Below are 65,075 nucleotides of genomic sequence, written 5' to 3'. Positions count from 1 at the left end.
CCCGTCAAAATTGACGGACGTATAAAAAATAACACAAAGACAGGTTAGACAAAAGGTCTTTCTACTTCCATTGGTAATTATAAATTAAAAAAGGGGCCTTCCGAAGATGATTAGAAACAGTGATCAAGTTGAATCTGATTTCCATTCCGTTCCGCAAAATACCAATCGCTCTGAGGAATTGGTATTTAACGGAATCGAACGGAAACAGGCATCTGTAATGTAATAAAAGCAGTCTTGATAATATCAGTGCAAAGTTTTTAAAAATTACTTCTCATCTTATTTCAGTTCCGTTATGTCAAATTTTTAATTCAAGCATTAAAAAATCAGTTTATCCATCATTATTCAAACTAGCTAAAGTCATACCAGTTTTTGAAAATAAATGTTAAAAAATGATGTATTTAATTACAGACCAATTGCATTTTTACAATTAGTATCTAAAATACTTGAGAGACACGTAAAAACTTATTTAATGAACTATACGGACACATATAATCTGTTGTATGTCCTGCAATCAGGTTTTCGTTCGAACCATTCCTGTCAAACTGCCATGACAACTTTGTTAGATAAATGGTTAAATGCAATTGATGAAGGCGAATTAGTAGGAGCAGTATTTCTGGATCTTTGTAAAGCTTCTGATGTTCTTCATCATAAACTGCTCCTCCAGAAATTACAAAAATACAGATTTTCTTATTCTTCACTGCACTGGCTTACTTCATATCTAACTGATAGACAGCAGGTTGTATACATTTCAAATACTTTTTCAGGTGTATTAAAAGTAAAAACAGGTGTACCTCAAGGGTTCGTTTAAGGTCCCATATTATTCTTATTATTCATTAATTTTTTGCCTTTGTGTAATCCAAATCATAACAGTGATCTTTTGGCTGATGATAGTACTATTTCTGTTACTGGTAAAAACAAAAGTTGTATAGCCAGACACTAAATACTGTGTTAGAAAATATTTCTCATTGGTGTGATGAAAACAAAATGTTAATCAATGTATCCAAAACAAAGAAAATGTGTTTATGTTCAAAACACAAACTTTCTGTCATGTGTAATGAATATATTAATGAAAGTCAGCGTGAACAAGTCCTTGGTATTTTTGTGGACGCAACTCTGTCTTGGTCTGATCATATCAAATATGTTATTAAAAACTTTAAGGTAAATTCTTCCTTTAGCTCTACTAAAAAGGATCATGAAATATTTAAATCATAATGCAAGAATTTTATTTTATAATGCATACATTCTTCCAAATTTTGACTACTGTTGTTCAATATGGGGCAACTTGTAACACATTTTTAATCGACAGTTTGCTTAAATTACAAAAAGGGAAGCTAGAATTATTTTAAATGAACACGATTTTCAAAAACCATCGGTTGAACTTTTTAAAGAATCTGGAATAATTCCAGTAAATACATGTAATAGAATATTATACCACAAGTCCTTATTAATGTATGAATAAAACAATGGATTGGTACCCCAATACTTGTCAAATCTTATTGTAACTACAGATAGCAAACAGTCATACAGTACTCGACTCTCATTTTCAGATAATTGTATTGTTCCAAAATCAAATACAGAATTATACAAACCAAGCTTTTCTTTTAGTGGTCAAAAGGTGTGGAATTCACTATCCAAAGAAATCAAAAAATCAAAAAAAATGTATCGTCATTCAAGTATACTTACAAATCATTATATATTTTAACAATAAAACTCAAAACACAATCATGTAATCCGTTTTGTTCATGTATTTGTTTATGTAATTTAATATTTATACTATTATTCATCATTGTGTATTGCTAGATTGATTTGGTTTATATCAACCGTGCACGGGCTTTTGTCAAGGTCGTTAAAAAAACCCGTAGTAGTAGATTATGTTTATTCATGTTGTTAATATTGTGTCTATAGAGAGCCTTATTGAAAATTGATTTAATGTTTTTTTTCGTAAATAAATATGTTGATTCTGAATAGAGAAAATAAATAATTTGGCCAGCAAAGGGAGAAAAAAATTTTTGACAGAGGATATTTACCATAAAAAATAATGTTAAATTTGAAAAAAATAATTTGTCGCGCCACTTCCCAAAAATAAAAATAAAATGCGCGCATGCCTCCCCCTCTGCAAGTTAAATGGTCCGTCCCTAAAGATCATATAAAATGTGTCGATACGTTGCTTATAAGGATCTGAAAACGCTCAATTTTACTTTCTGTTTAAAGATCTTTTGAGGTTCTCTTAATTTGTCGGATTAATACACACTTTTAAAATTTGAAAGCTTAAATTTTTATTAGCTGATGTAAAAACTACCAGGACAGAAAGTAAAACGGAGTGTTGTCAGATCCTTGTACGCAAACTTTTTAAGAGTAGACACGGGATTTGAATTTTGATTTAATTTGGTTTGAATATAAATAAAAATTTATGTGTTAATCTTCTTTGTTTATCCTACTATAAATTTCATGATGCTTCTTTTGGAAATAAATTCAATCAACGATGACAGAAGGAATGTTCATGTAATATTATACTTGCCTGACGACGACAGAAGGAAACTGGAATCGCAGAGCCAATGCAGTGTAGTCTATATAAACATAGCAGGCATAATGGGTATGATTACAAATGAGACAACTTTTATCAAAAGACGAACTAATAAAGATGTATACCCCAATAAAACATCGTATGCCTAATGGCATTCAACAATGAACAAAGCACATCCAATATAGTAAGTTATAAGAGACCCCTTTACTTGCACTCACTACTAAATGTAAACCAATAAAAAGCGAGAAAAACAGCGTTTCCGGTTTCTAGAAAAAAAAGCAATAAACAAATATAACACGCATAATTAAAAGCTGCCGATTTCGGATCTTGATCTATATAATGAGGCGCTGTTCAAGTCGCCGTGAGCGCTCTATCCCCTCAAGAGCAATGGTGTAATAGTACAACTTGTTTAGTTAAATTAAAATTCTGTTTAATATTAGATCGCCCATGTTAAGAGTTGTGTACATATATTTGAGGTGTTCAGAAACAGCAAAGATATTAATTGTTATCATTATAGAGAAGACTTTTTCACTATACAAATTTCTATTTAGTTGAGCACTCTTAAATAATTGTTAAAAGTTTGGCAAAAACAGATCCTCTCCTAAGAAACATTTTAACAAGAGAAACGTTTTAAATAGCTCTGATTTCTTATGTTAGCATGCTACAATAAATATAGATTACATGGATGTTTGCTGGGCGATATTCATGCATTGGTTTTATACATTTTAGTCATTTTGTTGGAAGATTTGTTATTTTCATCTAAAAAACTTAAAAAGTTTACATCAGATTCAACTTGATCACTGTCTCTAATCATCGTCGGGACGGGCTGTTGAAGGCCTCTTTTTTAAAATATAATTACCGATGGAAGGAGAGAGACTTTTTGTGTAACCTGCCTTTGTGTTAAATTTTTTATTATTGATCAAGTCGAAAATGCTATCTAAAACACATACCACTCATGCAAAAAGAGGTGTCAGACAATTTTTTTTATCATACTGCTTTAATTACATTAAAGATGTCTGTTTCCGTTTTTTCCGTTAAATACCAATTCCTCAGAGCAATTGGTACTTTGCGGAACGGAACGGAACGGAAAAATAAATTAAAAAGTTTAAATCAGATTCAACTTGATCACTGTCTCTAATCATCGTCGGAACGGGCTGTTGAAGGCCTCTTTTTTAAAATATAATTACCGATGGAAGGAGAAAGACTTTTTGTGTAACCTGCCTTTGTGTTAAATTTTTTATTATTGATCAAGTCGAAAATGCTATCTAAAACACATACCACTCATGCAAAAAGAGGTGTCAGACAATTTTTTTTTATCATACTGCTTTAATTACATTAAAGATGTCTGTTTCCGTTTTTTCCGTTAAATACCAATTCCTCAGAGCAATTGGTACTTTGCGGAACGGAACGGAACGGAAAAATAAATTAAAAAGTTTACATCAGATTCAACTTGATCACTGTCTCTAATCATCGTCGGAACGGGCTGTTGAAGGCCTCTTTTTTAAAATATAATTACCGATGGAAGGAGAAAGACTTTTTGTGTAACCTGCCTTTGTGTTAAATTTTTTATTATTGATCAAGTCGAAAATGCTATCTAAAACACATACCACTCATGCAAAAAGAGGTGTCAGACAATTTTTTTTATCATACTGCTTTAATTACATTAAAGATGTCTGTTTCCGTTTTTTCCGTTAAATACCAATTCCTCAGAGCAATTGGTACTTTGCGGAACGGAACGGAACGGAAAAATAAATTAAAAAGTTTACATCAGATTCAACTGGATCACTGTCTCTAATCATCGTCGGAACGGGCTGTTGAAGGCCCCTTTTTTAAAATATAATTACCGATGGAAGGAGAAAGACTTTTTGTGTAACCTGCCTTTGTGTTAAATTTTTTATTATTGATCAAGTCGAAAATGCTATCTAAAACACATACCACTCATGCAAAAAGAGGTGTCAGACAATTTTTTTTTATCATACTGCTTTAATTACATTAAAGATGTCTGTTTCCGTTTTTTCCGTTAAATACCAATTCCTCAGAGCAATTGGTACTTTGCGGAACGGAACGGAACGGAAAAATAAATTAAAAAGTTTAAATCAGATTCAACTTGATCACTGTCTCTAATCATCGTCGGAACGGGCTGTTGAAGGTCTCTTTTTTAAAATATAATTACCGATGGAAGGAGAAAGACTTTTTGTGTAACCTGCCTTTGTGTTAATTTTTTTATTATTGATCAAGTCGAAAATGCTATCTAAAACACATACCACTCATGCAAAAAGAGGTGTCAGACAATTTTTGTTATCATACTGCTTTAATTACATTAAAGATGTCTGTTTCCGTTTTTTCCGTTAAATACCAATTCCTCAGAGCAATTGGTACTTTGCGGAACGGAACGGAACGGAAAAATAAATTAAAAAGTTTAAATCAGATTCAACTTGATCACTGTCTCTAATCAAGGACGACGTGAGGTCAGTCTAGATATCATAATGCATGACTTGCAAATGCGTTAATTTCATGATAATTTATCAGGACAATCCGACATATTCATCTACAGAATATTTCCCGATGTTATACATTATTACACATTTCACCTGTGAAGATGAGATTAAGTATACATTTGTGTTATTTGTATATGGAAAACCGTAAAACACAGAAATTTTAAAGTTTGTTTTGTTTTAAAGATTTTTCGAAATTTTGATAAATGCCCCCTTTGGATACCTTAAATGAAATTCCGTTCCGTTCCGTTCCGTTCCGTAAAGTACCAATAGCCAGACAAACAGGGACAGATTGTAACCCCTCGAAAAGACATTGTCAACCTTGGATACACCTCAGTAGACAATGTTTTCTTTAGGCAACAATCTGCTCTATCATCCTCTCAGCTATGTGTTATTTTTAAATTGATCTATGGGTTATTGGATCTGATAAATAAAGAAAACCACACACACTTATCATTTATCAATAAACCATGTAAATCAGGTCATGGTCAAATGAAACCTGCAAGATACAGAAGTACACCATCAGTCTTTCCATTCACCAAATATAATTGATATATTGCTTATAGTTTCTGAGGAATAAACCATAAAATAAACATTGGCCAATAACCCTGAATGAGGTGAAGGTCAGATGAAACATGCCAGTCAGATATCTACACCTTGCAATCATTCCATACACAAACTATAGCTGACCTATACCACTTAACTTCAACCCTGATCACTGATCCATGAAATGAGGTCAAGGTCAGGTGAATCCTACCTGACAGACATGTAGACATTGCAAAGACCAAAAATAAAATTATCCTTTTACACGATCATAATAATTATTTAGTATTTCACTTTACCAAAAACTGCATTTTTTTCCAAATCAGTCACTTAACTGTGACAATGAGGTCAAAGAAAATGAATATAAAACAAGCAGAAACTTTGAAACATAAGGTATCTACATAAACGGTTTTAAGCATTTATGACTTCTAGGTCTGAAACATTATGCTTTAAACACATACCTAAAACCCTTGTTTCTGCTGGGTTGTATAATCCCTATGTCTCGCATACTGCTACTTTCTTGGATGGCGGGACAAACAAAAGCAATGAAAAATTTGTTCAAGAGTTGAGGCATACATAATTGGTAAGTGGCAGGTTGAAATCAATTTCTGAGTACTAAATGGTCCTTTAATTTATAAGTACTAAATGCTACTACCGTATAGTTTGTGAGTACATTTTACTCAATGTCCTGTAATTTGTCATTGCCAAATGCTGCTATAATATGCGAGTGCTAAATGGTCCTTTTATTCATAAGCACTAAATGGTCCTCTAATTTTTTAGTATTAAATGCTCCAAGAGTATGTGATTAGTAAATGGTCCTACACATTGTGAGTATTGAACTGTAGTTTGTGAGTAATTCACTGTAGTTTGTGAGTAATTTACTGTAGTTAGTAATTCACTGTAGTTTGTGAGTAATAAACTGTAGTTAGTGAGTAATTCACTGTAATTTGTGAGTATTTAACTGTAGTTAGTGAGTAATTCACTGTAGTTTGTGAGTATTTAACTGTTGTTACCGAGTAATTCACTGTAGTTTGTGAGTATTTAACTGTAGTTAGTGAGTAATTCACTGTAGTTAGTGAGTATTTAACTGTAGTTGGTGAGTAATTCACTGTAGTTTGTGAGTAATCAACTGTAGTTAGTGAGTATTTAACTGTAGTTAGTGAGTAATTCACTGTAGTAAGTGAGTATTTAACTGTAGTTAGTGAGTATTTAACTGTAGTTAGTGAGTATTTAACTGTAGTTAGTGAGTAATTCACTGTAGTTTGTGAGTAATTCACTGTAGTTTGTGAGTAATCAACTGTTTCTAACCTGAAAAGGTCAAAAACAGAAAATACAGTTTTTGTAAGTGATCTCCATTTAGAGTTATCAAAGTTACAGCAATGTTATGTCTACATGTTTAAGTCATATAGAATTGTTAGTGGAAACAAGGAATGTGCCAAAGAGACAAAAATCTAACCAAAGAGCTGAAAACAGACCAAGGGTACAAATGGTTCTTCAATGCAGAAAGATAATTCTACACCAGCAGATGGGCTTCAGCTGGCCCCTAAACAATAATGTATATATGTTCAACACAATGGATACCACACTCAACTCAAAAACATATATATACATGTTTATATAAATCAACCAAAATTAAAAAGAACATACAAATTCAAATTTATAATTTTTTTTAAATTTTTATTTCAATAAATTGTAACCATGACCAAATACACATATGTCTTTACAATATTCATGTTATTTAAAGGCACATTGTGTACAACATAAAGCAATATGGCACTAAAAATATTTTTTCATATTTATCAATAGAAGTAAAATAAATGTAATTTAAAACCTTTTAGTGGTCAATTGCTTATCAAATGCATTTGCTTCATAGAACAACATCATTGAATATTATTCCTTTATCAAGCAGAGAACTTTTTTCATATCTATATGAATTTGTGCCTTTAAATTGTCCATTTTTGAAAAATCCCAATAATAAATGCACACAATAATTACTAAATTTATAGTATTGGAACCCCTTTTTAGTTGAAGGATCACTGCATTTGAATGGAGACATATGGTTGGAAACCCCTTTTAGTTGAAGAATCAATGCACTTGAATGGAGACATATGGTTGGAACCCCCTTTTAGTTGAAGGATCAATGCATTTGAAAGAAGACATGGTTGGAACCCCCTTTTAGTTGAAGGATCAATGCATTTGAATGGAAACATATAGTTGGAACCCCCTTTTAGTTGAAGGATCAATTCATTTGAATGGAGACATATGGTTGGAAACCCCTTTTAGTTGAAGGATCAATGCATTTGAATGGAGACATATGGTTGGAACCCCCTTTTAGTTGCAGGATCAATGCACTTGAATGGAGACATATGGTTGGAACCCCATTTCAGTTGAAGGATCAATGCATTTGAATGGAAACATATGATTGGAACCCCCTTTTAGTAGAAGGATCAATGCATTTGAATGAAGACATATGGTTGGAACCCCCTTTTAGTTGAAGGATCAATGCATTTGAATGGAGACATATGGTTGGAACCCTCTTTTAGTTGAAGGATCAATGCATTTGAATGGAGACATATGGTTGGAACCTCCCTTTTTCCTGAGTTGGGAACCCCCTTTTAAAATTGACTGAATCCACCCCTGTTTTACTTTAGGGGTCCCAAACCCTATAGGGCTATACTAAACTTACCCTAACTCAAAAGTTCAAAACTTAACCCTGAACTAATATGAATCCATAAAACCTAAACCTAACTTCTAAAAAACCCTAACATAACCATTATCATAAAGTAAAGGGACCCCAAAAGTAAAAGAAAGCCATCTACTTCACCTTGACTTATGGTAATATAAAAAAGAAGATGTGGAATGACTGCCAATAAGAACTATCTACAAAAGATCAAAATGACACAGACACCAACAACCATAGGTCACTGTACCACCTTCAACAATGAGCAAAGCCCATAACTTCATTGTAACATTTGTTTTTATATCTCTAAATAAATAATCATATCAACCTTTCTGTTTATGATGTTTTTTATGTTTAACTTTATGTTTTGATTTATGTCTCACTTTGTTTTTGGTATGATCTTTAACATTGTCAGAAGAATGCATTTTGTCTGTTTTCAATCTTTTAACTTTTTTATGCTTTGATTTCTTTCTTTTTCTGTGCATTTTTAGTTCATCATCAGAAGTTAAAGAATGGGAATGCTTTCTCTTCTTTTTCTTCTGATTCTTCTTTCCATTTTCCGTTTCAGAATCTGAAGATGTGCTTTCAATTAATTCTTTTAACTTTTGCACTCTGAAACATACATAAAAATGTGTTTATTCTGAATTTGTTACATTATAAGTACTATACATTAAAAGAATGTGAATATAATATTCAACTTTAAAATTAAGATCGGCAATTTTTGTCATATTTTTTGTGAGCATTTTCCCATATTTCATATATGTCTTGAAAGGTATTCTATAATCAATTAGTTATTGATTGAATTACACAACAATAAAATAATTTCATGTTTGTTAAACAAGATGTAATGATTTTGATGTTTTTTTTATCTGATACTCAAATTAGAAGTATATTTGAAAGAATAAATTTGGTCTTTTAATACCAACTTAAAATGGTTTCATTTTCTAAGTTGTTTGACTTGACCGACAAAACATTGAAAATTAATGATAGAGAAAAATATTCGTGTTGAGAGGACACCATGCCCAACTCACACTATCACTACTATGTTCAGTGAAAAGCAAAATCTGGGTAAATCATAATTTGGCATATATTTTAAAGACAGGAAATATGGCATACAAATAAATATGAATGCAGACGTATTTTTTAAGTGTGATTGTTGCCAAAATGCTGAAGCTGCAACCCCTTCAATCAAAGTTGACATTAGACAGCTTTAGATTTTAATTTTGTATTGGTACAAAAAATGTACTGCTTATATGTATTTGAGCATCTCCTCTTCCATAACTGGTAACATCACTCATATTCTAGGACTTGGTACAAGCATTTTTTATGAAGAAAATTGGTATTTTTATAGCTAGCTAAAGAAATAGTAAATTTCTATAGCTTTTATATACCTTTTTATAGCTATTAAAAGAGAGAATTAATTTTTTAACAAGAAAATGTAAAGATTAGGTATTACAACATATGGGAGGTAACTCTTCACAAAATTTACTTACCTGTCACCAAAAATGTATCATTAAAACCAGAATGCTCTTTTTAGTAGTAAGTGACATCCTTAATGTCATCAGTCAATAAAAGTTTATAAACATGTACAAGATTCGGAAAGATCCATGGTAAAATAAATGTTGAGTATAGTGAGGTGAAATTTGTTAGGACAATTTTAAGCAAAAAAAAAATTGCTTTCAATTGTTTATGATTTATTAATCTATGATTTTTAAGTTTGTGCACACAACAAAGCAAAATAATATTATCTAACCTTAAAGCATATATCATACAAAAAGAATTATAATAATTACACAATATTCATAAAAAAAGTTTGTACCTTTCTTCTTTTTCTTCCATTTGTTTTCTGTCTCTCTCTTCAAAATAGTGCTTCATAGGATCTTCAAAACTCTGAAATCAGTATCAAACATTTCTTGACATAAGAATTATCAGTACTGTAAATTTATTGTGTGAATATATTATTGCGATTTTATCATTTAAGTTTTTTGCGATATTGAGAAAAATCCTGTTTAATTCATATAAAAAATTTTGAAATGCGAATTAAATTACTATTGCAATTATTACCCTGTCACATTTTTCACAATAATAAAAACTTTGCAATAATTTCTTAATTTACAGTATTAAATGTAAGAAGCTGATCTGATCAGCTATGTACAGTACTAGATAAACTAGTCCCCCACAGATAATAATCTTATTGATATCAATAGTCTTACACTTAACACATTCTGAAAATTTATCTGATAACATTAACATGTAGCGTTAGAATTGTCTGTCCTATTCTTGTTGCAAGCATTTTGCAAATGAAAGGATCTGGTTTCCATTGTTTTGTCTTTTTGTTATATTATCAATTCAAATTCATCTATTTGTCATTACAATGTAGTATATTTATGGTCAGTATTGTGATATACAATGTATAACATCATTTTATAAAAGGTGTTTTATTAACAAACTTTCAAGTGCAGATCAAGAAGGTTAGAACAGGTGGGGGATCAACCTATTTGTTTTTCTTTTTTTAGAGAATTAAGAACAAAATGAAAATACTGGGCTCTTTCTTTAGATTGGACTTTCATGTTAATCTTTGTTTGAAATTGTTAGGATCCATCAATCTTTTACACTGTCTACAGAGATTTTTAACAGGGTACCAATGCTTAGAAATTTAACTTAAGGTGGTACCTAACACTTTCACTAAAATCAATTTGGCTCGTTTAATTTTCATTAAATTTTGACAAAGTATTCACTTTGACCCTTTGACAAAAATATAAAAATTTCAAAAAATTTGAACCAACCATTTTATTAGAAAGAAATACACTGGTTATATAGCAGTTTGACAAACACTAATTTTGATCATTGAGAAGCATAAAATTCTCTTAACAACGCAACTTAATTAAAACGTTCAGCTGATTTTACAGAGTTATCTTCCTGTAGTGTTAGGTACCACCTAAGTCCTTAAACTCACCCATTTCAGTCTTTGGTGAACTTGTGGAGGTTCTATCTGTTTTCCTTTTTCAGGGCATTTGTCTTTCTTGTGTCCATTCTTCTTACAATAAAAACCTAAAATTATATCTTCTTTTAAATAGAATAAAAATAATCACAGAATTAACAAGTATTGGAAACCTATAAACAGTGATAGTGCTTCTTAGAGTTCCCCTTGTGCAAAATTTAATTAAAATCAAATCCTTTAATTGCTCCTGTTCTGATATGTCACACATCAAGGTGTGCGACAATGTAGCTGAATGGGAGCAATTCAAGAATTTAGTTTTAATTAAAGTGCCATTTTATTCTTTCTTTTTTTTGGGGTTAATTGTGATATCTGAATCTGTAAATATTAATTTTCAAGATGATCTGTATTATACAAGAAACTCATCTCCAAAAAATCGTTCATGTGTCACTTATATAGGTTAGACTTATTTCCCCTTTCCATTTAAAATATTTTCACAATGTAACTGAAACGATCAAATAAGAAAAAAAAGGTAAATATGGATTTATTCTTACACTGAATTGAATCTTTATCCTTGTCTCTATCCATTTATGTCAACTCTTCTGATAAAATCATTTCATCCTGTGGTATATATCACTCTGCAATGGAAAATGTCCTTTCAGACAGACTGAAAAGCAATAAAAGAACAGTATTCCTGCATCCTCCATGTTGTATATATTATCTTCAAGTTCAATAACTCCAAAACTATTTTTATTCATATTTTATACTTGTTGATAAATATCTTATAACAGGGGCTTATACATAATGTATTATAGTCCTAGCTTAGTACAAGAAAAGTAGATTTGACATGAGATGGCAAACTATATAATTGTTCACATAATTTTTACTTCCCTATAACCAAACTCCTAGTAAAAAAGTTGGTTTGCAGAGCATTACTTGCAGAGGACTTGTGTTTTACAGAAAGCATAAATTTGTCATAATTACTGTAAAAAACCAATATGTGTACAGAGCAATAAATTATATGAACTGTAATGTGCATATGCAGAAGGTAGAGACAGGGGTGTCCTGCTTTTTCTTGTATAAAGGCAAATTGGTTTTTTAGATTTTAATCTGTGGACAATGGAATTTAGTATATATATATATATAAATACATATTTGTTAGACTTAGATGGATGTCTGTATCTTTTAATTGAATGTGAAATCACAATCTCAAATAAATAAAAGTTAACCAACTAGATCAATGTTGCTTTATTCCTTTCATATAAATAAATTACATGTGGATATAAGACAATGTAACAGAATCCAAATACAAAGATAACGTAAAGACATCTAGGGGCAATACTATACAGTGTCAAACAATACTGGAAATTCAGAAATTTAAAAATATTGCGTGCATTTATTATTGTGATTTCGTAATTTAAACTAAAATGCGATTTAATTTTTGCGATATTATAAATTATCCTGTTTAAATCATATAAAATATTCAAATATGCGAGTTTAAATTATTGCGATTATAACTCCGTGGAATTTTTTGCAATAATAAAAACATCGCAATAATTTCTGAATTTACAGTAGACAGAATATAGAAAAATAAAATCAAATATTGAAAGTATTATCATTTGGATTTTTTTAACATTAGAGTATTTAGGTTCAACGATCATTTGAGTTTGGAATAATATGTCTTTACGAAATCAGGAGTATGACAGTAATTATAAAAAAGAAGATGTGGTATGATTGCCAATGAGACAACTCTCCACAAGAGACCAAATTTTAAAGACACAGAAATTAACAACTATAGGTCACAGTAAGGCCTTCAACAATGAGTAATATTTTCTTTAAATAAAATTGTGAAATCATTGCAGCAAGTTGGTAAAAAGGACATTGATTAGAGAAGCCAAATATTAAACGTAGATTTGAGAATGACAAAAAGACATTAATAAGAGATCATACATGTCATATAGGCAGTTGATTTGTATTTTTCATTTATTATGAATTCATATTTGGACATTGAATTGAGGAATGAACAATTTGATCTGAGTCTTACATATATAATAGAAACTTTTATAATTCTTCATTCTGCAAATTATTTCAGTGAAAAGGTGTTAAATAATTGGATAATGATTGTGATGGATGGCTGCTTAACGTCCAGTGGCAAATTAATATGCATATTTGGAACTAGAACGAGATCATGTAAATGAAATACGGAAAGGGATTAATAAAGGTTGCAATAACTTGTTTCCCAATCCAATATAAATAAATATTTTTAAAAACTAAGAATATTAGTCTGCTTTGTACAAGATGGACACACTACACAATTTTATTAACATGTAGATTTGTAGTACACAAGGAAACAGTCCACAGGAAGATATGTCACCTAACCCGGACACACTATTCAGACTCTGAGCTGATCAATCTTGGCTGGAACTGTTAATGCTGTCTAAAAATTGGAAGTAAATAGGTACAGATGAAGAAGTACACTTCCAAGACATACCGATTATGAGGTTGTCTGCATGTTGATATTGTAAAATATCAGCTTCAAGTCACAATATACAGCTTTTTGTCAAACAGGCACAGGGAACGAGATCAAAATGCCTTCATATTGTGTCGAGCAGCTTATATTTTACAATATCAATATGCTAATAACCTGATAATCGATTTATTAGGCTGTATTTGGGTCTTTTGGAAGTGCTTTCTTAGCTACACCAGCAACCAGAAGATGATCTGATAAGTTCGGGTCAAACTTATCAACGTTGGTTCAAGCATTATGACGTCACTGATATGTCCGGGTCAACATATTGGACGTCACAAAGCCGTAATATGCAATTTTATTAAGAACTGAGCAGAGTGATATAGACAGTGGGACGACCGATAACATACCAATATACTACATGTACTAGTATAATTTTTGTTACAATATTGTTTCAGATAAGGGTGAAGGTTGGAACCTATTAAAATGTTTAAAACCACAGCATACATGTATGTTTGCATCTGTCCTTAGTTTGGGATATGATTTTATTCAAGTAAAATGCCGTTATATAGTCCCATGTTGTTAAAATTGCAATTAAAATGATATGCACGCACAAAATGCAGCTTGTGTCAGCATAATCCTGTTATACATCATTTGACACAGTTCATGAACTTAAATACTGGGGTTGTTTATAAAAAGTGCGAAATTTCATTTGAGAGTCTGAGAACTGGGAAAGAGTGGTTTGATATGCCAATTAGGGTATGCATAGATAAGTCAATTAGGATATAATACCCCAATTGGGATATACATGTAGTACCACAATTAGAGTTATTCCCAACCTGTTTAATATAAATTAGACCGTTCTTTTTCACGTGTGAATGGTTTACACTAGTCATTTTTGGGGACCTTAACAGCTTGCTTTCTGGTGTGAGCCAAGGCTCCATGTTGCAGACCGTACAATTCAATAATCACTAAAGTCAGTAAAGAGATCTTATTCCTGTAAAAATTTTGTATTTTCTTTTCATAGTTTGTTCAACTTATCATCATGCATGTCATGTTTGTGATTCTGAACTTGAGAGCATTTTTCTAATTTTCATTTCATGTGTGATAATTTACAAACTAGGAATGATACACAAAGTCTATGATACATTTAAAATACCTAATTTTAAATCTACCCCAAGCTTCTCTAACACAGTAAAATCGGATACTAGTCCGTCTCCGTTTCGAGTTTTAGTATACATTTGCTAAAAGAAAGAACAATTTTGTATAAAAATAAAGAAATCACAAAAAGTTTGCACACATTAGATTGACTATTGATTTACAAAATTTAAAAAAAAAATCTTCGTTCTAAATTAAAATTTCTGTATAATATTCTAGCCATTTTAATTAGGTTCATAATAGTTAAAAGAATGACCTGTACGGGATCAAACTCCAGTTACTATAAAATACAAAGCGAAAGTACAAACTGAAAGTAGAATTTCTCAGCAGCCCTCATGAATGGGAGTTATGATATGAACCAGAGACATATTCCCAATAAAAACTAATCAACAACAAACTAAAAACCATATCTCATATTGCTATCAGTGTGTTTTCTTAAAGCAGGTAAATTTAAGCAGTTAAGGAGGCTCGAGGGTATAAAAATTTCAGAAAAAAAATAAACATTTGTTTTTCATTACAAATTTTATTTATTACCATTTGTAGTTGTTACTTTATCATATGGTACAAAAAAAAAATTAAAAAAATTAATTCGTGTTGGCCCCAGATGACTTTTAAAATGTAAACATCATCTAAAAAGTTCCAAATTATCTCCCTTTGGTGGAAAAATGCCATTTTTTGGCTTTAAAATTGAAATATCTCTTTTAACTCATCGGTGACCTATATTTTTTAATATGATTTCTATATATGCTTTACTTAAACTAAATTATTGTAAAATTTGAGCAATTTCTGTAATGAATTTCTTTTTTTATTTCGATATTACCTTTATTTCTCTTATTAGTTCAACAGGAAAAAAACACTTTTACAAAGATGTATGCTTCTTTCGAAGGCAGATTGTGAGTGCAAATGAACGGTGACCCCATTTTTTTATTTTATTTTTCTCTTAACTATAAGATAAAGTTCATTTATAGTAAAATATTGAGAAATCCTATATAAATGATTTAGACCCGCGAACCCCCTTAATTGAATTAAATCTATTTTTTGCATTTAGAATTTTATCCAATTTGCTCACTTATATAGCTGACAGATGTATTGACTTTTGTTTGTTTAGACCATGCAGTTTTAACACATTTTACACTGGTGAATACCATAGAACACCTAAATTATAGATGAGAGACACACTTTTATAGCCTTAAAATTGCATAATTTTTTTATAAGGTTCATCATAACAAATGGACAAATATGGGTGTATTTTCTCTTTAAACTTATATGTGTACAGACTTGAAATTTTTAATTCATTCCATATTTATTTGGTATTATAATGTTTTGTGCTGTTCATAACACTTTCCATACAATGTATTTTGTATAGATAGTGTTGTGCACGGCACAGTACATTCTATTGAAAATGTACTATCTTCTTTGTAATAGAAAGTGTTGTGCACAGCACAGAACATTAAAGTATAGAATAAACATGGAATTTATTAAAAAAAATACAACAAATAAAGAAATTATGTAAATTCCATAATTGATATTTGATAATAATTCCAAGTTCAAATAATAGCCTGTTATTTGACATTTCTGGGCCTTTTATAGCTGACTATCCTTTATAGGTTTTGCTCATTGTTGAAGACTAAAATCTTTAAAAAAAATCCTTTGATATTAATTTTTCATAACTTTTTAAAGAAAAAAGATGCCAATGTTAAATGTATGAAAAAAATCTAGAAATCATTTCCAGCCAAATTTTTAATTGTCTATATCTTCAGGATCAACAATTACTTAACATTATACCAGATTTTTTGTCTATTAAAAATAAAGGATATTTGATTTAAGAATACTTGTTTCTGGTCACAATCAATATATTCTTGTTCTTGTCTTGTAAATAGAAATGGTAATAGCAATTGGCTTTGAAGGAAGTGCCAATAAGATTGGAATTGGTATAATACAAGATGGAAAAGTGTTATCAAATCCAAGACGTACCTATATAACTCCACCAGGCCAAGGTATGTAAAAACTTAAAATTTGATATTCATGGTTTTGAAATAAGTACTTGCCAATAAACTATTTCATATTACAGACTTTTGACTCTGAGGTTTATATTTTATTGACAGGTTACTTAATCTGTCATTTTGTCTGTTGTAGAAAATCCTGGTATTCAGTCAAGTAAGAGCAACTTCAATAAGTAAAATCAAGCTTCAAATCAGTAAATTTACTGTTTCTTGTTGTCTATAAATGACAAAATCATGTGAAAACAGCAAAATTTCTCTTTAAATTGCACAGATTATATGTTTGATTTTTCTTCTTTTTCATGATTTCTTATCACCATGATCACAGAGAAGGGACCTGTGGAAATTTAATCTTGAGTCAAAAGTCCAGTTATATGAAAAAAGTCTATTAATAGCAAAATATGAGCAATTTGTATTTGGATATAAAGAAGATATGTTATAAGTGAAAATGAGACAACTCTCCATCCAAGTCACAACTTGTAAAAGTATAGGTCAAAGTAAATTTTCATGATATTGGAAGTTAGGTACAGTTTGGTGTTTTCGTCATATACTTTTTGAATTGCCAATATACCTGATATTAATTATTCTATGAGAACCTGCATCCATATATAAAAGTCTTTGAATTACAATGTATTACATTTATAATAAAAGAAGTTTAAAACAGAAAAACTGAAATATTAAATTAAGATCCTTTTAGTACTACATGTAGTATAAAACTGTCCTTTTGGGATTACAGGTTTTTTGCCCAGAGACACAGCTAACCATCATCGAGCTAATGTTCTAGTTGTATTAAAGGAAGCACTTGATGAGGCTAAAATAGATCCAAAACACATTGATGTGGTGTGTTATACAAAAGGTCAGTCTGAGATTATTTTTTTATTAACTAACATATCATGATTTTGCCAATTTATTTTTCGGTTTGACCTAATTGTTTTTTCCATAACTTGATATTCTGGGTCATTGTCATATATAAAGATAATTGTTGTTCGTCAAATAAAATTGAAATTTTAATTGTGTATTTTGCATTTTGCATTTTATTGTTTTTTACAGGTCCAGGAATGGGTGCCCCATTAGTATCTGTTGCCATAGTAGCGAGGACAGTAGCACAGTTATGGCAGAAGCCAATCATAGGAGTAAATCACTGTATTGGACGTATCCTTAACTGCATATAGACTTCAACTTCATGATCACTATTTATCATATAAATACAAAATTACATACCAATGAATCAAAGGAGATGTGGGAAATACTTCAATGAGACAGCAACAAAAAAATATAAAACTAGATGTGTCAAAGCGACACGAATGGCCCCGTCTCCAAAAGTTAAAAAATCTGCAATTTAAATAACACATGTGGACACAAACATGATGGTAGTCTCACATATAAAAAAATCAGCTCAAAATCTGGAGGCATATAGGAAAATGTCTGTATAACTGTCATTTTCAATAACTTTCAAAGTTGTAAACCCTTAATTTTGGCAAAAATTAGCAGAGCAGAACGAAACTTAAATTTGATCTGTAGCTCATCATGGTTAGCTCACATACCAAAAATCAGCCCAATATCTGAATGCATTTAAAAAAAAGGTCTGTATAACTGATTTTAAAAAATTTATCAAAGTCCAAAGCCCGAAATTACAGCAAAAATTAGCCCAGCGGAACGAAACTTAAACTTGATTTGTTACTAAAAATCAGCCCAATATCTGAAAGCGTTTAGAAAAAAAGTCTATATAACTGTGATTTTCAACAATTTATCGAAGTCCAAAGCCTGTAATTTTGGCAAAAATTAGCTGAGCAGAACAAAACTTATATTGATCTGTAACTCATCTTGGTTAACTCACATGTCAAAAATCATCCCAATATATTTTTTGTCATAAGAAATTACAAAAAGAGTAGGTTGGAAGCTATGTATAGATTATCGGGTTTTCTACACATTGATATCAGAATTACGAGCAGTGAGCCACAATGAGAACCTTTTTGTTGAGTCATTACAATATCTATAAGAAATAAAATCCTGATTATCTGTTTATCTGTCTATAACTTGTCTTTTCCCTCTTCCTCAGACTGTTTTACACTGGATTAAAGCAAGCTTGATAATATCTCCTCACACATTGTGATATTGCTTATAACTTCTCCACAGACATTGTGACATCACTGATGTTGTCTGCGTTTGTCTCAAATCCATGATATGAGAATTATATAGTAACTAAGCATGGTGATATAGGTGTAGGGAAGGACAATAAATGACTTTATAATGTTTTAACCTTTATTGTAAACCAGATATAGAGATGGGTAGATTAATAACAGGTGCAGAAAACCCTACTGTTTTATATGTTAGTGGTGGAAATACACAGGTAATGTTATTCGTTTAATTAGTGTTGCTTGCTCTGAGTGTTATAACTAAGTATTTAGCAAACATTTTATTGAATGAAATTAGCAAAAATTTGATAGAAAAAAATGTATCATTAAATCTGAAAATAGATAAATTGGTCAGAAAATGAAATATTCAAAATAAATGTAAACCCCTTGTTTCTTTAAAAGGTAGTTGTTTACTGAAAACAAATCAAATGGTAAAAATTGTGATGTACCTTGAATTTGTTATAAGTCATTAGTGTTTATCCAATTTGTTTACATTTTTATGCCCCACCTATGATAGTAGAGTGGCATTATGTTTTCTGGTCTGTGCGTCCGTTCGTCTGTCTGTGCGTTCGTCCGTCCTTCCGTGCGTTTGTTTGTCTGTCCTGCTTCAGGTTAAAGTTTTTGGTCAAGGTAGTTTTTGATGAAGTTGAAGTCCAATCAACTTGAAACTTAGTACACATGATCTGAACATGTTCCCTATGGTATAATCTTTCTGATTTTAATGCCAAATTAGATTTTTTTTCCAATTTCACGGTCCATTGAATATGTTAAATGATAGTGCAAGTGGGGCATCCATGTACTTTGGACACATTCTTGTTCAGTCTGTATTTAATTCCAAATACAATTTTATTAGCAAATGTGTAAATTAATGCATAGTCTTGGTAAAAAGTGGTTATAAAATATTGAAGAAAAGTTGACACATTGAAAGCAAGTATCTTTAATTTCTCTTACTGTCTCTTGAATCTATATTTATATTTAGGTGATAGCCTATTTACAAAAAAGATACAGAATATTTGGAGAGACTATAGATATTGCTGTTGGAAATTGTTTAGATAGATTTGCCAGAGTACTGAAGGTAAAATTTAGATTTGATTGACTTTATTGGATAAATTCAATGTTAAATATCTGACACAATATCAAGTATAAGCATCAGTACAAATAAAGAGCATAAAAAAAAACAACAACACAGGATTACAGTGTATAAGATACAAATGTATAAGATATTTTATTAACCAATCATGGTGCCCAAAATTTGAGCTTTACAATAATAAAAATTACAACATAAAGCACAGTGAATTATTAGAATGATTAAATAAAATTAAGAATGGAAATGAGGAATGTGTCAAAGCAACAACAACCTGACCATAGAGCAGACAACAGCCAAAGGCCACCAATGGGTTTTCAATGCAGCGAGAAACTCCTGCACCTGGAGGCGTCCTTCAGCTGACGCTAAACAAATATGTATACTAGTTCAGTGATAATGAACGTCATACTAAACTCTAAATTATACACAAGAAACTAAAATTAAAAAAAATTACAAGACTAACAAAGGCCAGAGGCTCCTGACTTGGGAAAGGTGCAAAATTGTGGGGTCAAACATGTATTTTGAGATATCAACCCTCCCCTATACCTCTAGCCAATATAGAAAAAACAAACCTACAACAATACGCATAGTAAAACTCAGTTCAAGAGAAGTCTGAGTCCGATGTCAGAATATGAAACAAAAGAAAATAAACAAAATGACAATAATACATAAATAACAACAGACTACTAGCAGTTACTGACAAGCCAGCTCCAGATCTCAATTAAACTGATTGAAAGTCTTCATCATATGAATATCAGGTACAATCCCTCATGTTAGGGGTTTAGTATGATACCATCATGAAATATATGAGAAGAACATAACCGGTATCATGCCAACAACTGGTTTTAGAATAACTGTGTTTAATTCCAATGCAAAGACACTATAAGTGAATCAATATTAAAGCCAAAATATGCAATCTTTAATGACCTGACAACAGTATCGTAACTATATCCCTATATATATAACTATATAAAGTACATTTAAACTAAAATCTATACATATTTAAACAAAGTAATGTCAAATTATTAAGTCAAATTGGCAGCTACTATGACCTGCAGAAATTATGTTTCTTAATCAATGGGAGACAACTCTTGATCGATAAATATTAAAAAAAAATCTATTTTTCTATTGTATAGAACTCACATTGATATTTTTTAGAACTAACTTTCGTTCTATATAAAGGGAGTGCAGTAATTTAGATAAGTTTGAAGTAACAAACAATTCTTCAGATGGAACAGTCTAAACACAATTCATTTAATTAGATATCTGTGAACAAAATATGACACTTGGTTAACCTATTAACCCATATGCTGGCCTATGGAATTAAGATGTCTTTAGATTATGTTAATGTTTTACAGCTTTCCAATGATCCTAGTCCTGGTTACAACATTGAACAATTGGCTAAAAAGTGAGTATTATTTAATTCAATTCAAATAAAAAGATGGAGTATCTTCAATTGTTTTAAATTTTACTATCCCTTTTAAACTATTTAAGATAGAAAGTGCTAAGTAAATTCTATTTAATATTAGGGCTAAAAATATGTCATAGATTTTACATTTATAAATGACTGTTCTTTTATGTTAGCTAAAGCCTTATTTTTGTGAATAATTTTGGTACACTGAATAATATCTTTAGTGTTGCCTTGAACCAAATTAATTGTAAACAAGGTCTAAAATTACTGACAGAATGTACATCCCATCATGTTTAAGGCATTATAGCTTTCTGAAAAAAAAAGAGATAGCTAATTAATGCCATAGGAAGAAAGTGAAATGAAGGTTATATACCCTTTGATATTTACATAAAAAAGTATTTTTCAGAGGAAAGAAATATTTAGAACTTCCCTACACTGTAAAAGGAATGGATGTGTCATTTTCTGGACTATTGTCATTTATAGAGGTAATTATGAAATGCAAATACTTGTAGCAAAACATTTAAAGATATTTATTGAGAATTTATTATTTATCATTTGACATTTAGAGAAAACAAATTTTACTACCATATGAATTTTGGTACCGTAATATCCTGCGATTCAAAAGCAAACTTTAATTCATTAGAAACAACTAACCACCTAAAATCCATATGACCAGAATGGCTATTTTGAATTATTTTCAATATAATTTTTGTGTATAAAAAACATCATCATTACATTGTTGACAATATGAAAAAAGAAGGATACATGACTACATTTAATTCTTACTTCTAGGAAAAGGCACCACAAGTTCTAAAGACAGGTGAATATACACCAGAAGATTTATGTTTTTCTCTACAAGAAACAGTTTTCTCTATGTTAATTGAAATTACAGGTAAGAATTGTAATTCTTCTAATTCTGGTGTGTTTTTACAAAATTTAATTGTACAGAAGCATCTCAAATATTTGTGCAGGGAATAAAAGTATTTATAGAACTAAAATTCAACTATAATGTATTAAAATTTGCCAAAAACATTCTGTTTTGTTATTTAAGAAAGAAATATTGCATTTAATTTCATGCATGTAGTGTTTTCCTAATACAACAAAAATTGACCTCAATAAGAATAAAAAAGTGAGATCCATGAAAAAATGAACAAAAGATTAAGGTGGTACCAACACCTGGACTAAAATTTATTTGGCTCGTTTAATTTTCATATAAAAATAAAAAAAAAAATTGAACCAACCAATTTATCAGAAAAAATACACTGGTTATATAGCAGTTTGACAAACTCTTATTTTGATCAATGAGAAGCTTGATATTCCCTTAACTACACAACGTAATTAAAACATTTAGCTGATTTTACAGAGTCATCTCCCTGTAGTGTTAGTTACCACCTTAAATAATTTTTTTTTTTAATAAAAAGATTGAGCAGGTAAATAATGTAGTTATCAGTCATAAATAATAGATTTTTTTAGAAAAATGTAAAAGACAAAAATAAGTTGCCATTTAAAAGCAGTTTATGAAAAAAGAAAGACAACAAATGACAAAAGCAAAAGAAATGCATAAAATGGTCCTCAGTATATTACACAGAAATAAAAGATTAAGAAACACTGAACACAATATAGAACAGGTGGTGTACTTTGGTTCTCCAAACACTGAACACAATATAGAACAGGGTTGTACTTTGGTTCTCCAAACACTCAACACAATGTAGAACAGGGGGTGTACTTTGGTTCTCCAAACCCTGAACACAATATAGAACAGGGGTGTACTTTGGTTCTCCAAACACTGAACACAATATAGAACAGGGGGTGTACTTTGGTTCTTCAAACACTGAACACAATATAGAACAGGGGTGTACTTTGGTTCTCCAAACACTGAACACAATATAGAACAGGGGGTGTACTTTGGTTCTCCAAACCCTGAACACAATATAGAACAGGGGTGTACTTTGGTTCTCCAAACACTGAACACAATATAGAACAGGGGTGTACTTTGGTTCTCCAAACACTGAACACAATATAGAACAGGGGGTGTACTTTGGTTCTCCAAACCCTGAACACAATATAGAACAGGGGTGTACTTTGGTTCTCCAAACACTGAACACAATATAGAACAGGGGGTGTACTTTGGTTCTCCAAACACTGAACACAATATAGAACAGGGGGTGTACTTTGGTTCTCCAAACCCTGAACACAATATAGAACAGGGGTGTACTTTGGTTCTCCAAACACTGAACACAATATAGAACAGGGGGTGTACTTTGGTTCTCCAAACACTTAACACAATATAGAACAGGGATGTACTTTGGTTCTCCAAACACTGAACACAATATAGAACAGGGGTGTACTTTGGTTCTCCAAACACTGAACACAATATAGAACAGGGGTGTACTTTGGTTCTCCAAACACTGAACACAATATAGAACAGGGGTGTACTTTGGTTCTCCAAACCCTGAACACAATATAGAACAGGGGTGTACTTTGGTTCTCCAAACACTGAACACAATATAGAACAGGGGTGTACTTTGGTTCTCCAAACACTGAACACAATATAGAACAGGGGTGTACTTTGGTTCTCCAAACACTGAACACAATATAGAACAGGGGTGTACTTTGGTTCTCCAAACACTGAACATGATGTTTTTGTTTCAAACTCAGTGATATATGAATTATCTTCAACATGTTTTTAGTTTTCTTATTTGCTAGTAGATGAAAAATAAAGTTTGTATGCAGAAGCTGTAATTTTCAGTTGATAAAATAACTATGAATGTGGTTACCAAACATCTTGTCCTGTGTTGTTTTTGCCTGTTTATAATCTTACAACTGAATGCATACTTTGTTACAGAACGAGCTATGGCACATTGTGGATCTCAGGAAGTTCTGATTGTAGGTGGTGTGGGGTGTAAGTATTTATAAGATATATATTATGAGATTTGTTGTTAAGGAATCTGCAGGACTATGGGTAATTTCATTGTCAGTACACAAAAAAACAACAACAAAAAAACCTCATAGGTTTCACTTACATTGTTTGGACTTATATAACCAATCATAATGTTTTAGTAAAACATTTGTAAATATTACTCAGAATTAACTTATTAGATTCTGGATAGTCAAATTGAACCTGAAATTCATGTGGATATTGTTCAACAACACTTGTTTGTCTTCATTGTTAATCAGATCATATGAGTAATTTCTTATTACTACCTTTTTTTATTAGTTAACAGGCAATTCTAATCCTTTGTCAGTCTGGTTTCCGTAAACGTTTTGTAAAAAATAATCATCTCAAATTGCTATATTTGATCAATTATTTAGCATAAAACGCAATTCTAATTGCCCCAGAGGGTATCACCAGCCCAGTAGTCAACATTTTGGTGTTGACATGAATATCAATAATGTGGTCATTTTTATAAATTTCGTGTTTACAAAACTTTGATTTTTTCAAAAACTAAGGATTTTCTTATCCCAGGCATAGATTACCTTAGCCGTATTTGGCACAACATTTTGGAATTTTGGATCCTCAATGCTCTTCAACTTTGTACTTGTTTGGCTTTATTAATATTTTGATATGATCGTCACTGATGAGTCTTATGTAGACAAAACGCGCGTCTGGCGTATTTAATTATAATCCTGGTACCTTTGATAACTATTTTCTAAAAGCTTTGGAGTATCATATTAATTTTAGAAACTCATATGAATTTTGTTCCATGTTGCTTCTTCTATATATTTCTGTATTGTTCATCATTTTATTACCTTGTTTTTTTATAAAAATAAATCAAGAAACAAAACTAACATTAAAGGCAAAACAAAGCAAGAATTTGTCATTACGTTGAAAGGAATTTCTACTTCTAGGCAATAAAAGACTACAAGAAATGATGGAAATAATGGCCAAAGAAAGAGGGGCAAAATTATTTGCTACAGATGAAAGGTAAATTTTATTTACTGTGTTTCCATTTATTTTTTAGGGTACAAATTTTTCTGGATTGACTAAAAAATAGTTTTTTGATTTTGTGGTTTTGCAAAAATCTGCATACAAGCCTTTGATGTGATTAGATAAGTGACACCTCATTCAACATTTGAATTCATGTTTTAGCTTTACCTCAAAATATTAGAAAAGAAAGTTGGTGTATGGAATGATTGTAAGTTGAAGATGTTGGTATGGCATGTTTCATCTGACCTTGACCTTATGTTAATGGTTCATTGTTCAATGTTAACTTTTGTGATAAGATTTTTTTCCAGAAGTTACATTTTTTTATTAAAAAGTTTTTAAATCTTAACACCTTCCAAAAATCAGTAGATGGTTGAACAAAAGTATATCTTTAATTTTGAACCTCATTTATCACTAAAATTCATTATTTGGTTGAATGGTAATTTGGAACTTTTGCAAATGTTTTAAGAAAGTCATTCAACAAAGAAGCTCCCACCCCTAGAAAAAAGAATAAGAAGAAATAAGAAAACTATTTCAAACAACTGATTTTTTTTTTTATAAAAATCTGCCCCAAAACCATTCAAATTCTTTATTATATACTAGTAGATATAAGAATATGTGGTATGAGTGCCAGATTTACAATGATTTGAAATTTTTATTTCTAGATTTTGTATAGACAATGGTGCAATGATAGCCCAGGCTGGATGGGAGATGTTCAAATCAGGCCAGATAACACCTTTTGAAGAAACATTTTGCACACAGAGGTTTGTTTGGTTTTTTTAAAGATACCTTTTCCCAATTTCTAATATTAGAGTAATCTGAAAGTCTTTCATACTTATTCTGTAATTATTTGTTAAATAAGATACTTTATATTTTACGATTTTATAGAATTTTCACCGAGATATTAATTATGAAACAGTAAGTAAATCTAACACATCTTAGAGGTTCTGCATTTGTTGGAATAGTTGTTTTATACTATAAACAAAAGGTCACCCCAGCTATCTATATAATTTCTGTGTCATTTGGGCCCGAATGCATAAAACATCTTAACTTAAGTTTTCCTTAAACTTAGATTTCATTAAGAACTCCCTTAGTTAAGTAAAGTTCTTAAGTAGTATGCATAAACTTAAGTCTTCACACTTAACTAAGGAATACTTAAATCAGAACATCTCTCTAATTACTGTATGATATATTAGCTCATCACATGTACTCAGCCGTGAGAAAGTTTGTTGTGATTATTTATATTGATTGATCAATACATATTTTTATTTTAAAGACCTAAAGTTAAATTAAACAATTCAATAGTATGTAACATAGTACAATGTTGTCACAGATTAAAAATTGGTGCATAAGACAAAAGGTAGAAATTTTGATGGATGAGCGTAGTAAGAATAAAATATTTGTAAAACAAAACATCCCCCTTCTTAATCTTTAATTCATCTTTCATGGATCTATTCTATTTTTCTGGAAACAACAATATTTTTTAAACTCTAACAAAACATAATAAAGGTTTCTTTCAATGACGTAGTACCAGTGTAGGATTGTAAGCATGTGCTACATGTAACAAATAATTTTATAAAACACTTTTTTCAATAAGAATTTTACTAATCTTTCAGCTTTTTATATGCTGCCGTCCTTCCCTTCCAGATAATTTGCTTACATTTTCTTTTTGGGGTTTCACACATCTATTTCGATTTGAAATAAACATTTTCATCACTTCCCTTTTACCACCCAAAAAAGGGGGTTTGAGACTAGGAACAATTTTCCACAAATCCATATAAAAATTCAGGCCATTTTAAAGGTCCTACAATCTTTACTGTAACACTTAATTACGGTAAGGTAAACATCTTAACGTATTTAGTATTTTTTTCGTAACAGCAATATATCACTGAATATATAAGGAAATATGAAAAATGATTTAAAAGATTTAGATATCATGGATACATTTAAATTTAAACTTCGAAATCCATGGGGGTATAGCAGTGGGGATGGGGGGAAAAGAGGGGGGAGGGGGTTCAGTGACTGTCATTAGAGGGAACCCGCTCCAGTGATGCCTGACACAATTAACCAAATTGTTTCAACAAACGGTGAGGTTGAAAAGCCACCTCTGGGTAGGTCTTAAAACATTTCGATTTAGTTACTATAAGTAAAACAAATTAAAGGTAAATTTTCGATACATCTTTAGAATTTAACTAAATTAAAAATTCAAATGATATCCCCCCTTTTTTACACACACACACAGAAAACAGGTATTTACATACTCGATGTTCCTCATCTCTTCCTTCCTTCTGTTTAAACTAAGGGTTACAATTGATACCACTTGTTGTATTTTAACATTTAACGTTCAAAGTAATTTGTGTAAACATGCACGTACAAAGTAAACAAAAGAAAAATAGTAGCATGAATTACATGCTTGCGTGTAAAAACTGAGTACTTTTCGGTATACACGATTATGAGATTGGGAAATAAGGGTAGAATGAAGTAACATTATATAACTAACCACTGATCTCTCTTGATTAGTTGATTATACGTAATTTGCAGAAAATTACAACGATCGTTAATATTTAGCAATAAACAAACGAAGTATTAGCATTTTATAACTGATAAAATTATTAAACAATTAAATTGTAGATAATCTATTAATGTTCTTAAAAAAAAACGCATACTATCGACTGATTTTTAACTATTTATGAAAATTTAAGATAGCTCTGTAGTACCTTAGACTTAAGTGTAATATAAGGAGTTTTCTTAGTATAAGGAGATTTATGCATACCACTTAAGTTTTGTGGGCGTGACTTAAAACAACTAGGATTTTACTTAGGAAATACTTAAATTAAGAATTTTTATGCATACCACTTAGATAAATTGGGTGGAGTTTCCTTAACTTAAGTGTTTCTAAGGAAAATCTTAACTAAAGTAGCTTTATGTATACGGGCCTTGGTCTTTTGTGAAGAGTCGTCTCATTGGAAATCATACCACATCTTTTTTTTTATATTTTCAATGATAAACTTCATAAAATGTATAAACTCTTAAAAAATCATATATTTAGCAGGAAAAGAGGTCTATTCAGATATTTAGCATGACATCATCTAAAAAGTAAAATATGAAAAATACTGAACTGTAAGAAAATTAAAAGCTGAAAGTCAAAAATCAAATATATAATGAAAGGATACAATTTGTTATATTTCTGGCATGAAGTCACTTTAAAATTACATAAGAAAAAGACAATTTTAAATTTTGGGATGTACAAAATTTTGGGACTACAATATAAATCAAGGCAATAGTAGTATACCATTGTTCCAAATTCATAAATCGATAAACAAATCCGGGTTACAAGATAAACATCATGTATAATCACACATTCGTCTATTTATAGATTTATTATATATTTTTATTTACAGATATAGAACTGATGAAGTAGAGGTGACCTGGAGAAGTTGACAGAATCTCACATTGAACTTGTCTAATCTTGTGATAAATATTTGTAGTACATTTTATAGTTTTTACCTCATAAGGCCTGATTACTACACCCCTTAATATTTGGCCATATAAAGAAAAGAATGCCAGGCATCCTGGACCAATCTCTGCCGGTATCAGTAGGCTGATCATTGAGCTTGAATCCAAGCCTTATTGATTCTTTTCACATCATTGTGTGCCTGACATTTGTTGATGTAATTGAGAGTTTGAAAAGGTTGATTTCATATCCCATATCTAAACTTACTGGGTTGTTTTGCTTTGGAAATGCACCTATCACTCCTTTACAAGCAATGCTCATTTCATTCTTCTAGAAGCAGACTTTAATAATCTGTATAGATAGGTGCTGTATACAAATTGGCCATCACACCAAAGCTGTCCAATCATGTGCATCATAGCTTGAAAGTGTGAGAATTATAGATTATCGGTGATCATCTCTTTTAGCATTCTATGCTCCATCATGACCGCCTGTTTTTAGTTGACAATGCCGTAGTGGCAGGAGAGACTCTATCAACCTTTACAGCTGATATCGTAATGGTAGCAAGTTAAAGGTTTGGTTGGATTGCTTGCTTTGTTTGTTTTATTGTTTGCTCAAGTATTTTAATTAAGATTGACATCTGCAAATAATAGAAGTAGGCAGAGGTCAACCTCTATACATTATATTTAAATTTGATTTGACATTATCAAATAATCAAATTTACCTATATACAGGCTTAACTCCGCCTACTTGTATTGTTTGCAGATATTAATATTAATGACCATGCTTGAGCAAACAATAGTACAAACAAAGCAAGCAAACCAAACCTTTCACTTGCTAGTATTAGAATAACAGCTGTAACAGATAGCCTGGCAATTCTCATGCACTTTAGAAAAAGCACAGTTACGTTATGAACCTAGAATACCTATAACATATATGCATGTACATTAATCAACCATGCAATATACTAATGTCCTTGAACAAATCATGTTATAATTAATCATATGTTGCATTCATTTATGTAATAATAATTAAAAATAGGACACAGCTGCATTAAAATATAAAACAAACACACTTAGATACACCAAATACATATACTGAATTTAATCCAGATCAAGGAAATTATTCGTAGGTGTAAATCAACTTGCAGACATCCTATAAGTTCAGGAATTTCACATCCCATCTTTTGATGGTAGTATTCTCTATAAGATACAAACATGTCTTCATTCATCTAAAAAAACTAACTAACTTTTCAACAAACTTATTCAGAAGGTCTGTAGTTGCTTGCTGTTGCCAGGTTAAGACGACATATTTTGAATTAATAATGATGCACTCACAGTTTCTTTGCATATTCATTCTACAACCAGTTCTTGGCTAACAAAACCTTTAAATAGACTTATTAAGAATGGTTATAGTTACGATACTGTTGTCAGGTCATTAAAGATTGCATATTTTGGCTTTAATATTGATTCACCTATAGGGTCTTTGCATCGGAACTAAACACATTTATTTAAAAAACAGTTATTGATATGACACGTTTTGACACGTGTTGTGTTTTATTCTCATATGTTATGATGGTATGATACTAAACCCCTAACGGGAGGGATTGTGCCTGATATTCATATGATGAAGACAATCTTTCAATCAGTGTAATTGAAGTCTAGAGCTGGCATGTCAGTTAACAGCTAGTAGTCTGTTGTTATTTATGTATTATTGTCATTTTGGTTTTTTTCTTTTGTTACATCTTCTGACATCAGACTCGGACTTCTCTTGAACTGAATTTTAATGTGCGTATTGTTATGCTTTTACTTTTCTACATTGTCTAGAGGTATAGGGGGTTGGGGGGGGGGGGGGGGGGGTGAGATCTCATAAACATGTTTAACCCCGCCGCATTTTTGCGCCTGTTCCAAGTCAGGAGCCTCTGGCCTTTGTTATTATTGTACTATTTTTAACTTTATTTTCTTGTGTGTAATGTAGAGTTTAGTATGGCGTTCATTATCACCGAACAGGTATATATATTTATTTAGGGGCCAGCTGAAGAACGCATCCGGGTGTGGGAATTTCTCGCTGCATTGAAGACCTATTGGTGACCTTCTGCTGTTGTCTGTAATATGGTCGGGTTGTTGTCTCTTTTGCACATTCCCCATTTACATTCTCAATTTTATGATACGGGTTACGTTCTATCGCATATTCAATGATACTAAACTACTAACGGGGAGGATGGGGTTGATTGTGATTGATCTTCATATGATAAAGACATGACATTTTAATCAGTTTGCATAATGTCTTAGAGTTTGCATTTTAGTAACTGCAAGTAGTCCGTTGTTAAGTTATGTTATTATTTTTATTGTGCTTTGTTATCTGTTACTCATTTTAACATCGGACTAGTCTCAGATTTTTTCACTATATACCTTTATATAACACTAGGTACTTAACTCGCGATTTAGAAAAATGTCAGGCGGTGACGAAATTCCGTTATATGCCGATTTCGCGACTGTCAACCCCACTTAAACTGTTTATTTCGTAAATCTAAATTGATTTATCTCGGTAGACAAAATAATTACGATTGACATACTTGGGTAGGAATTCTACGGATGATTCCGACAACAAATGTAGTCGTGTTATATACCATTGTGAAAATAAATCAATTTAGATTTACGAAATAACCAGTTTTAGTGGGGTTGACAACCGAGAAATCGGCATATAACGGAATTGCGTCACCGCCTGACATTTTTCTAAATCGCGAGGTAAGTACCTAGTGTTATATAAAGGTATATAGGAAAAAAAGTCTGAGACGAGTGCCTGTGCCTACTACACAATCATCACTTCATGTGTTGGTTCACTTATACTATTTTCATTTGCTAGTCAGAAATACAGTATCATAATAGGTCATACCCCAGTAGAAAAAATATAGGGTTCTTACAATATACCTCATATATATGGATTTATTAACACTAACAGTTTAACCACCTACTGTTTGTTCGTTAGATAAATGATGAATAATGAACTGGCATTATGCACTCCCTCTTTGATGTTTTTCGTCATAGTGCTCACAGAAAAAAAACTGGTTAATTTTGCTTGTTTTTAATAAGACGACGATTAGTAGGTTGTTGTAGCATGTCGTACGATAACTCAAGGTTAACTGACTTTCGGCTCGTTGATGCTCCTCCACAAACAGTTGTTTTTATGCATAAGAGCGAAGTATGAAATTCAGCACAACATAAAGATTTACAAAATAAATCGCCCTTCAATTTCGACAATTTCCAGTTTTATGGGATTTTGAAATGCTGTACAATAACTCAGCGTTGATGTGATACTTGTTTGTAAATATTTTTGAATATTAGTATATTGGTAGCCATACTGATTCAAAGTAAGCTACAATAGCTATATGTTATAAACGGATTTCTTTAATGACACTTTTTAAATAGTTCTATTCAATGAAAGGAACACTGGCTACGAGATTTGAAAAAAATAAATGAATATGCTTTTGTTAGCTTCAACAATTAATAAAAAGTGAAATCAGGAAAAAATAGTTCACTTTTAACAGAGAATTTGTTTCAATTTTGTTCAAATATGCAAAACAACATTGGTGATGAATTACTCACTTGCAAGCGAATGATTCGACCTCATTGAATCCTTATTTATGTGACCTTTAACGTAACCCTTAACCCATTTAAATAGTGTTTGTGTGTTAGTCTTGTTCAGTCATTAAAAGGAAAAGAATGTCCATTTCGAAAGTGAAACAAAGGTGAACCATTTCGTTCTCATACATGTAAAAACGATAATTAATAAAATTGAGAATGGAAATGGGGAATGTGTCAAAGAGACAACAACCCGCCCAAATAAAAAACAACAGCAGAGGGTCACCAACAGGTCTTCAATGTAGCGAGAAATTCCCGCACCCGGAGGCGTCCTTCAGCTGGCCCCTAAACAAATATATACTAGTCCAGTGATAATGAACGCCATACTAATTTCCAAATTGTACACAAGAAACTAAAATTAAAATAATACAAGACTAACAAAGGCCAGAGGCTCCTGACTTGGGACAGGCGCAAAAATGCGGCGGGGTTAAACATGTTTGTAAGATCTCAACCCTCCCCCTATACCTCTAACCAATGTAGTAAAGTAAACGCATAACAATACGCACATTAAAATTCAGTTCAAGAGAAATCCGAGTCTGATGTCAGATATAACCAAAGAAAATAAACAAAATGACAATAATACATAAATAACAACAGACTACTAGCAGTTAACTGACATGCCAGCTCCAGACTTCAACTAAACTGACTGAAAGATTATGATTTCATCATATGAACATCAGGCACAATCCTTCCCGTTAGGGGTTTAGTATCATACCATCATAACATATATGAGAAGAACATAACCCGTGTCATGCCAACAACTGTTTTTAGAATAAATGTGTTTAGTTCCGATGCAAAGACCTTATCAGTGACTCAATATTAACGCCAAAATATGCAATCTTTAATGACTTGACAACAGTATCGTAATTATATCCCTTCTTAATAAGTCTATTCAAAGGTTTTGTAAGTTTCTGAGGTGAATACTGACACCTTTGTGCTTTATAAAGAATATTACCATAAAAAATTGGATGTGAAATACCTGAACGTATTAAAAGTCTGCATGTTGAGCTATATTTACGAATAATGTCTTTATACCGATGATAAAATTTAGTAAATGTTTTGAATAGTTTGTGATATCGAAAACCCTGGTGTAATAATTTTTCAGTAATACATAAATTTCTCTCGTTAAAATCTAAAACATTGTTACATACACGAGCGAATCGTACAAGTTGAGATATATAAACACCGTAAGATGGTGACAAGGGAACGTCACCATCTAAAAACGGATAATTAACGATAGGAAATGAAAAATCATCCCTTTTATCATAAATTTTAGTATTCAGCTTTCCATTAGTGATATAGATATCAAGATCGAGAAAAGGGCAGTGGTCATTGTTAGTATTAGCTTTATTTAAAGTAAGTTCAACAGGATAAATTTCATTAATATACATACTGAAGTCGTCATTATTGAGAGCCAAAATATCATCCAAATATCTAAAAGTATTATTAAATTTGTTTATCAGATGTTGTTTCGATGGGTCTAACTTATTTGTTAACCTATAACATGATATCAAACAGACCTAAAAAATCCAATTGCACGATGTCGCTATATATTTATCTTTATGTTAATGTTTATAATTAGGTCATCTGACCTTCGGCAGTTTTCGGAAGTCATCTCGATAGTTAATTAGATGGCAGCTAGACTCAAATGCCCACGGATTTCTGAAAATATTTTATCGAGAACATGCACTGTTTATTTTAGATTTTTTGCAATTTGGATGTTCATTTTATTATGTTTAAATCAACTATGAGAATTTCAGTCAAATCGATGGACATGAATTTGACAGCCAATGCCCCTTTTAAGGAAATTTTCATCCATGATATTCTCATGCAAGTTTTTCTACAGAGCCATTTTACTGACTTCTAATACAATGGCTTTTAAATAATCCATTTTATTCTGACAACAATTTCAATATCGATATCCACGAGACTAACGTCTCATGCGCTTCATGCGCTTTTGTTTTATCAAGTTGCTTTTTAAGAAAGACATTGTGGTTCTTTCAATGTAGGAGTCATACACATTTTCCATAAATTTTGAAACGTTTGAAATTAGTTATCAAAGGGACCAGGATTATAATTTAGTACGCCAGACGCGCGTTTCGTCTTCATAAGACTCATCAGTGACGCTCATATCAAACTATTTATAAAGCTAAACAAGTACAAAGTTGAAGAGCATTGAGGATCCAAAATTCCAAAAAGTTGTGCCAAATACGGCTAAGGTAATCTATGCCTGGGATAAGAAAATCCTTAGTTTTTCGAAAAATTCAAAGTTTTGTAAACAGAAAATTTATAAAAATGACCACATTGTTGATATACATGTCAGCACCGAAGTGTTGACTACTGGGCTGGTGATACCCTTGGGGACGAAACGTCCACCAGCAGTGGCATCGACCCAGTGGTGTAAATAGTTATCAAAGGGACCAGGATTATAATTTAGTACGCCAGACGCGCGTTTCGTCTTCATAAGACTCATCAGTGACGATCATATCAAAATATTTATAAAGCTAAACAAGTACAAAGTTGAAGAGCATTGAGGATCCAAAATTCCAAAAAGTTGTGCCAAATACTTGACGATATTAATTCGATGTGATCATGTTCTCTTGTTTATTCATCTTTTATTTAATAATTTGATTTTGTTAAGACGGACAGAATTTCAGATGGACTAATAAAATAAGCTGGCGTCACCATTTCCAAACTTATCACTATTCTCAATACACGATACTTTATTAAATAATAATGACCAGAGATACGATTCTAACTGAACGCAAAATATACCGCTGTGTTTTGACCACAAGTGTTCAAGACGCAATTTCCCACTCTATTCATAATAACAAGCTATAGGTAAAACACAGATGATCTGCAAGTCATTTCCCAATACTGTCATCATAGATGCCAGGATCAGAATTTTATATCTATAAAATCTAAAATCATCTTTGACAGGTGAACAAAGGTGCTCCAGCAGTTATTTCTCCAACTACATATAATGCATATCCAGGACAGGACAAGGCATATGCAACAGCAGTTATTTCTTTCTTTACATACAATACCTACCGAGGACAGAAAACGCAAATGCTACAGAAGTTATTTCCTTTTCTACATATAATACCCACCTAGGATCGATAATCAAAGGTGTTCACCAAGTCTTTTCCAACTCTACAGGTAATACTCTTCTATGTTTGGGGAAGCCAGATGCTCCAGAAGTCTTTTCACAGTCTACATATAATACCCACATGGGGCTGGTGAGCAAGGGTGCCGTTAATTATTTCCCTCTCTACATATGATACCCACAAAAGACAATTGAACTCACGTTCTTCATTGAAGAATCTTCTTTTTAAATACATGTTTAATAAAACATCCCGAAATGACAAATGTAAAACAATTAAAACGAGAAAAACTAACTTCCTAATTTAGGAACAAATAGTAATGAACGACAAAGGGTTAGGGTTGAGGTTAGAGTGACTGTTTTCCCTCCTATAATAACATGCATGCTGAGTATTATTTGTTAACACGCTAGTAATGGTAACAATTGACAGGGTGACATGGTCACCATGCCTGATCTCGTTAATATAACTTGAGGTCCATTAATCTACGATCTCTGTCAGGTGATAGAGCTTATACAATATAATAAGACAGTGTCAAGTGATCTATGTGTTCAAATGATCATCATAATTGATCTATCTTGTTTTTATTGTTGAATTGTTATGTGAAAACAACACACTTGTATAGATACACAAGAACATTCATTCATTTTGCGCAAGTTTTGATTGATTGATTGATTGTTTATGTCTCATGCTACTTTTATCACTCTTAAACAGGCTTCTTCTTTACTGTGTTTTATCCACCACTTCTTTGCAGAATCCCAAAAAATAGTTAAATATTTAGGAATACAAATGTATAGTAGTACTTATGGCACGCCGTTATTATATTTATTCAATTTCGAGATACCTTATTTAGTTAAATAAGATATCTTATAAACTAATTGAGATATCTTAATAACAAAATGAGATATCTTATATATTAATTGAGATATCTGATTTATTAAATAAGATATCTTATATATTAAATAAGATATCTTATTAAAATGTTTATAAAGATATCTTATTAAATATATGAGATATCTTATTTAAAATATAAGATATCTTATTTAAAATATAAGATATCTCTATTAATTTATAATATATCTTATTAACTATATAAGATATCTTTTATATAGTTTATAATAGAGATATCTTATTTACTTAATAAGATATCTCCATAAGTTAATAAGATATCTCTATTAGTTTAAAAGATATCTCTAGTAATTAATAAGATATCTCTATTAGTTTATAAGATATCTTATAAAGTATGTATTTGAAAGATATCTTTATAAAGATGTAAGATATCTTATATACTTTATGAGATATCTTATTACTTAATAGAGATATCTTATAAGCTAATAGAGATATCTTATAAACTTTTAGAGATATCTTATTAACTTATAGAGATATCTTATTAATTTATAGAGATATCTTATAAACTAATAGAGATATCTTATAAACTTTTAGAGATATCTTATTAACTTATAGAGATATCTTATTTAATTGGTTATAAAGATATCTTATTTAATATATTAGATATCTCCATAAGTTAATAAGATATCTCTATTAGTTTATAAGATATCTCTATTAATTTATAAGAGATCTTAAAAAGTATGTATTTAAAAGATATCTTTGTAAAGAAGTAAGATATCTGATATACTTAATAAGATATCTTATTAATTAATAGAGCTATCTTATTAACTTATAGAGATATCTTATAAACTAATAGAGATATCTTATTTACTTTCAAATTAAATAAGATATCTTATAAAAATTAAAGATATCTTAACACTTAATAAGATATCTTGTTAATTAAATAAGATATCTTCAAATTTGAATAAATATATAAACGGCGTGCCATAAGTACTAGGTGATATTCTTATCAATAAATTAAAATACAGTTTGATTAGTGGCGGAAGCTGGAGTGCCTGAACAAAAACACCGACCTTTTACAGACAACCTCACAATCCGCATGCACTTGAAACAAAGTAACACAATTAACGTTATGAACCCAGAATACTTATATAAAATATATGCATGTACGTAAATCATCCGTCCATTAGTTAAAATGTCCTTGAACAAAAACGTTATAATTAATGATACAGTGTATGTTATGTTCATTTATGTAATAATTAATGATCTATGGATATATCATAGTGCATTCAAATATAGGACCAAAAACCTAAAAATACATAAGATACATTCATCATGTGTATGCTAAACAGAAATACTAAATCGTGTCATCATTAGAACAATAAAGGGTCATACCGCAGGCGTGTATTTTATGGGAAACTTTCATTTAACCTCATATCTCCGTTAGATATATTAACGTTTTCTATTGACCCTGAAAATTTAAAGATATTACTGTTTGTTAATTAAAGAAAGGATAAATAGTAAACTAGCATTATGCGATTTCTATGGAAGTTTTTTTCTTTATAGTGGTCACAGAAAAACTCGCCGGATTTTGCTTGTTTTTATCAGACCGTTTTAGACGTATAAAAGGTAGACCGTAGACTTCCGTCTTGGGTCCATTCGTTTAAAACACTTCGTTAGATGACTCAATTTTGTTCTTACCGATTTTTATGAAAAGCACACTATTAGGATTGACAAAAAAAACAAAAAACTTATTTTTGATGTCATATCAGAGATAAAGGACTCTATTCATGGAAATTCTATACAATAACGCAGCTATGTTGTGGTGCTTTTTTTTTAATTGTAATATGGATAAATGAACCAAAATAAGCTTAATAAATCTATCAGATGGGACCGTCTTTTATTGGATTATATTAGTTTTATTATATGACATGTTCTTCCATGATATCTTCATACATGTTTATTCTTCAGAGACATTTTACTAACTTCTAATAAGATGCATTTTATTACGGCAACACATTCATTTCCCATTAGACGGGCGTATTATGCGCAAACTTGTGTATATTCATATTTATTAAGATGCAAGCAGTTTGTCCGAAATCAGATATCAAATTTTCATAACTTTTTAATCTTGAAAAGATTGTCAAGTAACTCAATATTATTAGTTACATAGTGTGCTATTGACCTATTGCTAATACGGTGTATATGGGGTCAGTAAATTCCATATGAGGTGAGACCTCCTTACTACCTAATATTGAATATAAAGGGACGTAACCCCACTACTAACCGTGTATGAAATAAACCCAGCCTCCCTTTTAACCTAATATCAAATATACACGGTCTTCACGCGGACGATTTTAACCAATCACATTCTTAGAAATGTATAGGAGGAAAGATAAATGATCATATCCCCTAAACTGATCTATTTTTTTTTGTTTATTCTAATTGATTCAATGAAATCCAATAGTTCCTTATATCGAATCAATGACAAGTATTTTTTTGTCATTGATGCTCACAAGTTTTAGACGAACAAAGGAAGTAAGGCGATTTCGCGATTTCCAAACTGATGTTCATTCTTAAGGTCTATCTTCGATAAACAATATTTAATTGAATTTAATGACCAGTGACCCCAATCCCTTCTCTAGATATGATCTTTACTAGGAACACTCAACCCCCTCCCAAAAAATTAAATAAATAAATTATTGAAATGCTGATTGTCTTTCTGTATGTCTGTCCGTTCAATAAGGTAATCCCGCTCACATATATAGTTTCGTTGGAATTTATTTTCTTTACTTCTGATTAGAAAGAGGTATATTATTATAAGTTATATTATAGTTTTTGTGGAAAATTCATACATCAAGAGGCGCAGCTGCAGCCAATTTAGATATTGTCAAAAATATCCTTTTGAAATGTTATTGCTGTTTTTAATTTGCCATTGCAAGGTCCGAACAAAGTTGCTTGTCAACTTTATTAAAGAATGTTAAAATGTTTAGCTCTATCAATTAACTTGACTGCTATCTACTTATACAATACAATACAATGTCACGTTGCACGTAAACATAAACCCACACACGTCCTCTATTTTACGATGTATATCCATGTATTTGAGGTCTTCACTCAAAAAGAAAATATTTTAATTGTAATTTGAAAAATGATCTGATGAAAAAAATACAACAGGAAAGATTAAGAACGACGTAAAATACATTTACCGCACTCCTTGAATAGCAATTATCAACCATAAATAATGAGAGAAAAAAACAACCGTCATTAACACCCAGAACAACTTAATCTGCCTAAAGTCAATTTTGTTTAAAGGCTTTATAACCTGATGTGATTAAGTTTTATTACATAATTTATTAATAGTTATATTTACATTGTGTTAAATGACTTCTAGAATATTACACTTAATTACCTATTATGTCTGTTTGTTTTACACATACATTGTTGTAAATATAAAAGAATTCGATGCAACTCTCACAAAAGGTGAGAGGTTAGGCTACACACGGAAATGCTTGTAACAAGTCAGGAATTCGAAAGTTCTTTTCTATTTGTAAGATGTGTTTGAGCTTTTGGTTTTGCCATTTAATAAAGAACTTTCTGTTTTGAATTTCTCTTGCAGTTCGGTATTTTGTTTATTTTACTTTTTACGTCATACGCACAATTATGTTTTTATATAATTAATTTCATATATTTAGAGACGAATTGTGTCATATCACAATACTGTTTCCATTGAAACTTTATTTGAAAATGTTCAAAAGAAAACAAATTTCTGTTACTTATAAAAATACCTAGATGTGGTATGATTACCCATAAAATAAATTCCATGCAGAGATCTATATGTCTATACTTGACGAAAAACAGGGTATTTGATAGTTATATCATGGTATGTTTTATTACAGCTTAGTCAAATAAGGGTAAACAAGTCACATCTCCAGTTAATGTCTAATAAAGGGGGATGGATAGTCCTTTCTGAGAGGTGTGAAATGAATACATCTTTAAAGGGGGTGTAATTTTTTCTTTTCTTCATCTGACACATACAATTATACGCAAAAGACTTCTAAGGGTCTTGCAGCAGTAAATAGTTTGCAAGATAAAAATAATTACATCTTAGGGGTTACAAAAATGCCTATGTCATATCTTAGGGGTGCTGCTTTGGTATCTAGACAGTTTCGTATCATACATTGTCTGGTATCATATTTATTGAATGGAATTTTGTCCACAATACAGTGAATTGATATTGATACAAAGTTCTGATGGGAACAACCATTGCAGTAAAAAAGTCTGATAGGTCATTTTTCCCCATGATAGCCCATCCACCCAATATGAACAGAAACTGTTAATCTGATAGGTCTTAATTTTAAGATCTGATAGGTAGTTTTTCATAATGTTTTTTCTGATACCTATAAAAAAAATTCTCCCAATCCGTCCCAACCTGTCAGAAATTAATTTGAATGGCCCATTTTTATTATAACACTTTCATGATCTCGTAAAAGTGTTTTAGTTGCAGATATCATTAAAACTGAGATCCCTATCAGCTTATTATATATCTATACATATTTTCACGAATTCATCAAAACCTATCGAAAGCTTAAATATATATATCGTCCACATATAAGTACCAAGCACAACAATTTCACGTCCAAAGACGCTTGGGTCTTCTCTGATTAAGATACTTTCATAAGTTGTTTATTTATTAAATAATAATAGAATGAGATTGGGCATGTGTCAAAGTAGCAACAAACCGACCAAAGACCAGAAAACAACAGGAGCCCACCAATGGGTCTTCAACATATCGTGAAAATCCCGCTAGCGGAGGCGGGCTTTCGTTGTTCCCAAAACAAAAAAGTGTACTTGTTCAATGCAAATGAACGTCAAACTAAACTAAAAAAAATAGATAAAAAAATTAACAAACTAACAAAGACTAGAGGCTCCTGACTTAGCACAGCCGCAATGCATTCCCATGTATCAATATCACTATCTTAAACAGTAACTGTAAGATTAGAAGTAAGGGGATGGCATATGTAAACTACAACCAATGTATGGAATTGGAAGTGATATAAAGGTAATAAATAAGAGCTAATCCACACAATTGTCATACGTACACATATCTGAATAAAACCCAGACTGAAGTCATGTCACAGGCGTCCTTGATATAGCCAGGAAATCTTATTTTTCATTCAAAATTTAATCTATTGAAATAGCATAGTTGATAGATAAAACTGAACTGGTCATCCAGATACGCAAGCTTTAGGATATTCGCTCATGTGTCAAATTTTTAATGGCATATATCTCGAGGAAAAGCACACAAACTCTTCAGTTTGTTGTTTTATTTAGTACATTTTTTTTCTATAATATCAATTTATAACAGTCTTTCAAAACTATTGTTATTTTAACACAGTATGGTTTGTCATAAGAACAGTTTATAGATAATAATTAATGTTGTATAACAAGATTAATTATTTTTGTATGACACTAAAAGCACTATCATCATTTTTCACATCATAATGCTAACTCATTAGAAAAGAAACAATACAGAAGATAGTCGTAGGTATCTTTATTACCTAAAAGATACATATCTGGAGTACAATTCAGTGACATAAGTACTACAAGGAATTAGACTATTCTAAGTTTAAAGGGCGCAGTTATTGTCTCGTAAAATGATTCTTTTCCAAGTATAATTCAAAATTTGACACAGGACTTAATTCAGGGTTATCGAAAACAAAAAGAAACAGCAGAAGCAGTGGAATAATTAATTCATAGTAAGAAATACTTACACTTATGTTTGTTTCATCATCCATGCTCAACCTGGAGGTTTGAAATAACAAATAAAACATACACAGTCGAATGGAGACATAAAATCGTGTAATAACATACACAGTCGAATGGAGACATAAAATCGTATAATAACATACACAGTCGAATGGAGACATAAAATCGTGTAATAACATAAACAGTCGAATGGAGACATAAAATCGTGTAATAACATACACAGTCGAATGGAGAAATAAAATCGTGTAATAACATACACAGTCGAATGGAGACATAAAATCGTGTTATAACATACACAGTCGAATGGAGACATAAAATCGTGTAATAACATACACAGTCGAATGGAGACATAAAATCGTGTAATAATATACACAGTCAAATGGAGACATAAAATCGTGTAATAACATAAACAATCGAATGGAGACATAAAATCGTGTAATAACATACACAGTCGAATGGAGACATAAAATCGTGTAATAACATACACAGTCGAATGGAGACATAAAATCGTGTAATAACATACACAGTACCAACTCTTTTGCACCAGATGAGAATTTTGACAATGAATGTCTTTCCAGTGATGCTCGGGGTTAAAATATTTGAAAATCCAAAGTTTATTACAAATATGCAGAGCTATAAACAAAAATGGGCAAGGAATCAGAGCTTTGCATGAGGGAGATACAGTGTAAATGAGTAATTTACATTTAACCGAAATTTATAACCATCCTCAATCGTTTGTTCAGATCAAAAAAATATTTTTGATTAATTTCCCGGTGTGATATTTTATTTACAAAATCTGTTGAGTATCAACTGAAACAATTGACTTTAGTTTTAGTTAAAAAAAACCGTTGGTCTCCAATCAAAGATAGCACACTAGATAACGACTAAATTGATGTAAATTAGAATTAGACATACTACTTCAGAATCATGTAAAATAATCTATTCTGAATGAATGAAAATCAAGAGTATTGGGCCCCGACTATTTTATTAATCAGCACTATATTTGATATGGAAAAAACCCAGTTGTCAATATATCTTAAATATTAATAATGGACATGAATACTATACAGGAAAAAAAAATAAATGAATTAAGATCCGATAATTTACATGTACAATAATGATGGAAATGTGTTAAATTATTTACGAGCTATCTATCAAAAATCGTCATCTTCATATATTCCTCTTACAGCTGTATGTCGTTTAATAATTGATGGTCACTTCCCTTCAATTCGTATAAATATAAAAAGAAAAACAGCATTCATTTAATATATTTAATTAGCAACACATATAACTCGACGAGCGAACATCATGTGTTTTAGGATTCGTAATAGATAGTTTCATATCGAATCACTCACATGATTTGAAAGAATAAACTAAAAAAAGGTAAGAAATATAAAAATAACACAGCTTATGGTGGCATGGGTGTTTTTCACATCTTGGATTATAAAAAAACCCAGAGAACCTAAGGTATAGATTATTAATCTATACTAGTCAACAAAAGAAACGATACACGACTTTGAAATAAAATTTATCAAAAAGTATTAAATATAAAACAAAATGAAATACACTATTTTAAAAAGCTTTCATTTGCAATGTATGCACATGTGATAATGAAAATCAAAACTTGTCGGAAAGTATCTAAATTCCCTGTAAACGACTATAGGGTGCAAATAAGTTTTGCGGAAAGTTGAATAAAAAATCGACACGTAATTTTCTAAGTGCTAAATAAAATTTCAACTTTGTTTAAAAATATTCAATATGCTAATCAAGTTGTGTTTCATGTTGTAACTAATGGGTTGAAAATTTTTTTTTTTCAAATTTTTGGGAAATTAGTGTTTTTTTGAAATTTCAAAAAATGCAAAATTTTTTTTTTAATTTTTGTCTCAAATCAATGCTTTCGATATGAAAACAACACACAGTAAATTTGAAACATTTCGGATTACTTTTAAGATTGTGGCTGCTTTTTGAATATCACTTTACACATACTGTCTATGGTAAATCAGTTGATAATGTATACATTTTAACGATTTCTCGAACTTTGGTAAACAAATAAACGAAGAAACTGTATGATTTTTAAAAACAAATTGATGGCAAACATTGTCTCTACCTTTAAATGAGAGGTTGGCATCATTAGTTGAAACTTCTGTTTTTTCAAATTGTCGTTTTATGTTAATTTTGTGAAAAACAAAAAAAATCGTCAAAAACATCATGAAAGCAAAAAAATATTTTTTTTGAACGGATTTATATTTCCATAATGATTAAGTATTACTACCATCTATATTGGTCCTATAAACGGAAAACTTTATCTAAAATTTGAAAAAAAGTCTTGTATCGTTTCTTTTGTTGACTAGTATAATTTGAAAAATTTGATGCCGGACTGCAAATACCTAATACATTTAAAAGAACAAATTATAAGATAATAATATACATATGAAGATTTTTAAAAGTGCAGATGATTTTTGGTTGATTTCTGATGTGTTTAAATTGGCATTTTAAGGGAAAGTAACACCGAAACCGGGCATTTTCTGAAGAAATCTACATGGATTTTTCTTATTTGGTATTTTAGCCGGAAAAAACGTACGGTGACCCTATCTTTTCTTTTCGTATTTTCTTTAACATTCATAAGTTTAGCTTCTAATCCCTAATTATGTTTAATCCTGTATAATCCATACAAAATTTGTCAGTTTGTAATCACCTGTAGTTTGAGAAAATGCGCGATGACCTATCATTTTTATTATATATTTAACATATAGCAATATATTCTACGTTTCTACGAGTTTTGAACAGCGGTATACTACTGTTGCATTTATTTGGCAAAGTATAAATGAATTCTAACATTTTTACTTTAGACTCCGATACCACCTTAATCAGAGACAACGAGACTTCTTCTTCAAAATCATTTCCAGTTAATTTCAACTTTATTTTGCTGTAAAGGACAAAAATATTAGGTTTAAATCTAACTTCGGAATTTTGTTGAAAGCAGGCATAAATATTTGTTTTCGTCTGTGACGTGAAGTAGCTAGAACAATTGATTGGGTCAACCACCTCTGTTGGTCCGATAGATTATTCACGAAATGATATTAAATTAAATTAGCTACACCCAGTTATCAATACGAGGATATGTGAAGAATGAGGAAACTCTAAACAGAGTTAAAATGAAGTGGTAGTAATACGGCTTAAACGATGGTCAAATCTAATTTTTTATGGAAGTAAAACAACTTTGTGGCTAAAGATATTTTTTTTGTATTTTTTACCGTTTACAAATCATTTCGAATACTTCGTTTTAGCATCGCCATATACATCTTAATTGTTTTTATATTTTCAGAATTTTATTTAAAAAACGCAAGAACAATGGACATAGAGAAAGGGTCAGAAGAAAAAAAGGAGAAAATTAAAGACGACGTTCCATTTACAAAATTCCAGATACTTAGAAATGTATTTATTATTAGTTGTGGATTTTTACTTATTTTCATTCCATTTCAATCCATTACCAATCTCCAAAGTACTTTAAATAAAGAAGAGGGACTCGGAACTGGAGGATTAGCTATCATCTATGGAGCTCTAATCATATCATGCATGTTTCTGCCTTCTTTTGTGATCAGCCATCTTGGTTGTAAATGGACAATTGCTTGTTCCATGATCTGTTATCTTTTGTATATGGTAGCTAATTTCCATGCTGTTTGGGGTTCTATTGTTCCAGCATCTGTCATTATCGGACTAGGAGCAGCGCCATTGTGGTCTGCTAAGTGTTCCTACCTAACCAGGATGGCTATCTGGTATGCCAATTTAACTAATTCATTTGCACATCACGTTATGAGCAGATTCTTTGGAATTTTCTTTATGGTTTACCAAACAAGTAAGTTGCATGAATATAAGATTAATGTATCAATCGATTTGAAAAATTGAAATTGAAAATCAACAGGGGCGAACGATATCAGAGGGATATTCAAACTGATAGATTGGAAATAAACTGACAACGCCATGGCTAAAAAAGACAAAGGACAAACGGACAACTAATAGTAAACAAAAACAATATAGAAAACTAGAGACTAAGCTACACGAATCCAACCAAAACTGGGGGATTATCTCATGTGCTCTAGAAGGGTAAGCAAATCCTGCTCCACATGTGGCACCGTCGTGTTGCTTATGTCATTACAAAATCAGAAAAACACGCCCGGGAATATCGTATCAAATAGGAAATATATACTCAGTATTCAAGCGCTGCATGGAAAATTGCTACATAAGTTCACAGTTGGGAAGCTGAAATTATCTCTTTTATGGTAAAGTTTTGTTTTCAACCGACCCTCATTGACAATTATGGAGCCGACCCTCATTATATAATCAATCTTCTTTATGCCCTTTTTAATTTTCTCACCTGTTCAACGTTTGTGAAGTTGTTTTATTTAAAAAAATATTCCGGACTTGAGCATCACTGTAAAGACATTCATTGTCAAAATGCTCATCCAGTTCAATAGAATTGGTATCATTTATTTTATTCATACTCTTGCCATGTTACTTCTGAAGCTATCTCGTTTGATATAGTACATTGGAATAATTGCCACAACGTGAATAACGGTACATAAGGATTTTCGGTAACCGTAAGTCAATGTATTCCCCCCATGCATGCTTTGAAAGAAGCTCCTTGTTATTTTCGGGTTTTGTTTGTTGTTTTGTGCTTTTATATGTTTGTTTTAATTTTATTTTAAAGTTTCGATCGTATATAAGAACCAAAGTTGATACAGGAAAATTAGTGAATTGTCTACAACAATATATTACAGGCGAAATTTGGGGAAACATTATCTCATCGCAGGTGTTAAATGAGCAAGTTGAAGATAATTTTACATTGACGGAACATGAACTTAGAAAATGTGGAGCAAATTTTGACCCTGGTATACAAATAAACAATACAAATTTGGACAGACCAGATGACTCAAAGGTATGTTTTAAATGCCCTGTACCAAGTCAGGAGAATAGCAGTTGTTATCTTATAGTTCGTTTATATGTTTGTTGCATTTTCGTTGTTTTCCTCTTACAGTTGATGGGTTACCCTCGGTTTTAGTTAGTAACCCACATTTGTTTTTCTCACTCGATGTATGACTTTTGTACAGCGGTATACTACTTTTGCCTTCATTTAAACCTTTTGGAATTTTCATCGGAGTTTGGTATATTTGTTTACTTTTTAATTGAGAAATTGTTGCTTTATTATTGATTAGGTAAAATAAAGAAGTAAAGAATTTAAATAACGAAACATTGTTAACAGTCAGAGTAAGAACATAATAACATAACCAAAAATAACAAAAACTTGTAAAGATGATTCCTTCAAACTGGATAATCAGAGTATATTTTGACTTATTCTTATTTTCCGATTTCATTTCAGGTGCACCTTTTATGTTTGATTTACATGGCTAATGTTACGTTTGGAATTTTGATAATTGTTTTATTCCTTCAAAACATACCCATAAACAGTGGTGAGGAGAAGTCAAAAGGCAAATTATTGCCCAGCTTGATTGTAGAAACGTTCAAACATTTATGGCAGTCTCCATACCAGAAACTGTTAGTTATACTAACTATGTATAGCGGAGTTGAGCAGGCATTCATTGCTGGAGATTTCACAAAGGTAACTTAAAGGTTTTAAAAATAGTTTTCCTCTTATAGTTGACGTGTTTTCCTCGGTTTTAGTTGGTAACCCGGATATTTTCTCTCTCAATCGATTTATTTCTTTTGAACAGCGGTATACTACTGTTACCTTTATGTACTACTGAACATTACATAAAAACAAGGTGATATAATTAATAATATAAAGGGATAAATCAAAAACTTTAATCAGTTGTTATGATAAATTATGTACATACGTTATTTGACATAATCAACAACGAACAATCCATGCATGGCACAATTAACTGAAATTACTAAATAATGTTACCGGGTGCAAAAATGTTGTCTAGTATTTGCATCAATTATAACTCTTTACTCTACACTGAGGTTCCTGACATGGGAAACACTCGTAATATTGGAAAACTAAGCTTTATTTAGAGATCAAACCTCCCCACTTCACCAACAATTGACAGATAAAACACGCATAAGAGAAAATCTCTATCAGTATATTTCTGTTCATAAATAGCAGACTATTATACCATTGAACTGAATCATAATGTTTATATTCTTCAAGGTAAAGAACTTCTGAATAATTATAACCTAAAAGTCATTTATATTTAATCATATTTGATTATGATTGAAGTATCATGCCTAAAGAGTTTTATTCGTTTTAGTCCTATATAAGCTGTACTATTGGTATAAGGAACGTTGGTTATGTAATGATTTGTTATGGTATTGTGAATGCCGTTTGTTCATTGAGTTTTGGCAGGCTTATGATGTATGTCGGGCAGATTCCATTGTTTGCATTTGGTAAGTATTATTTCTATGTCATAAAGAAATTATTCACAAAAGTATAACCGGATGAATATCATTTGACTTCTGAGCATAAAATAATTTAACTCGACAAGGCCTTATGAAAATCTGAACCATTCAAAAAAGATTACAAATTGCGTGTTTCTTATCCTCCATCACGAATGTTCTGAAAGGAAACAAGGTTTTAGAAAGTGTGAATTCAGGGGAGAACCTCTTAAATATTGGTTAACGCAAAGCTTGTACCCTCTACACGTAAGTACGCCCATTCGTCAATCCCAAACTCAAAAGCCAGATTTCTACTTCATTTAACCTGCTATCGCATACTAATATGATATTCACAAGGGCGACATATTTCTTTTAAGTTATATTTTGTTACATATTATTGAGTTCAAATTATTGGTTGACATTTGAATCATGTCTTTTTAGCACTGATGTATACTAATTGTTATTAATTGGACATATGCGCTGAAATAAGATTTAATAAAAGACAATTTTAAGCAGCCAAGATATATACAGCTATGTGTCTTCGGCTGTTTTTTATATTGATTTTGGGGAATTAGCACATATTAACCGTATAATACTGGTCATTGTGGTTTATAGAAAATAGTTTTGATTACTAGCATTCCATTTTTGTATTTTTAGCTTTTGTTGTTCATGGAGGAACACAAACTGCGTTGTTACTATGGCAACCTCAACAGAAACCAGTATACATAGTATATATATTTGCCGGTCTATGGGGGACAGGTGACGCTGTAATACAGGCTCAAATAAATGGTGCGTAGATCAATTTCTGATTACCGGACATTTTAAAACTTTTAAATCACAACTCACAATATAAGTACAGTATGCGATTTGAAATGAATCAGAAAGATACATCTGGCCCTCTAAATAAAACCCCTCCTAAAAATCCAAGTAATAAAACAATGCAAAAATAAACATTAAATAGTACGCCAACAATTAAAAAAAAAATAAAAAATTGTCGACACCTGATCAAAACAATAAACTAAATAACAAGAAACAATGAAAGTATGTTATTATTATGTTCATTAAAAGAGAGGTGAAATAAAAGAGAGACATTCAAACTCATATGTAGAAAATAAACTGACAACGGTATGGTTAAAACAAAGACCAACAGACAAACAATAGAATACAAAATAAAACATAGAAAACTAAAGACTGCGCAACACGAACCCCACCAAAATGTTTGAGTGATCGTTTAGGCTATCGAAGGGTAAGCAGATTTTGCTTCACATGTGACACCCATCGTGTTGCTTTGCTTACAAACCTCGTAAATACTTCATAAGGCAAGGTATCAGAAAAGACAACAATATGACTAAAATAAGTTTATTCACGGGATAAGGTTATATATATTGACAGAGTAATCATCTTCTTTTGTACATGAATTATCGCTTATCTAATACCAAAATTCCAAAAACACAGAGAGTGTCATTGCTGAGAACTTGACAAAACCTATAAGTGGCCCGATTGGACCTAGTGGACATGTGGAATCTACAATAACTAAAATATGAGTCTACACACTTATCGAGAACAAGATCTAAAGCACAATTTCTTATCTATGTAGAATTCTATTACTTGTTCACAAAGAAATATGAAACATAATATAAAAAGAAGATGTAGTATGATTGCAAATGAGACAAGGCCAAATGACACAGATATTCACTACTTTAGGTCACCGTACGGCCTTCAACAATGAGCATACCACATAGTCAGCTATAAGAGGCCCCGAAATGACAAATGTAATACGATTCAAACGAGAAAAATAACGGCCAAATTTATGTAGCAAAAATGAACGAAAAACAAATACGTGTCACATCAACAAACGACAACCACGGAATTACAGGCTTCTGACTAGTGGAAAGGCAAATACATACAGAATGTAGCGGGGTTAAACATATAAGCGGGATCCCAAATCTGCCTCTAACCTAGGACAGTGTTGAAACAGTACAACATAAGAACGAACTATAAAAATCAGTTAAAAAAGGCTTAACTCATCAGATGGATACAAATAGACATACATATAACAAACACACTGATTTGACTTGGTAAGTTATTTCAAGAACTGTTATCATTAAGTGTAAACTGTAATATATCAAACTGGCAAGTATATGGTAAAAATAACAAAATTTGTAATGTATAATAAGTGTGATATAGTTTTTTTGAAACATCATTTCAGCGCTATATGGGTTTTTGTTTAAAGACAACTTGGAGCCGGCATTCTCAAACTATCGATTATTTGAAGCTATTGGTTTTCTGATTGCCTTTGCGTGGAGCAACTTTCTTAAAACATATATCAAGCTTTACATATGTCTTGGAATTTTGACGATTGGCATGAGCATGTATGGTATAGTTGAGATTTTAGAAAGAACTAAGAAGAAAAAGGTTTTGGATTGAATTTAGCATGGTACAAGTCCATTATATAAACAATGGACCGATATGACAGCAAAACAAAAATTTGATCGGAGAAACGGATTAATAATTACACTTATATTGAATAAAAAAAGAATCAAGATTTTTGGTTGGACAAGTCATCATTAGCATTCCGAATATATGGAGACAGCGTGCATGTGCACATTTCAGAGTCTATTTTCTTTGAATAAGGACATAAAAAAACGCATAACATATATCAATTCTTTTTTTTTGAATATAACAGCGATATGCATAAGTATGTTAACATAGATAATGACAGCAAATGTGAACTACGAATAAGTACCGACACCAGGAAAGTTGTGTGGCCATTTTTTGACAGAAGTATATGACAGAGACTGAATGGGAGATTATGTTAATAAGAAGAGGGACGAAAGATACCAAAGGGACAGTCAAACTCATAAATCTAAAACAAACTGACAACGCCATGGCTAAAAATGAAAAAGACAAACAAACAACAGCACACACGACACAACATAGAAAACTAAAGAATAAACAACACGAACCCCACCAAAAAACTAGGGGTGATCTCAGGTGCTCCGGAAGGGTAAGCAGATCCTGATCCACATGCGGCACCCGTCGTGTTGCTTATGTGATAACAAATCCAGTAAATAGTCTAATTCGGTAGGTCACATTCAGGAAAGGGAAGGGGATTGTAGTTACGACGTAAGGAACATATCCGATATCGTTTGTGATACGGTTATTCCATAACGGTCAACCAACTCGTGATGGCGTCCGTAAAATTTACGAAGGGACGATTTCAACTTCACCATTTGGAACTCTTGGTTTAATAGCTTCCCTGTGAGCAGCAACCCTCTATCAAGAAAATCATGATAGGAAATGCAAGCACGGGAATATCGTATCACTTGGGAGATATATACCCCGTATGCAGGTGCTGATGGAATGTTGCTACTTAGAAATGGAAAGTTCACAATTGGAAAGCTGAAATCATCTCTTTTGTCGTAAAGTTTTGTTTTCAACCGACCCCCACTGTCAATTTCTAAATGTAAGTCAAGATATGAGACCGACTTAACTGTATCTGTAGTATCCTTTATCTCTAGCTCGATTGGATAGATGCGTTCCACATAGTCACCAAATTTTGAATTATTTAGTGACAAGACATCATCTATATAGCGAAAAGTAGAGTTAAAGGATAGTGCTAACTTCTTATCTTTCTTCCTAAGAAGTTCCTGCATGAAGTCAGCCTCATAACAATAAAGAAACAAGTCGGCAAGTAGAGGGGCACAGTTTGTTCCCATTGGAATGCCGACAGTCTGTTGAAAAACACGTCCTCCGAACGTAACAAATATGTTGTCAATCAAGAAATCAAGCATTTTGATAATATCAGTTTCAGAGAATTTTTTGTTCGAATCAGAGTGATCCTTTACAAAGTAGGATTTATCCCTCCCTAAGACAAGATACTTGTATCTACGTTGGCCATTCTTTTTTACGAAGCAAAGCAATACCAACTCTCTCAATTTGTCTTTTAGTTTGGAATGTGGAATACTAGTGTACAGAGTAGAAAAGTCAAATGTTTTAATACTGTTACAAGATGAAAGAGAGTTAGATTGTATGTACTCTAAAAGATCTTTGGAATTTTTAAGTATCCACATCTGATTCACGCCCCCTCTAGAATAGGCAGTTTCACAACAACTTAGAAGCCCGTCTTTGATTGCTGATAAAATAGATGTTAATAATTTAGAAAGAGGTTTCGTGGAGCACTTGGAAGACCCAGCAATATACCGTTGTTTGTAAGGAAACTTATGTAGTTTAGGTATCCAATACAGTGATGGCAGATCCAGTTCTTCATCTTTGGTTGAAATTCCAAAGGAACACAGAACAGACCTATGATTATCCAGGATTTCCTCTTTGGCAAGTGTCGTGAGGGTATATGTTGAGTTTCCAAGTGAATTGTCAATACCTAATTCGTTTATCAAGCAGTTAATGTAATGAGTTTTACATACAAAAACGATGTTGTTTGGGGCTTTATCTGCGGGGACAACAACATATTTGTCATGGAGGTAGGATAGGTGTTTTGCAACATTTGGGTCTTTAAAGATTGACGTAGCATGGGCATTGATAGACCCATTCAGTTTCTTAATTCTGATTTGTATCAACGACCTCACTGCCTTAATCCATTAGGAAAGAGTGTCTACGTCTTCCTTCTCGCGCTTAGCCCATTGCCTGGCATAATCCTCAACTGAATCCATCAAAATTTTAAAGTTGAATTTCCAATTGATGGATTGAGGCTCACGATATTTCGGACCTTTCGATAACACATTTCGTAGAGAAGTGTTATTAACAATGTTGAGGTCACCGGTAATAACGTGGCCAGCGGGATTATATGTGAATTGGGAACTAGCACAAGTGCAATCGGGAGGTTTAGACTTGAAGTCGTCAATATCGAGATCCTGCAAAACGTGTTTGTAATTGAAAATTTTAGTTGCAATAGGTTTGGTATAGGTATAAGAAATGATTGGTACAGACTGGTCTTTGAAATAAGGAGGTATTTTCGATTGAACTAATTTATGATGAAGGATATTGCCTAAGTTGACGCCATCGATACCTTTGTTGGCAAAGGAAAGATTAAGGAAAGATCTTTTCTCTTTTTCATCTTTGCCAATGCGGACTGGCTTGAAAAGTCTGTGACTTGCAATATCCGAAATTATGGCTGTAATTTTGTATAGGTTTGAATGAGGGTTTGTAACAGTGGATTCCAAACAAAAATTGAACAGAGAATGAAGTTTAATGAATAAAGTTTCGTGCGAATGTGATGAATACCTAACGGCCTTTGTATAAATGGCAGCAAGTCATTAATAGATACATCATGCAAAGAAGGTGATGTATAATAACGATGACCATGACTGCGTCTACGTCGAGAAGTCGTAACTTACATAACTTAGATGAACAGAAATGATGAGTCCAAAACAGATTAAAATAATTAAAAAATAAATAATTATAGAAGTCGAATAAATTCCAACAATAAATTTTAGACTGACTTACTTAAATTCATTCCGTGTTTTCCAACATTTTCTGTATTTAGAAAAAGAATGTCGAGATTTATTGAAGAGATCCACACTATCAACTTTTAAGCATACATTAAGATATTTATAAGAATTAACAATTATACAGTATATCTATCGTATACTGGGGGAGGGGGAGGGGTGTGTGCTATGCTTACATACTTAGAAAATAAAATTTTCAATGACCAATACAACCGTGTTTTGATATTGAAGTGAATAGTGAACGAATAAAAGATAGAAAACAAGGCGTGAATTTGTGCCTTTATCTGATTTTTTTCCCCGGTATTAATTCAAATAATGTCATAGTTATATTCACATAAGGGTTCAATTATGGGAAAACATGTTTTTGAGCTGTTGATTTCGCCAATTCACGAGGGACCTTCCGATTTTAATTTTACATGGAGTTTGTTAGTTTTGTTCTTTTATTTTTTGCAAAATAATACTATGGCTAAATACCATACAGTAATACGAAAGAAAATACAAAACAGAGCATCGTACGAAAATTAGATATTTATCATTTAAAATTAAACCTGTATGCTTCAAAAAATTACTTTGCAGTCAGAAAAGTCAGTCTAATTTATAGCAAACCCAACAAAGCGTGTGACTCTTGATATAACAGTTCTGTGAAGTCCGCCTGGGCCGAATAAGCTCACGCTTATAGTACTGTCAGCTGAAAGACGTCGAACTATTGATATAACTCCGGTGCCTCGTCTCATACAACGTCCAAATGCGATGTTAGCATTATTTTCTTTCATCACCATTGTCATTAATCTGGTACAAGTAAAGTGAGTATGAAGGAAATAAAAACGCGACAAATTTGAGAGTGGTCTGATAAATCTATTTCCTCCTTTCATGACAAATCCTTTCAAATGTTCGACGTTATTCCAAATTATTGGTTTATTTGGTACCAACGTCTGATTAACCACCGTGGATAGACTGAACCTCTGAGCATCTATAAAGATAAGTATACCAATTTCACTTATTTAAAATTATTTCAATAACGTAACAATAACTTGATTGAATATTTGCTGTTAGGACTTAATTAGTTAACAGCTTACCGTTTCGAAATCGCACCGAGTTTTGTCACTATTCATATGTATATATATATATATATATTTTAGGCGTTTATATAATTTATTCATTGTGTACATGTATCGTTACTCGTAACGATCCAGTGCCCTCGTTTCGCAAATTTTTGGTTCTTCTCTCGCCGGGATTCGAACCCATGCTACTGTGATATCGTTACACCAAATCGCCTGCACTGCAGCCGTCCCGCTAGACCACACGACCACCTGGGCTCTCAAAAAAGGAGATTTTGCTGGCCGTGTGTTACCTTTCCTCGTCAGTTTTAATCTAGCGGCGTACTACAGTACATGATATAAAAGGCATGAAGATGTTATTGTTACAGATTAGCTAAATTATCTATAGTAAAGGATCCTACAAATTAATGTAATATACATTCACAAAATATAATTATATTTATAAGTACGTCTGAGGCAGTGACAACTCTACAACAGATGTATCTATCGGATCGCCATCAATGATGGTGATAAATGGCTGTGTACATAATGTATATACAACTCGTCTAAACATCAACCCAACAATGTTAGATCTGTAAATTTGCTTTCGCAAATTTTGATTCTTCCCTCGCCGGGATTCGAACCCATGCTAATGTGATATCGTGACACCAAATCGCCTGCACTGCAGCCGTCCCGCTAGACCACACGACCACCTGGGCTCTAAAAAAAGAGCTTTCGCTGGCCGTGTGTTACCTTTCCTCGTCAGTTTTAATCTAGCGGCGTACTACAGTACATGATATAAAAGGCATATATATATATGTAAATATGAAGCCTAGGTGGTCGTGTGGCCGGTTAAAGTGCAGGCAATTTTATGTCATGATATCTCAGTAGCATGGGTTCGAATCCCGGTGAGGGAAGAACTAAAAAGTTGCGAAAGCAAATTTACAGATTTAACATTGTTGGGTTGATGTTTAGACGAGTTATATAAAATATTTTTTTCACAATTCATGATTATTATCAATTTTATAAAAGTAAAAAAACAATCGTTTTAACAACAAAATGTAAAATTTTCGTGACTATAACCATACCTCCATATGAACACAACACAAGAACCGCTGCTAGTGCTATTGGTAAATTCATCCTAAATGAATTATACCTCGGTTACTTAATCATATTTATATTAAACAAACTGAAATTAAATATTACATGCACAATTACCATAATTTATAAACAACAAGTCAGTATTTGCGTTATTATAAAGTTTTGTAATGTCTATTGTAACATTTGGTTTGCCATTTACATCTTATGAGGTTTATTCTTGCTGTAACCTTGTATATATTATATACGTGGTTAACAAGTTGCACCATTTGTTAATTCTTCGCCAAGTTTTGTATACTGAACAGTTGAATTCAACTTGCATTTCAAAGGAAAACAGTTTAAAGCTACTTTAGTTGCCCAAACTAATTTAACTTAGACGGAATAAATACTTCAATTCAATAATTTTTTTTTATTAAAGTTTTTATAATAAGATGTGATTTGATAACCAATGAGACATATATCCACCAACGTTTAAATGAAGTGGATGTAAGCAATTATAGCCAACTGTATGGCCTTAAACAATGAGAAAACCCATGCCGTATGGTCGGCTATAAAAGGCATCGTCATGACAAATAGGAAATAATTCAATTGAGAAAACTAACGGCCTAATTTACAACAAACCCAAATATGACAGACATGAACCAACGACAACCCTGAACTACAGGCTACAGACAGCGCACAAAGAACGAGGTGGGGGTTATGAAATGCATAACCGTTCCCCTGATCTGGGACAGTGGTACAACAAAAGAACTATGTAAAATCAGTTGAAATAGTCTTAGCTCATCAGATGGATAATTTGTCCTCGTCCGAAATATACATGTAATATATAAGCCTGGTATCTTTGATCAGTTTATAAATCTAATGAAAATAGATTTTTAGTTCTCAGTGCGAAAACCTTTTTATTAAAATAAACGAACGTTCTTAAATCTAGTCATACTTACTGCTACATTGTTAAACTTAATTGGTAGAATATGTCTGATGGTTTTTTTTTTTTTTTTTTTTTTTAACAGAATACACCTTTTAGAAAGAAATAAAGATTGCTTTAATTTTCCAAACCCTTGTCACAAAAAAAAAACCCACAACAAAATTAAAGGTAAAAGGATTATATAGTAAATCACAGCAAGGTTTTATCTAAATCGACCAGAGCGTATTTTTCCGATGCATGAATTTGGCCGGCAGAGGTATACATTAATTGTGCTGTTATACTGAAGAAAAAATATTGGTTATCTGTAACGAAACATTTTACAGAAGGACTGAGCTACATGCTCCCACACAAAAATCGGGGATGTTCTCAGGAGATTCGAAAGGCCATGAACATACTGCGCAACTAGTGTTACAATCAATGTTGCTAATAGGATATATTATCTGCTACAACACGACATTTAACATTAAAAGCAAAGACTAATCAGCTAAGTGTAAGAATTATGTGTCCCGGCGGGATGCCATATTTAACTGGACTATTACCTTTTGAAAATCTGGCTGAACGTGACGCTCCCGTACACAACACAATTCATTTTGATAATATATTCACATGTTCTCATCCTGAATAAACATTTAATCGAATTTACGAGCGGATGTTTAAAAGCCGCCATTTTCATCATGTTCAACTTCAAGACCCTGCTAGAATGTTGCTATTAAGAAATGGAAAGTGAACTATTTATACAAATGATAACATATTCATTTAAATGTAAATGCATTTAACTCGTAATATGAATATAAAATAAATATTTTACAAGCAAGAAAATCTCATACACAAATATATCATGCTTACAATGGGTATTTTCCAATAATTCCAGGTACAAATTCCCAGAGCCGTTAATCGAAGAAAATTTGTTTACCTCGAAACCGGTATTTTTGTCAAATATCCCTTGGAAGCATGAATGTTCTTTGTATCAATCTTGACCTAAATGTTTTTATCATAATCAGGTATTATATAGGGTTTCTACTTGAATGTATAATTTTTGTATAATTATTCTGAAGCTGTGCTATTCGGTCAGTCAAATTGCATTGACTGTATCAACGTTTCTTTAATTTTTTTTATGTACAGTTACTGACTGTAAATATATCCTTACTTATCACGTTGACAATGCATTTCCGTTGAGTTTTATTTTTGACGGCATTAAAAGTACAGGTTCGCGGAATTTTTACGTCATTCGCTCCAAGTTCAATAATATTTTTTTTATCCTAAATATTTCGTTTGACACAGTTGTAGGAGTTGCAAGTTTATAACACCAAAGGAGCTGTTATTCGACTCTAGTAGCCCATTTAATTTTGCGATGCAGTAAGCTGATCAATTAAAAGTTCGAATTCAGCGAGCAGTTTGAAGACAAAGATAGCAAGAGAAGATCTATTCATACGTAATATATGATATTCCCTCACATGTCCCATGTTCAATCACTCCCTTTCCGATATTTTCCAAATTATCTCGAGGATTTGAAACCTTTGTTCCGAGTCAGGCTAAAAATCCACTTTTTACTGTCTACCAAAACGTAAATGTTAAAACGTACAACACATTTTTTCAAGTATCACATTAAACATATTTTGATTGGTAAATGCATCTTATTTGTAGAAGTATGTCGATATAAGTAAATATAAAAAAAAGGCTATAATCCGATTGAATTTTCATGGCATATAATTTCTTGTTTTCCTTGATTTACCAACTTTACTGCATGATTAAAAATTCATTTATAAGTAGATGTTTATAATTTTATTTTAAGAACTTCCTCAATAAAAATGCTGATTGAGTTGTAAGATTTTGTTTTAGTACAGCACATTATGTACTTGAATTCAAATTATACAAAAGTAGCATCTTGGCAAATGCTGTTTGTAGTGTGCCGGAGAAACAATTAAACCCTATAGTGTTCATCTTCCTTTTCCTGGTGAATAGTTTTATCATTGACAATCACACCACATTTTCTCATCTATAAGTATTTTTTTCTCTTCTTTGGACTTTTTCAAACAAACTTGTGGACCGCTTTTTAGGCCCTTTTAAAATTCGTAAACTGTTGTGGCCATAACCCCCAAAATCAATCCCAACCTTCTTTTTGTGGTTTCATAGAGATCCATTTACTTAAACTAAAATTATTGTCTGGAAACTAAGTGTCTTCGGACGACGCAGACGACGACGACGACGTGATACCACAATACGACTGCAAAATTTTTTTGCGGTCGTATACAAATTATTGTTACATTAGAGACTAGTTTAATAAATCTAGCGTGCATTGAAGTGCATTAATGTAACAATAACGCAATGTAACATGGTAGCCGTAGACCTAAATAATATGTTACATTTGTAATTATTCAGATCCCTACCCAACCATTTATTCCGGCAACTACTAGTAGTCTCCAATGTAACAATAATGTTTTTGTAATTTAGATGTAGCCAGTGCAATAAAAATATCTACAATATGTGTTGACCAGTGCGGGTAGCTGACTATGCAGTATGGGCTTTGCTCATTGTTGAAGGCCATACGGTGACCTATAGTTTTTACTTTCTGTGTCATTTGGTCTCTTGTGGAGAGTTGTCTCATTGGTAATCATACAACATTTTCTTTATTAACATAAGCCCTTAATTAAGCAGCATAACTTATATAGTATTTTCACATCTATTTCTTTCTGATTGGGAATAATTAATATACGTCAATTGAAAGTACATGTATATTGACGATCTTGCCCCTGACTACACAAACACATACTAATGATATACACACAGTCAATGCCTCGGGCAGAAGTTCTGTTCATACTTTGGGACAAAATTCAAGAAATTCATATTTCCTTATATCCTGTATATACTCCCTACCTGCTAAGGAATTTGAATGCATGTTTATGGTCATTACACGTAGATATTTGATTACTCGAAGTTACTGAAAGCTTGATTGATTGATGGATTGTTTAACGTCCAGTGGCAAATAGTTCATGCATGTTCAGGACAAAATCAAAATAATGATAAATATAACAGGAAGCTAGGTTCTGTAATAGGGGTCGTCGAGGACGAAGGTTTGGAAATTTGGAAATCCCATGCATTGGCAAATGAGGGTTTATTGGATAGGAACATAAATTTAGAATTTCAGTAGACCACAGGTCTACGAACCCCTCAAAGAGTTGTTGCAAGTTTCTTAACGTGCAGAGAGCGTGGCATTCTCTCTCCATCATGCATCGGATTTAACGTCCCCATTCTGACCTGAATTGACTGCGTCTGTATACATCCTGCACAGCCAAACGGACGCCCAACTTTGGCACGGTTTTATGTAGGTAGAATGAAGACTAAGTGGGAAGCTAGTTGAAAACCAGCAACTAATTAACAAAAAATCATGTGTGTAAGTTGAGGTGGCAATAAGTCCTTACGTAAAACAAAAATTTACGCCTCGTTCCAGAGAGGGACATGAAAGGCTTCTCTTTTGGTGAATAATTTGTCGTTACAGCTCATTTACTTATAACTAAGTTGAGGTTTATTCTAGCATTTGTTGATAGAAGCGAAATGATCTGAACGAAAGTTCTAGTTATATTTTCTATATAAAGGGGGGATATGATGACATTTAAGTATATCCAATACTCCATTCACTAATAGTTACTAGTGTATACATGATATTTGATAATTAAAGAGTTTTGACGACTTCTCTAGCGTGCATCTGCAGATAGCGTTGTTTATTAATTTTTGTATACAAAAATTATGTGTAGACACGTGCCTAACGTGCCTAAGGCAGCTACGCCCCTGGAAGAAACAAGGTAACTCAACTGTATGCATTGGACTAATAGTTTGTATGTTTACTTAGTCCAGACTCCAAGTTAGGGAAATCGTATTACAATTATTTGAATGTAAAAAATGGAAGGGTCGAAATTCCGTGTCTTATTTGACTAGTAAAAAGATGCATACAAATCGCTTATGTCGACCCAAATAAATAAATCGATCGAGAATTTAGTCAGTGGTTCACTTGAATGTGACATTATGTTTTGATTTGTTCCTGAACTTAAATATTGATATGAATAGATCTTTTCAAAGCTCTGATAGGGGCAATGCAGAATATTTAACCACGGTACTGTGGTATGTTTGCCAAATATCGGTCATTCTCAATTTGTTTTGTCCCTAAAACGCTTTTATTTTGGCAAGTTCAGAAACTATTAAAATCTAATTAAACATTTAATATTTAATGGTTTATAATCATTAAATAGTTCAAACTTTCCTAAAATACTTGTCAGGGTCGATATAAGATGGTCCGAGCACAGGCACTAGACGTTCTGTCAATAGTATAAAAATATTGGCAATTGGAAGAAAATAGTGTCCATGCATATATATAATACTAGACGTTCTGTCAATAATATAAAAATATTGGCATTTGGAAGAAAATAGTGTCCATATATATAATAAAGTGTCCATATATATAATATATCATATATATGGACACTATTTTCTTCCAATTGCCAATATTTTTATACTATTGACAGAACGTCTAGTGCCTGTGGTCCGAGTTAACTTAACATAGACTAGTCTCCAAAATTTCTACGGACCGACTTGTCCAATAATCATCATTAAAGCGTTTGACAGATAATGATTGATTTGCCTTATATTAAACGCTAAGGTTACATTGATGTTGATTTTTTAATATTAATAAATGATTTTTTAATATAAAAAAATCAGCGTATTATTTAATATTAAAAATTCATTTATTAATATTAAGAAATCAGACTGAATATTTAATATTAAAAAATGATTTTTTAATATTAATAAATGAATTTTTAATATTAAATATTCATTTATTAATATTAAAAAATCAGCGTATTATTTAATATTAAAAATTCGATTTATTAATATTAAAAAATGATTTATTAATATTAAAAAATCATTTATTAATATTAATAAATGATTTTTTAATATTAATAAATAGGGAATAAATTCCACAACGGCTTGCCATATGTGTTATCATTGTATTTCTCAATTTCTGAAGATATTATGAAAAAAACCCAATAAATTGACCAAATTCCAATCTATCAATTGCTGATTTCGAACGTACCTTCTTAAGATAACCTCTTTTCTTTAATGTATTAGGAACAGCCATGCAGTATCATCAGTTAATATTGTTAACAAATCCAAAAAATACTTTAATTTTTTAATTCTTTCATGACAAATTATTTGAAATTGATGCATAATAAGGGCAGATACGTATAGTGATGCAGTGTAATAATCGTTTACATGTCGTCATTATCAAGCAACAGTGACGTTTAATACCATGGTTTATATCACAATACAATTGAGAAAGGAAATGGGGAATGTGTCAAAGCGACAACAACCCGACCATGGAGCAAACAACAGCCGAAGGCCACCAATGGGTCTTCAATGTAGCGAGAAACTCCCGCACCCGGAGGCGTCATTCAGCTGAACCCTTAAAAAAAGTATACTAGTACAGTGATAATGGACGTCATAATAAACTCCGAATTATACACAAGAAACTAAAATAAAAAATCATACAAGACTAACAAAGGCCAGAGGCTCCTGACTTGGGACAGGCGCAAAATGGCGGCGGGGTTAAACATGTTTATAAGATCTCAATCCTCCCCCTATACCTCTAGCCAATGTAGAAAAGTAAACGCATAACAATACGCACATTAAAATTCAGTTTAAGAGAAGTCCGAGTCCGATGTCAGAAGATGTAACAAGAGAAAATAAATAAAATGACAATAGTACATAAATAACAACAGACTACTAGCAATGAACTGACATACCAGCTCCAGACCTCAAATAAACTGATTGAAAGATTATGTCGACATCATATGAATACCAGGCACAAGGGGTTTAGTATCATACTATCATAAAATATATTAGAAGAACATAACCCATGTCATGCCAACAACTGTTTAAAAAAAATGTGTTTAGTTCCGATGCAAAGACCCTATAAGTAAATCAATATTAAAGCCAAAATATGCAATCTTTAATGACCTGACAACAGTATCGTTACTATATCCCTCCTTAATAAGTCTGTTTGAAGGTTTTATAAAATGTTTATTTTGCACTTGCAAGAATTTCTGTTTTAACTGGTTCATTTTGTTTTCTTTCCTTTTTTTGAGGTCACAGTGGAATAATTCTGAAATAATTAAGATCGTCTGAATTTAATCTCAAAGGCATTATTTGAAAGTGATCTTTACATATAAGCGTACTAACCTAAACCCGAATTTTAAAGCACAATAGCCTAATTGCTTTATCATACATTCAAATATGTTACTTCCATGAACAACTGAACGCGAAATCCAACTTTTTTCTTTTATAAAATATTGAAGCATATACCCGAATAAATCCCTAAATGACTGAATAATTATTTTCAGTAAAATTAACAAAATTTTATAGTTTTTTATACGTTGAGCTGTTATACCACTGAACAATGTCAGCAGCGGGTTGGATGCTCGCGAACATATTAACCTCCAACATTCTTTATGTATATGTACAAGGCAATCCTAATAGTGGGGCGGCTTAGTACCGAAATTTGACAAAATCATGCAAATGGTGATACAAGCAAGGGATTTGGCATAGACGTTCATTAGGAAGTACTTTATCATATTAGAGGGGTAGCCAATATGTTTTCGATTTTTTTCAGGGCGGCCATCTGGAATTCAAAATTGACATCATTTTGCTCAATCGTGGAGATTGAAAAGCTGTTCTTACCATTTTCAACGCTATATATGTCAGGAAAACTATTTGAAATACAATAAAATGATATGAAAATATGTCAAACAGACAACAATTGTAAAAAAAAATCACCACTTCCGATTTGGGAAGAAAAAGTTCGTACACTCGAGTGAAATAATAGTGGTATAGATATACGATCAAAATTTCCGTTTGATTTATCGGTAATTATGTTACACATGCTGGAGGAATGATTAGTGTAATAATCTACAATATTTTCCGATGTATTCCGTTTTAACAGCTACATGAACACAATGTTGTACAGGTCAAGCCAGCTTTGTAACACTTACAATTACCAGAACAAGTTTTCTTGCAGCCACATTTGTGTAACTCCTCGCAGGATGCAGCAATTGCGTCTAATTGTGCCAAATGAGGAATACACATTCCATCTGCGTTCTCCTTAACCCATCCCCAATCACCAGGACTAGGTAGATGTTGATCATGTGTGACTGCCTGTCCCCATACATGGCCACCTCGGTATGTAGCTTGTTTGGTATGATCAAGCAGTAGTGCAGCTCTAGTGGGTCGAATGGTGTCATACTGTCTTTGTTTGCGTGCAAATAGTTCAAGTCTGGATTTGTTGATGTCAAATGTTGTTGTAGTTCTGTCGTACATAACCACAACAAATGCCTCTATCAACTCCATATCTGCCTCACTGACCAATACAGGTTTCTTACTTAATCGTTCAAAAATCTCGATTACATTAAATATTTCCCACGTCATGCCATCTCAATATGTAATCCACCGAACGTAACAACGAATTTGTTTTCCTTGTATTCATTTGGACATTCCCATTGAACATGTTGAATTTGCTTTGCCAAAACAAATAGCGGTTGGTCTGCTGTAATCACTGGAGTTTGACCAGGATTAAGAAACCACACAACATCCCTGAGCTTATCCATCGAATGTTTTATAGTAGCAACTGAGTGAGCTTGTTCTTAAAATAATGGCATTAAGCAGCTAAGACTCATTTCAACAATTGGTCCACGTCTCTCTGAAGATGAAATGATGACCATGAAATATTTTCGGACGTAATATCTTCACTTGTTAACCTCACCGTATTTAACCACTCAACCTCATTTTGCAAACTCATGAATAGATAATTGTGGTTAAGTATATTAGTAATATCGTCAGGCAGAATGAGAGGTTCTGGTTTTGTTTTAAGATATGCAGGTTTTATATTCATATAAGCAGCAGGGAGTTCAGGTACCTTTTTAGATTTTGGTTTATGTGCAGGTA

The 65,075-nt window shown here is 31.8% G+C and overlaps 3 protein-coding genes across 3 annotated transcripts; 2 read left to right on the top strand and 1 right to left on the bottom strand.

Annotated features, from left to right (window-relative positions):
• Positions 1-7,218: 7,218 nt before the first annotated feature.
• Positions 7,219-11,872, bottom strand: LOC139524158 (retinitis pigmentosa 9 protein-like). The gene is made up of 4 exons (XM_071318769.1): positions 11,735-11,872; positions 11,199-11,293; positions 10,062-10,132; positions 7,219-8,854 (listed from the first exon to the last, which is right to left on the bottom strand). The coding sequence occupies exons 1-4, from the start codon at positions 11,766-11,768 to the stop codon at positions 8,566-8,568; spliced, it is 489 nt and encodes a 162-aa protein (XP_071174870.1). The 5' UTR covers positions 11,769-11,872; the 3' UTR covers positions 7,219-8,565.
• Positions 11,873-15,084: 3,212 nt separating this feature from the next.
• On the top strand, positions 15,085-28,852 carry LOC139524157 (probable tRNA N6-adenosine threonylcarbamoyltransferase). The gene is made up of 13 exons (XM_071318768.1): positions 15,085-15,249; positions 16,686-16,802; positions 17,542-17,661; positions 17,856-17,957; positions 19,082-19,155; positions 19,920-20,015; positions 21,383-21,432; positions 21,842-21,920; positions 22,228-22,327; positions 24,281-24,337; positions 25,285-25,360; positions 26,026-26,124; positions 28,762-28,852. Exons 2-13 carry the CDS (start codon positions 16,688-16,690, stop codon positions 28,799-28,801), a joined length of 1,008 nt encoding a protein of 335 aa, XP_071174869.1. The 5' UTR covers positions 15,085-15,249; positions 16,686-16,687; the 3' UTR covers positions 28,802-28,852.
• An 18,700-nt stretch (positions 28,853-47,552) lies between these two features.
• On the top strand, positions 47,553-51,042 carry LOC139522475 (protein unc-93 homolog A-like). The gene is made up of 4 exons (XM_071315975.1): positions 47,553-47,788; positions 48,441-48,576; positions 49,222-49,353; positions 50,774-51,042. Exons 1-4 carry the CDS (start codon positions 47,573-47,575, stop codon positions 50,989-50,991), a joined length of 702 nt encoding a protein of 233 aa, XP_071172076.1. The 5' UTR covers positions 47,553-47,572; the 3' UTR covers positions 50,992-51,042.
• The last annotated feature ends 14,033 nt before the right edge of the window (positions 51,043-65,075 follow it).

The sequence above is a fragment of the Mytilus edulis genome, chromosome 5 (assembly GCF_963676685.1).
Source record: "Mytilus edulis chromosome 5, xbMytEdul2.2, whole genome shotgun sequence".
NCBI lineage: Eukaryota > Metazoa > Mollusca > Bivalvia > Mytilida > Mytilidae > Mytilus > Mytilus edulis.
The sequence above is the reverse complement of the archived record's forward strand: the minus strand, read 5'-3'. Positions and strand labels throughout refer to the sequence as shown.

Bases quoted from the DNA above. Each gene is read 5' to 3' on its own strand.
- LOC139524158 (XM_071318769.1), bottom strand. From the start codon at position 11,768: ATGGATAGAGACAAGGATAAAGATTCAATTCAGT. The intron at 10,133-11,198 runs GTGAGTTTAAGG...TACTGATTTCAG, and splicing joins TTCACCAAAGACTGAAATGG to AGTTTTGAAGATCCTATGAA. The intron at 8,855-10,061 runs GTACAAACTTTT...TGTATGTTTCAG, and splicing joins ATGGAAGAAAAAGAAGAAAG to AGTGCAAAAGTTAAAAGAAT.
- LOC139524157 (XM_071318768.1), top strand. From the start codon at position 16,688: ATGGTAATAGCAATTGGCTTTGAAGGAAGTGCCAATAAGATTGGAATT. The intron at 24,338-25,284 runs GTAAGTATTTAT...TTCTACTTCTAG, and splicing joins GATTGTAGGTGGTGTGGGGT to GCAATAAAAGACTACAAGAA. The intron at 25,361-26,025 runs GTAAATTTTATT...TTTTATTTCTAG, and splicing joins TTATTTGCTACAGATGAAAG to ATTTTGTATAGACAATGGTG.
- LOC139522475 (XM_071315975.1), top strand. From the start codon at position 47,573: ATGGCTAATGTTACGTTTGGAATTTTGATAATTGTTTTATTCCTTCAA. The intron at 47,789-48,440 runs GTAACTTAAAGG...TATTCGTTTTAG, and splicing joins TTGCTGGAGATTTCACAAAG to TCCTATATAAGCTGTACTAT. The intron at 49,354-50,773 runs GTGCGTAGATCA...ACATCATTTCAG, and splicing joins AATACAGGCTCAAATAAATG to CGCTATATGGGTTTTTGTTT.